At 40.0% G+C, this 50,789-nt stretch overlaps 2 protein-coding genes across 7 annotated transcripts; both read right to left on the bottom strand.

Moving 5' to 3' along the window:
* Window positions 1-995: 995 nt before the first annotated feature.
* On the bottom strand, window positions 996-14,305 carry RNF138 (ring finger protein 138). Of its 4 annotated transcripts, XM_088131044.1 has the most exons (9): window positions 13,891-14,305; window positions 13,302-13,528; window positions 12,352-12,478; window positions 11,114-11,279; window positions 10,482-10,597; window positions 8,524-8,595; window positions 7,767-7,872; window positions 5,137-5,244; window positions 996-1,846 (listed from the first exon to the last, which is right to left on the bottom strand). In XM_088131044.1, exons 3-9 carry the CDS (start codon window positions 12,456-12,458, stop codon window positions 1,778-1,780), a joined length of 744 nt encoding a protein of 247 aa, XP_087987170.1. In that variant the 5' UTR covers window positions 12,459-12,478; window positions 13,302-13,528; window positions 13,891-14,305; the 3' UTR covers window positions 996-1,777. The 4 variants fall into 4 exon arrangements, with proteins under 4 accessions (XP_087987170.1, XP_087987171.1, XP_087987169.1 ...); XM_088131045.1 differs by lacking the exon at window positions 13,302-13,528; XM_088131043.1 differs by having other exon boundaries at window positions 12,352-13,528; window positions 13,891-14,303.
* A 7,616-nt stretch (window positions 14,306-21,921) lies between these two features.
* Window positions 21,922-34,482, bottom strand: RNF125 (ring finger protein 125). 3 transcript variants are annotated; one of them, XM_025176603.2, is made up of 5 exons: window positions 34,082-34,471; window positions 27,050-27,203; window positions 26,705-26,799; window positions 26,370-26,460; window positions 21,922-22,014 (listed from the first exon to the last, which is right to left on the bottom strand). In XM_025176603.2, the coding sequence occupies exons 1-5, from the start codon at window positions 34,273-34,275 to the stop codon at window positions 21,922-21,924; spliced, it is 627 nt and encodes a 208-aa protein (XP_025032371.2). In that variant the 5' UTR covers window positions 34,276-34,471. The 3 variants fall into 3 exon arrangements, with proteins under 3 accessions (XP_025032371.2, XP_087987172.1, XP_025032370.2); XM_088131046.1 differs by having other exon boundaries at window positions 21,933-23,905; window positions 34,082-34,482; XM_025176602.2 differs by lacking the exon at window positions 21,922-22,014 and adding an exon at window positions 23,765-26,237 and having other exon boundaries at window positions 34,082-34,475.
* Between the last annotated feature and the right edge of the window lie 16,307 nt (window positions 34,483-50,789).

The raw sequence follows: 50,789 nt of genomic DNA, 5'->3' as shown, positions 1-50,789 counted from the left end.
ACAGAATCATTAGTCATACTGACTGAATGTTATGACAAGAAATGAGAAATAGAAATGAATTATTGCTGGGGGGGGGTACAGAAGGAAATCACAGTACTTCGTATTCTGCACTGCTCTGATCATTTAATAAAAGGCTTATTGTCTGATTACTTCTTTTTGTAGTTTACTACTGGTGCCTTCCCTTTTTTCTCTACATGTGCTAATTAACTTAGGTTTATCTAGCCTAAACCCAATCCAGAAATGTGTTTAAAATAGTTACTAATTTCTGTTGTTATTTCTGTGGAAGAAATAAAATATCTATTCCATGGAAATACAGAACAAAAAAAATTATGTTGTTAACTGTGCAATTAAACGTTATTGCTCTTCCCAAAACAGAACTGGGGGGTGGGGGTAGGGGGAAAAAGCAAATCCATAAATCTGGGTCAGTCTGTAAAATTTTTCAATCAAGGAGTGATGCGCTTGAGAGAAAAGCCAAATTCAAATAATACTACTTAATAATAAAGCAAAAATCCATAAATCTGGGTCAGTCTGTAAAAATTTTCAATGAAAGAGTGATGCGTTTGAGAGAAAAACCAAATTCAAATAATACTGCTTAATAATAAAGCAAAAAGAGAACATGTGCAATAATCAAATCGTGAGCATGCATGCAGAGATTCCATTATCTGCATTCTAAAATTCTCTTTATTCCCTGAATATAAATAGAGCAAAACCTAAGGCTTAATGGAAACCAAGAATAACAATGCAGTGATACAAGATGAATCTGCTTATCCATAATCATAATGCTACAATGAAGATAGTTTTCAGACTAGTTTTGAAAGCAAGACATTTACTTGGTTTCAGGATATGTTCAATTAGTGGAAATTTCTAGTTAATTTAAACACTAGAATCAGATCAATTTAATATTGGCCTAAGACAGTACTACATTTTTTTTAAAATGAAACCCTCCTTCTTTCTTATTACAATAGCAGCCTTAGTAAGATAACATTTTCAAAGTATTAGAAGCTTACTATTTGACATTTCTGTTCTGTTTTATTAATAAAGCAAGAGGAAAAACTTTAATAAACGTCTCAGGTGAATTATGCTGCCATCCTAAAGTCATATACAGGTCTTAAGATTGTGTATTAATCACATCAGTGTAATGCTTAGGGGGGGAAACAGTTTTAGAAAAGCACAGTGATAGAGGCTATGAAATGAATCTAATTTTTCTAGACCAACACATCATAGCTTGCAAGCCTCTGAATTCTGGCATTCTATCTATTAGGCTCAGTAAATGCTTTTTGTACTCAGAGACTTTTGAAAACAATTAAGAAAATCCCTGCATGTAATAGTCAATGTTAAGTTACAGGTCACAATAAAAACATTTAGCTTTTAACATATACTTCAAAATACAAAGTATGCAAGAAAAAATGAAACTTTCAAACAAGGATAATTATCCTCCTTATCTGCATTCTAATATATTACAATTTATTCCACTGCAACTAAAAAAAAGTTCTGTAAAATCAAAGAATTTAAATAAAAAACAAAAGAAGCAAAACGCTTCTTTCAAAGGCAGTGATATTTTCTCCAGATATTTGAAATATTTCTACTACTAGCTGGAGAAGAGATATTTCATACTACAATGTAGTAATACATGTTTTTACAGTATTTTAAAATGAAGTTTGCCTAGGGGAAAATAAATGCTACTGAATTGGATACAGAGTTCCTTTTTATTAACATCAGACCAGACTTGACTCCCACCCCCCTTGTAGATAGTAGTGATGTAAGCAAATTAGAGGCTTCAAAGGTTCACTTGACAAGATTCCTCAACAGCATTTTGAAACAGAGTTTCCTCATCCAGTTGAAGATTCTAAATAACAAACAAAGTAGCAGTGAATTAGGAACAAAACCTTCAAAATCAAGCAATTTTTCTCTAATATTCTGCATTATTACCCAGAAAATTGTAAACATACCATTTCTTATATGATTGATCTTTATTTAGATTTATCTTCATATTAAGAGCAGCAGAGAGGCCTATTGTTAAATTCGTTTACTCTGTTTATGTTTCAAGAATGATTTTGAAAATAAACTAAATGAATTTATGTCCAGGTTCCAAAAGCATGAAGGAAACTTCCTTTGATTTTGGTGTACCCTCCCATTACTCAAAGAATTCAAGATACTTCCTAGTCCAAAGGTCTTTTGCAAATCTCTCTGTTCTTCTCTAAAAGGGGAGAGAAGAAATCTTAAGACATAAGGTTTGACTTCCTGTATGTGGACAGCTTTTGTAATTGTGGAATTGTGTGCTTTTTCAGATGGAGAGATCATTTCTATCCTATCATTTCACAAGTTTACTGGTGTTTCTGTCTCCTGCATCACAGTTGTTTTGAACTTGTTCCTTTTACACTACAATTTTTGTTTTGCCCCTTAGTACTTACATGTGGACTTTCTCTTCTTCCTTATCATTGTTCCAGGATAGACTACAGTATTTCTCCATTTTACCAAGCATACTATACCAACAGCTTTAACTGGAGATGTCTAGTATTAAACCCCGAACGTTTTGCATGAAAGAACACTTTCCATTCCCAGATAAAAGGCAGGGAGGAGACAGTTACAGTGTGGCTATTTAATGAGCAAAGGTACGTTAAGTCTTTTGTTTCACCAATATGCTACAGCATCATATATGGTAAAAAGGCATATCAGCATGGATTTAAAAAGTGTGTACCTCATACAAAATATTAAAAGTAGTTATGTTAAAAGTATTTATGTTAATTTTAGTGTCTATAAGCCTTATAGGCATTATAAGTGACAGAAGAATAAAAGTGCGGAAAGTTTAACAACTATATAGACCATCTGTAATTTTAATAAGAGTTAAACACTGTACAGCTGCACATACTTCTCCTATTCAATATTAAGTACTTTTGATTGCAGAAGACACTATTCCCCCTCAAAGTATAAGTAATTTTTTTACAATAATTTTTATTATAGTTTACAGATATAAATATAAAAAGCTAATACAAACTAAGGAAATATAAAATAAAAAAATAAAAAGTGTGGAGAAAAATGCAAAAAGAAAAGAAAAATAAAGAAATAGTAAACAGTAAAAAAAAGGGGGGGGAAGAAAAAAGATGTATAAAGAAATGACTTCCCCCTTCATCAGGACAAGTACAAACAATTTCTGAACTTATCACCTTCTCAAATATTATAACAAAAGATCTCTTCTTCCCATATCTCATCTCTTATCTATAAACAAATTTTAAAGCCTCACATTCAGTCCTAATCAGCAAAAGTCCACTAAGAGTTACCAGAAATAACAACATATATATTTTAACCTTAATCAAATAAGCCAACTTGGTATTCCTTTACTTTACTTTTAACACCATAACTTAACACTTTCTCTGAAAATACAACAAAAAATCTCTTCTTCCCATATCTTATGTCTTATCTATAAACAAATCTTTAAAGCCTCATCATTCAGTCCTAGACAAGAAAAATCCATTAAGAGCTAGTAGAAACAACATATATATTTTAACCTTGATCAAATAAGCCAACTTTATTTATATTCCTTCCTTTTGCTTTTAAAAATCTTGAGCCTTCATCCCTTTAAATAGTGTCCCAAAAGTTTATTTATTTTAATTTTCTCTTTGTCTTTTCTCAGAAATTCCTTCATAAGCTTAACATGTCTCTTTTGTAAGTCCAAGATAAGAAAGTTGTCCAAGTCACTCTTCTGGTTTATTACTTGTATGTCCCTTTTAATTATTAAGACATCAGCCGGATTCATTTGTAAATCCAGTGTAACATCTTTTTCCATATCATTCTTGTAACTTGTCATTTTTAAATCCACATTCAACATAGCCTCAGTCTTAGTCTTATCCTCTTGTATCTCTCCTTTTAACCCATTTTTACGGTAGCAAACAATCTTAAGAGAAATTTCTGAGTGCATTGTTCCCAAATATCCTTGAATTCATTCAAAGTTAAAATATTTTTCTCCATTCTGTATTAATAGTTCACTTCTCCTTTACAGGTAGTCCTCGACTTATGACAATTGGGACAGGAATTTCTGTCCCTAAGTGATGTGGTTGTAAAGCACGACTGCATCACTTAGCAATGACAATCCATAGAAGCCTGTACTCCAAAGACAATGGAAAAGTGATGGATCCAGTAACAATGGAGTTAGATATAATTTCTCTACTTTCAGTGCAGTAACCCTACCCAAACAGAATACCAAATTCAGAGGGGGCCCTACTGAGACAAAACACTAATTAGGAAAGGTACATTGTTGCCATGGCAATCATGAAATCATGAGCCACTATCAATATACCAATATCAATATATAGCTAGTCTCAAGATCAAACTAGTTAGTTCAAGAAAGGAAACTGTTAGCAGTATGGTAGATAAACTACAAAAAATCATGCATTCAAAGTTAATCAACAGTTGGATGTAGAATCTGATTAATAAAATATAACTCCTATAAATTGCTACCACTCAGGCTTTTAAACTCTCAACTGCTGCATACAGATTGGCAAAACTAGATGAGATAAATACTCTGACTTCTCTCACTCAAGATTTGGTGACACATGCTAGTTCAACAATTTAATCCAGAATGAAGTCCAGCATCTTCTCAGCATTTGAACTGTCATCACAAAAATAATAGAATAGAACATTTAATCTGAAACTTCTACCTTCACTGTAACTAGGGATGGACTGAAATTTGAAAGAAGGGAAGAAAAGCCTAGTCTTTCCCTCAAACACCAGGCTGGAATCTTACAATATCATTCCCTCTGCTAAATATTTGAATAGTTGCTCCCATCCTATTCCCCAGACTCTAAGAGTTGTAGGCATTCCAAAGCATTCCAGGTTAAGAATGCCTGGTTTCCTGATGACTCATAATTAAGGACGGAGCCTATTGTAGCAAAATTTGATTAAATACACAATGGTTCGTTAATTACACAATACTACTTATACAGTATTATACAATAATACTGTTCTGGCTTACATACAAATTTGACTTAAGGAGAGACCTTGAGAACGAGACTTCCTAAACTGGAGACTACTGGTATAGGCAACTACAACTACTGAACTTCTTCAAAAAAGTTAATCAAAGATCATGGAGATCTAATACAGTCTTCAAGAGCAGAAAAAAATATCATACAAATTTCTTACCATAAAATTTCCATAGTCAAGTTGATGCCTTTGATTTAAGTGGCCAACTAAATCTCTAGTAACCTGGTTAGGATCTCCCCATGGAAGAGTGACACAAACAGGACAGACCTAAAAAATGAGAAAGAGTCAGAAGCACCTTATACATAAAATCCTGATTTTCTCTTTATTTGCCATTAAAAATTAAATAGTTTTTCAAAGAATAACAAACAGTAGATTGATACTACTTTATATGATCTCAGGCTGTATAGAAACTAGCTGCAGGGCGGGAGAGAACTCTCCCTAGGTGCCTCCTGTGTGGGGTGCCACAGCGTCACAGTATTCTACTCTCTCTCCCCACTCTTTTCAACATTTACATGAAACCACTGGGTGAGGTCATCTGCTGGTTTGGGGTTCAGTATTATCAGTATGCTAATGATGCCCAATTATTTCTTTCTACCTTGGGCCAGCCAAGTGGGGCTGTCAAGGTTCTGTCCCAGTGCCTGGAGGCTGTGCAGGTTTGGATGGGGAGGAACTGCCTCTGACTGAATTCTACTAAGACTGAATGGCTGTGGGTGTTTGGGCCACCCAGATCTGGAGATATTCCATCTCTGACCTTGGATGGGGTAGCTCTTCCCCCTTCAAGGTTGGTATGCAATCTGGGGGTCTTCCTGGACTTGCAGCTCCTGCTTCAAGAGCAGATGTCAGCTGTAGCCAGGAAGGCCTTTGCACAATTCCATCTGCTGCGCCGGTTGCACCCTTTCCTTGATCGGGGGGCCCTTCAGACAGTCATTCATGCCCTAGTCACCTTGCAGTTTGCCCACTAAAATTTGCTGTACATGGAGCTGCCCTTGAAGACCACCTGGAAGTTTCAAATAGCCCAGAATGCGGCGGTGCGAGCAGCGATGGGCATGCCTGAGTATGCCCATGTAACACCTCTGCTTCACGAGCTGCACTGGTGGCCCCTTTGCTTCCAGGTATGATTTAAGGTGCTGGTTGTTACCTATAAAGTCCTACATAGCATAGGGCCTAGTTACTTGAGGGTCCGCCTGTCTCCCATAGCATCTGCCTGGCCAATTTGATTCTACAGGGTTGGCATGCTCTGGGTTCCTTCAATTAAACAATGTTGCTGATAGTTGGGCAGCATAGAAATTTAATAAATTATTGTTGGTCGCACAGTCAGCTAGATGTTTAGACTGTATTTGGCATTTTTATCCACTTATCAAGTCCTTCCCAAGGACTTGGGATAGGCAGATGTTGTTTGATGGTGTTAAAGATATTGTTGCAGGACGTAAAGCTGTTCCAAGTAAAGCTCTCTTTTGCAATTGACTGATGGTGATTTTGTCAATGCCAACGGTTGTTGTTGTTGTTATTATAATATTTGGTATTTGATTCTAACAAATAGACAGTAACAGAAGGAATATGAACAGAAGACACATCTCTGTATTTTAAAAGTACATCTAGTATTTCCATTTTTAAAAGAGAAAATACTAGTCATGCTCTACCCATAAGGTTAAGGAGCCTTTTAGAATGTGGGTAAAGGTGATTTTTTTCTTTAAAAAAGCAACTAATCTCCACCAGTACCAGTACCAAGCCATCTTTGGTTGAGCTTGAAAAAGCTAAGCAGAATCTGACCCAGTTAGCAATTGGATGAAAAAGCACCAGGAAATCCCAGGGATATAGGCCTGGGAAGAAGGTAACACCAAACTACTGAATTTCTGAACTGTTGCCAGGAAAATAACACAAATGTGTCCATGTAGTCAGCTTGGGTAAGCTTGAGTAGACATTTTTTAAAAACCTAATCACTCCCACCCAGTTCTGCAATGTCAATATAAAGCTTGGTATAATCTTGCCAAATCTATATATTTTAGGTGCTCAGGTATGTCCACTGAATTAAATGCAACTTCTGTGTGCTTTTCAAGGAATGAACTGTTCCAAATTTGAGAAAAAATAAAGTGAAAATACTATTATTATTGAAAATGGAAAAGTTCTGTCAAAGTAAAAAGAGGTAAAAAGTTCTAAAATTACAGTTTAAATATTTGAAAAAAAAGTGGCAAAGAAGAAAGAATGATCTATAGTCTACAGGGGGAAGGGGATATTTAACTGGGTCAGAATGAATCTCGAGGAGAAATAGGGCACTTCATTCTCTCTTATTTAACATGTCTTGGAATTTACATAATTTCAGAAAGGAACTTACTATTGTATGTATTCTTCGGAGGGTAAAGTTTTTTTTTTAAATTTTTACACCACACATACTTAAACTTTGGAATTCACTACCATGATATGTAGTGCTATCTACCAGCTTAGTTGGCTTCAAAAAAGGGTTGCACCAATACATGGAAGTCTTGGGATCAATGGCTAATAACCTTGATGGCAGTGTGACTGCCTCTGAAGGCCATTAGCTGGGAAACTAGTGCAATTCTTTGTGCAGTTAGTTGGCCACTGTGAGAACAGATGACTGGACTTCATGGGCCAGTGATATGATCCAGCAGTGCACTGCTTACGTACTTATGGCACTTTATTAGTAATAACAAAAATAACATAAGTAATTAAAACTTGTATCCTTAAATATTAACTCTTTGTTATACCATTTGAGTTAATGTGCCACAAGACTTTTTATTATTTTACATACAAGTTTTTACACATGTACTCACTACTGGATCTACTTGATAAAGATGCCTGTCATTACAATGATCCAATAGAGTCTGCCTTGTGAAGTTACTTTCTTGACACAGAGGGCATTTGAATGTAGGCTGCTCACTGAAATACAAACAACAACAGAGTCACAAAAATAAAAAATAGAGAAGCAGCATGCAATATGTATAAGGAATTCAATGGATGAAAAACAAATTCACAGGAGCATCTGCTGTTTGCAACAAGGGACCAATTAGGTGTACTTTTGCAATACTGACAACAGTCAGCTGTAGTGATTGACAGAGACAGCACCTCTGACTGGTAGCAGAGATTAGAGTATCCCTCTCTTGCTTCTTGTAGTTACAGGAAATTGATAGAGGGCTGTTGTTTTTTTTCAGGGTGGGGTGCACAAAGGCTTGCTGGCAATTTATTCTTCTACCAATGACTAGGGCCACTGCTGTTTCCCTTACCATGGAGTACTTCCAGGGAGGAAGAATGTGCTCTTCCTAGGGGAAGGAAGGTGCAACTTTCCCATTATCCTGGCTCCCATGATCAGTGATCTAGAATAATTGTATTATTACCAAAAATAGCTTTTAATTTGGCACCTATTGCAATAACTATTTGTTTACTAGTTCATACAGTACTTTAAAAATTAGCTCTTCACAAAAATGTGTTCTGAATTTCATATCATTTTGGTATATATTTCTGTTGAGTAACTGTCCACCCTCTTTCTAGTCATAGAACCCAATAGTTATTAATATCCAGGGTTATTTCTACCTTGCAGGTTCTTCAGGAACATGTAGATTAGAATTTTCTCCCACTTCCGAAGTAGAAGAATCACTCCTAAAACTGAGTGAGAATTTATTTTAAAGAAAATTTAAAATTCTGAACATTATGATTAATAGATAAATCCCTGTAACTCTGGTTGATAAGTGGTGTCTCTAAATTTGATAAACAAAATTCATTTGAATAAAGTATGTGGACAATATTACTTCTATCAGGGTTACCTGGAGGATAGTCTAATCTATATAATTTCTTTGACTGTACTCATAGACACACACACACACACACACACACACACACACACACAAGCTTACAATTGGAGGAAACAGAAACAGGAACCAAGGAGGTAGCATTTTTTTTCTAATAGTTGTTAAAATATACTAGTGAAAATGCTCTCAAGTCAAGTTAAACTGCAGGTGACTAGATGGACATGCATTTCAACTTCCCAGTATAGCCTACAGACCTTGGGTTTCATGTGGTTCTCCAAATACTAACCAGATCTGTCCTTGCTTCCCTGTTTACAACTTCAGACAAAACGTCCAGGTGTTGCCACTTGCTGTCACTTTTATCATGGCTGTATAATTACAACATTTCCTCTAACATATTTAATATTAATGATAATATTTATGTATATGATTGAACCTTGAAGTAGTTATGCAAAGCAGCCAATAAGAATATATAAAAATGAATGAAATAATAGTACATTCAGTGAGTTTTATCAGTAAAATTAGTGACATATTCAAAATAAGGAATAGTTGCTTTATCTCTTAAATTTCTCCTGAGGATTAGTTCAGAAATAAAGACATTTTTAAACTTAGAGGAAAAGGCTAAGGAACTGCAGGTTGCGCAAAAGACAGCAACACATGCATTCCCATGAATCAACTAGAGTGACTTTCTATGTTATGCAAACATGCTCTGTGCCTAGTCAGTACACCAAGATAACAAACCAGGCGTCAGGTTTTAATTTCTAAATAACAAAATTTAATTGTAATAAAGAAGACCACCTTGACATAACTTTAAATTTACAAGTGGAAACTTGACACCTACAAATAACTATAACAGGTTGAAATGAACTGCTTGTTCAGATATTAGTCCAACTCTCTGATCGTGTCAAGTAAAAAGAATAAAAAATATGTCTGCATTCCAGTGAAAAATTAAGTAATAAATGTCATAAAACTCAACAGCTGCAGAGGAGAATGGAGATAACCTTGATGAAGAATGCAAGAATTACTACAAGAATTACTACAAGGAAGTAAATAACAAAGGAGAAGGCATGAGAAAGAAACTCAAAACAATCCGAACTTGATTCTGTTTGGTATAAGAGGGGGCAGAGGAATATTCTGGCAGGCTTTCAGGATTCTATTATTATACCCTACAACAGTAAAGTGGCATTTCTGAAACTCTTGCTGTTTGTTTCCTGACCTCGCTGACCTCAGACAGCTGACAGTAGCTCTTATCTCCATTCAAACATTTAAGAAATCTGAAGAAATGCATTTAAAAAGGCAAATGCTGATGCAGTTATACTCAGATCTTGAACAATACATTGACATAGTGCTTTTTCTCTACTTTAGCTCAAATATTTTTTAAAAAGTCGTCTTACGTAAGAATAGTAATCTTATCAACCATACACATAGCAGAATCTTAAATGTTCTAAAACAGATCACAATTACAGTAGAACAAATGCTTACACTCTGAATTACATGATAAGGAAATTTTTCAAAATTTTATTTCATAGTTGAACCAGAGTTCCAAAGTTCAAAGATAAAGATTTATTTTAGCCCTGTCCTAAAAAGATTTGGAAACACCATTATAGAGTGTATCAACTCTGTTTTTCAGCCATCATCATGAAGAAAATTCTATGCTATAAACATTCCCCATGCCAAATCTAAAGCAGGCGTTAACATTTGATTTGGATATTCTTTGAAAAAATTATAAAACTAACTACATGTTACCTGTTTCCTGTTGAATCCTGAGATATGTCTAAGTTTGGAATTACAGAAGAAACACCATATTCATCTTGATACTTCTTACATGATTTATAATGCTGTCTCATACGAGAGAATCTAATCTGCAAATGAAGATATATTTCATTTAGATTTTAGAATACTGATATGAAAAAAAAAATTCAGAAAGCTAGTTTAGTGTTGTGGTTAAGAGGTTGGGAGAGACTAGCAACTGGGAAACCATGAGTTCTATTCTCCCTTAGGCATGAAAGATGGCTGGGAGATTTTGGGTCAGTCTCTTTCAGCACAACTCACCTAACAGGGTTATTGTTGTGAGAAAAACAGAAGTCAGGAGTATTAGATATGTATGCTATCTTGAGCTGACCAAAAACAGGTAGGATAATAAATAAAAAATAATAATCTCAAAGAGTAGATAAGAGTATATCAAATCGTTTATGCAATTTTGGGGTGCATCCAAGTGCGTCTATTTGCTTTTGAACCGCTGATAGACTGGATTTGCTTTCTTCCCAATAATCCCAAACTTGCTCTACAAGTTTGGGAGATCCTCTGGATTAAATAAGTATGCATATATTTGCAACAATTATCCACTTTTAAAAGTAACTATTTTGCATCTACTATACCTGTTTTTCACAGCATCTACAACTCCCCACCAACTTCTTCATGTTGTTTTCAACATCTAAGGCCCTGTTGGGACGGGCCTTTTCTTTTCTGGTTACAATGCCTCGACATAATGGACAGTGTGTTCCACCTTCTTTCATAGCCATTAAGAAACATTTCCTACAAAATCTTAACCAAATATAAAGTGGCAGTGAATGATAGGAAAGAAAATGGCAAATCAGAGTCAAAGAAATGACATTCTCTAAGACAAATCATCACCATCTTAATTTCATATATATATTGTGATGGGACCTACGCTAATGGAGGCTAATCAGGAAAGATGTGATAATAATCATCAATTTAAATGTGTAAAAAAGAATTAGATTCTAGGAGAACATCAATGGCTATTAATCATTATTAGAAGCAGAAAATATGTCAGCCCCACTAGGTAGACCAGACCAGAAAATCAATTCCACAGCAAGGCTAAAGCTACTTTTATTGAGATTAGCTATAACAGAAACCTGCAAGTCTGACTGTGCTGTATCTGCTCCTCCTTCTTATATTTCAGTGAATTAGGGGGGTGTCTGCCCGAGCTGCTTCCAAATATTATCTTGTAGTTTTGGACTTAAAAAATGTTTCAGCCCCTTTTGCCTAGGTAACAGTTCCTGCATATTTCTGTTAAGGTCATCTTCTTTATTCTCTACAATACCTCTAAACTTGCAAGGAAACAACAGAAAAAGAGTTCCTTGTGTCCTGGTTGGCCACTGTTAGAAATTGTTCCATACCAGCATATAAGAATGCTCACATGATATGCTAAAGCAATTTTACACTAACCATAGAAAAAATACTAATTCATAGGTCCCATGGCAGTTACAGTTTGCTGAATGCTTCTTTTTGGATGGTATCTCAGTTATGTTTGTGGTGACTGAGCAGCTCACATTTCCTGGTTTTGTTTTTCAGACATAGTAATAACACCAGTTTTAAGCCCTGAGTTGGTTCTATCAAGATTGGATCCACTAGCATGATGCCCTTATTTCATGAACCTTGCCAAGGGGATATATAAAAAAATGTAGGAGCAGCAGAGAGGGTGCAGCTGAAGCAGTCCCATTTTTCAACCATTTTATGCCTCAATTCAGCACCTTGAAACTGGAATGAGTGGAAAAGGAGTAATATTACTACTGTAGACATATTCTATCAATAAAAAGGAAGAGTGGGAGGGAAAGAAGAAAAACACTGAAAAATGGGTTAGTCAGATACCTACACATGTTGACAAATGGAAATCCTGACAGGTGTTTTGAACACATCTTGGCAGACAGGACAGTAATAATCATCTTCATTGAAACAAATTGTGGCAGGTTCCTCATTCATGACAGCAAACTCTGGTATTTCTGAAAGAATAATAATAATAATGCAACTATACCAGATACTTAACACACACACACGCTATAGCATCTTGGATAGATAGAAACAGGCAGTGTATAAAACTACAATTAATTGATCATGAGTAATGACTTGGGGGACACACAAGATTTCTCAGGTTGGTTCTGCAATGTGAGAAATTATAGCTCTTCTAAGATTTGGCTATTTCAAAACGCAGTGTGGTGATTTGAGAATTGAAAATGAAGACTGAAATAATATATGATTGTAGCATGGGTAGTTTGGTACAGCTTATCCACCATCACACTGGACTTTTTCACCTCTGCTCTGGAATCTGGGGAAAAAATAGACAGCTTCAACAGCCTGAATCATCATCTCTTTCAAATTTCTCTTTTGAGCTTCCACTTCCCTTGAAATCTATTTTCTTACAGAACCCTTGGCACACATTTCAGTCATCCTTGTTGGAGCCTTGCATTCTGTCAACCACAGGGCTTTTTTAAGGCTAGCTCCATAACATTTGCCTTTTTCTATTCTCTCTTGCCCTTTAATAGTTTGCCTGGACTTTGGGAGACCAAAAATCTAGGCTGTAACTCACATTGGTTTGGCCCTAAACCCACAGAATATAGAGTGAAGCTTTTTCTTTCTATTTTACTAAAAGTAAACAGGACTCGACTTGGCCTTGTGCTGCTTTCCGTTTCTGGACGTTGTTCTCTCTTTATGGCGGCTTGTGTGTGTTGCTAAATTTTAATGGAATGTTGACATTCCTTCTCGTTTTGGAATTTGACTAGGAAACTTCTAAGTTGGAACAGAGGGTTGAAAAATTAAAAAACAAACGGAAGCTCCTGTCACGCCATCAAGGGGGTAAGAGGCGCGCGAGCGTGCAGAGGAATCGCCTGTGCGCCGCGCGGAAGCCCCAGGAGCGGGATCCCGAGCCACGCGCCCGAAGCCTCAGCCTCTCTTCGGCTCCGTCTCTCGCGCTTCTCAGGTCTCGGTCGGGCGAATCCTCCCTGAAGGGTGCCCGCCCTGAACCTCCAGGTGCCGCCAAGAGCTACCGCCACTACCTGTCGAGAGAACGGGAGGGTCGATCGCAGGCCTCGGGACTGGGCCGGGATCTTCAGGGCTCCCGGCGGCCAAACCGGTCAAACTACCACCGCTCTCCATAGCTGTTAGGCCGCCGCCGTGGCGGCCTAGTCCCAAGAGGCGGGCCCAGGTTGCCATGGCAATAACTCCCCCCTCCCGTCCGGCGGGAATTGTTATTGAACAAGAGTAGCTGCCGCTGCCTCCCTCGGCCCCACGAGGGGCGGCGGGAAAGCCGCGTTTCGCTGCTCGGCCTTGTCGCGCCCGAGCTAGCTGGCCCAGAGCTCAGTTGTAGCCCTGTGTGTCTAGCAGCAAAGCCGAATGGCTTCGTGATCCGCTTCCTCACCACGGAGATGCAAGAACCAAGCTCAGAACACCGTCAGACAAGAAGCGCCCTTCGAACGTTGGTGGGAAATGGGAGCTCTTTTCCCGCCCTCGTTTCTGCAACGATTCTGCTGGGCCACAGCCTGTGCCTCTTTATGTGCGAGGAAGCCCTAGTGAAGATAGTGAGACTTGCGGGTAGATAAAAGTACACCGGATGGCATAATAAGCCCTGCCCAAGCTATGGTTCCTGAGCGTTCGGTGAATAAGGTTAATCATTACATCAAAACTCTCCTGAGTTGGGAAACTTTTCTTCATATTGGGTTTTAGTTTCTTGGAAGAGGCCTTGGAGCAAATGACTGTATTTCTTATCTGGGCCCCGAAGATAAGCTGGAAGTATAGCCGCTGTTCATACTTAATTCAATCTCTGTTTAACTGCTTTACCCATTAATGGTAGAAATAATTAAGATGCTAAATTACGCTGCTTTTATGCCGGGTTATCGACCTCTTTCCTCCCCTCTGCCTCTTGTAAGTTCAATAGATGACATTGTTTTACCTGCTGGAACTTTATTACGTGGTTGTTAAGAGAAAGATCCTACGGGTTGGTAGACTTGGGAAGTCTAAACCACCCAGGTCTATCCTTTCTGTTTCTTTTTCTGGGCCAACCCCAACTGATTAAGCGAGCACGAGATTTTCTCCTATTGTTACATTGGCGATTTGTACTTTGGCAGTGAGGCTCTGGATAAATGTCAAAAGCGAACTCCGGTTTATCATAGGTTAGACCAATGTTTTTGAAAAGCCGCGCACAGCTTTTGGGGAGAAAGCATCCTCTGTCATCCCTCGCCTGCCATAATACGGCTTGGAGCATTGCAACTGCCTCCTCTAACTGCGGCTTGCACGGTAAAATGGCTTAGCATTAGGACTTGACCTCTGGGCCAAAACGCAGCAGTCTGCAGCCTAGAAAGCCACCAACTGACCATCCCGAGCTATGGCAGGTGAGGGATAGCTACAAGCAAGTCTAATATTAAATGTTAATGTAATAAGGATACATTGGAGCTGTTTTTTTGCTTGCATCTTTTTTTGAAGAGCGCTTCATAGTCAGAAGGCAGCTGACTGGACAGTTACAGATGCTTACTGTGCCGTTAAATCCAAGTAAGTAAATTAGTTAACTGCACCAGTGTATGCCAGGAAACATGGTTTTGCAGAAGAAAAGACCGCTGAAGGAGGTAGGAAGGATAGTTATCAAAACATGAGTTGAAAAGGTGGTTGCCTTTAATATACAGGTAAGATGCACCCAAGCGTTAGGTAAAAGGTAATTGACGAAACTGCAGATTTTGGGTTCAATTGTACATCTTATAAATTGTTTATAATTCAGAAAATGGACAGTGCTTATACAGTAATCGTAGACCTTTTACTCCAAGATTTACTTCCCTTTAACTGAAATGTGTATGTAAATGTATCTTTGGAATTTGTACTGAAATTTGTGATGTGAATGATGGAGGCCTGTGTATATGTACTTATGACTGACTCTCTGGTTTTTAAGGGGGAATAAGATCTATTTATCTTATTCCCTCTTAAAAACCAGAGTAGTTCTGAACTGAATGCCTGCCTTACAGCTTGACTAGGTTCATATAATAGATTAATCCGAAACCAAACCACATTAGGGGTTACTGAGATGTGTGAATACTGTCGCTAAGTTGTGTTAGAAAGGCCTTTGCTTGGTCAAGGTTTTTCTCATTCATAGAATCTTAATGGGTGATTATGTGCCATCAAGTTGCTTTTGAGTGACCACATAGATTTTCCCCATATTTTATCCAGGTGGTTTTCTAGGTAAAAATACAGGAGTGGTTTACCATTGCCTTATCATTTTATGGGGTAGAAAATGATAATACCTTCCTGTTTTCCAATTGTTAGTTTTTTTCCTCAACAAAAAGAGAGGGAAGAAATGAAAGTAAGTTAGAATAACTGAAAAATATTCAGTTGATAGCAGTAAGAGATACTTCTGGAAACAGCTTCTCAGTTTAATGGAATTTACTTTTTTGACAGTTTGTATGGTATTCATACAAATTATACTGAATAACCATGCAGTTCTATGCACATTTACAAATAAATTGAAAATATGACTCAATCCTCTCAAAAACCTTGCTGTACTTTATTTCTTATTTTTGCGTATTTAACTAAAAAGATATGCCAGATGTTCAAGCTTGCTTTAGAAAAGACGAGGGAACACAAGATATTGCTGATGCATACTGGGTAATTGAGAAAGCTAAATATCAAAAAGAAGTCAGTACAATATATGCTTCATTGTTTATAGATTGCCGTTTGATTATGTTGATCATGTCAAACTCTGGAATGTGCTTAGAAAAATAGGAATCCCAGAACATCTCATTGTCCTTATGAGAAACTTATATACAGGTCAGGAAGCCACAGTATAGACAGAACATAGTAAAACAAATGGCTCCAGACTGGCAAAGGATGAGACAAGGCTGTATGTTCTCCCCTTATTTATTCAACTGATATGCTGAACATACATTAAGGGAAGCTGGCCTGGAAGAAGATGAGCATAGTTTTAAAACTGGGGGAAGAAACACCAATAACCCATGCTATGCTGATGACCCTACCCTGATAGCTAAAAAGGCAAAGGATCTGCAAGCTCTAGTAGTAAAAGTCAAGAGGCAGAGTGAAAAACTGGGACTAAAATTAAATCTAAAGAAAACCAACGAATGACAACAGGTAGAACAAGCAGCCTTACAACTGACAATGAAGATAGTGAAGTGGTGGATAGTTTCTGCCTTGATCAACCATCAACAGTAAAGGAACAAGCAGTCAAGTAATACGCTACAGACTAGCACTTGGTAGAGCAGCCATGAAGGACTTGGAAAAGATATTCAAATGCTGTGATAGATCTATGCCTACAAAGTTCAGAATAGTGCAGTAACGGTATTCCCTGTGACAAAATATGAAAGTGAAAGTTGGACTTTAAAGAAACAAGATAGGAAGAGTATTGATGCTTCTGAACTTTAGGTGTTGGAGAAGACTCCTGAGAATACTGTGGACAGCTAAGAAAACAAGCAAATGGATCATCAAATCACCCGAGTTCCCACTCAAGGCAGAATAATAAGGCTCAAATTATTCTACTTTGTACACATTATGCAAAGACCTAGCTGTCTGGATAAGGCTGTAATGCTGGGCAAGGTGGAAGGAAAGAGAAGAGTATGACTAGTAAAGTGGATGGACTCAGTTACACTGGCTATGATTGCACTGTTGGAAGATCTGAAAAACCAGGTTAGGGATAGATTATCATGGAGAAAATCTATCTGGTTGCTAAGACCCAACAACAGGCACATGATCAAATGTTGCATTTTTCTCAGTTGCCTTTGTTTTTCAGTCTAAATTTTACTTGCTTTTGAATGTATCCTTTTAATTATCTTGGAATTTACAAGATAACTTTGAAGCTCTTTCTCTCTATTGCAGAGGAAAGACTTATTGTCATAATCAACAATAAAGCAGTTTCTTTCCCCAAAAGACTTGTCATCTGTTCTCTCTGTACTGAAAAATCAATGGTTTTAGTGTCAACCAAATGAAGATACATGGATGTTTCTTTTCAGCCATCAACAATCTGGAAAGAACAACAAAGGGCTGTTACTACTTAGTTCCACAAACAGTAAATACTATCCTATGATATGCCAATTGCAATGGCAAATAATTATGTCCCAGCTGCAACAAAATATTTAGCAGTTAGGTCATTGGCCATATGGTACATGATGCACAAATTTGCTATTATTGTGATTTTAGTTTCCTTTAAACAATCCAAGCTAAATATACAATTTCATGCTCGTACTCACATTTTCCTTAATTTTGTTATTTTGATCAAAATCAAATTATTTTGGTCTTTGACCAGACTAGAGTAACATAGCAGAATAAGATCAGTAACATTTATGAGTGCCTATGGACATTCCCCAATTACTTTTATAAGATTATACGCCCCACATAGGTCTTCTCCCTAGCCCAGATACATGCTGTCCCTACTAGGATGACAGCTAGTCGATATGCCAACCTTCCATATGAAAATAGATTTATATTTGCTCGAACATAGAGATTGAGTCTTTCACATATTCTTTTAAAGTGCCTACTGTACTTGTACTGGTGATTGGAGCTAATACATCAGCTCTGGAGTCTGATAAACTCCACTCATGATGAGGAGATTGAAGTGTTCTTGCTAAATGATCAATATCCAGGTGTTTCAAAGGCAGCACAGGTAATCCTTATTTAGCAACCACAATTGGGACTGGCAAGTGAAGCAATCACTAAGTGAAACTGACTATGATCTTACTTCAGCTTTCCTTTGCTTTACAGACTGAAGGTTGTAAATGTGATTGGTTGCAGAGTTTTCATCACCATTGTAACTGCAAATGGCCGCTGTACAAGGCAGTCACTAAATGAGGACTACCTGTAGCAAAAATTTTAATCATAGCCTTAGCTTATAGAAAATGTTAGGTGCCTTCAATGAATTGTTAACTTTATAGGGTTTCTTCCTTTTATATGTGTATGTACTGTTACTTCTATATGTATTAATGGTATGCTGTACTTTTAAATTCTGTGACTTGGTCCTGGACTGAAAATAAATAAATTTATGGATAAAATAGTGTTAAAAGTACAGTAAGGCAAATAAAGGTAATGAAAAAATATAATCAAATTGAATTATTCCTGACAAGATCTTGCCAGCTATTAAACAGAACTTGGTGACATTACAAGAGAGTATATCATTCTGATGAGTTAGGAGGTAACTAAGGTAAAAAGAGTCAGTGCAAGCTAAAACCTGACGTGATAAAGGTGTAGTAAGTTCATATCACAGTTCATGGTAACATTGACAATAAAGTACATGACTTGTTTCAATAGCTCCTGATTTGCAGTGACAAAGGCATTGATTGTATGGGATTTTCTGGAATCTATCTTCCAAAATCACAGTTTATAAAGCATTGCAGTGTGCAAGTGTGAGAACTCTTTAAAATGTTAGTATAGCAACTTGATTGAGGTGTCTGACAGGCTTATGTCTGGTGACATCAATGGGGATTAGGCTTTTCTCAGTTGTTCAGTATCTGTTGTCTGATATTTTTCTGGTAGAGTCATACTCCATTGTGATCAAAGCTGAGGGGAGAAGCCATAATAATGCAGCTTCTCCTCCTGCCCCCTTTTCCATTTTGTAATGAAGAGGTCATCTAACACCCGTGGAGCTAAGTTACAGGAAAAGTTACAAGTTTTAGTCAGAATTCAAAGATACTAATCCATACACTGGCTTCAACTTTAAGGAGTCCTGCTTCTGTATGAACAGCAGCATTGGACGTGCACAGAGGCACTTGAAGGAATTTTCCTAGGAACACGGGCTTGGACAGACTCAATCTTCAAGAAGTTTATATGCCAAGTTGTGCCCCATAAAGCAACTACACTTAAGCCTTTGCTGAGAGTTTTATTGTAGCAGGTACAAACTGGGCAACTCGAGAGAAGTAAAAAAAATTTAGATGGCCAATACTTATTTCAATACATTTTGTATCATGTAGTCTCTACGAGCACATCTTCTCCCTGATGCCTAGAATATTATTCCAAGGGATTTGTAATTTGTTCCGAGCTGTGCCCATTTAACATCCAATTTTGCATCTTTGTTCTTTTTACAAATACCATGATCTTAGTTTTATCATAGCTGATTTCTAAGAGCTGTTTGTCACAATAGGAAACAAGAGTGCACAATGCTGTTCTCAGACCTACTGAAGTTTAAAAGAGAATTACTTATCAGCCTATAGGAGTGTTCCAAGATTTGCAATTTTTGGTGGATGGTAGCCTAGATCAGTGTTTCTCAACCTCCAAGAAGGAGGTTGAGAAACACTTCACAAACTTCACAACCTTCCCCAATGCTGACTGGGGAATTCTGGAGTTAAAGTCCACACATCTTGAAGTCGCTGAGATTGAGAAACACTGGTCTAGATCATCTTCGTGAGCAATCAGTGGGTTAATGCAGAAGTTAAACAGCAGCCCAACACCTTTAAAAGTGGGAATTTCTTTAGTAAAGTACCCTTGGGTACTGCATCAGATCCGTAAGTAGGCATTTTCATATAGTCTTGACATCAGGAGAAATAGACATTGATCAATTGTCAATGACAACAATTTGTGCCAAAGTTTCTCCCTCAAAATCAGGTCAAATGCAGATCTTAAATCAGTTTAGAAGTTATTTACTGGGACAGTGTAAAGATTGGGTGTAGAACAGAATGGCTTGGGTGAAAGCTAAATACTGCTCTACTAAGATATTTTCAAAGTCCATCCAATCCACTAGTTAACCATACAGATGTCTGTCATACAGCTTGCTAACTATATTCAGCAGGTTAATAAGTCTATAGTTTTGAGGTAACTTTCTCTCACCCTTCTTAAATATAAGGATTATTATTGCTACTCCCCAATCTTTGGGAACACATGCAGTATGGTCAATAAGAGAAGCTAGAATCGGGGCCCACCATTTCACATTGTTCTTGATTAGTAAATACGTCACTCATTCAGTCTTGAATGTTTTATATACAGATAATTTAAGAATAACTTCTAGAAACTTTCATCAGTGCATATATTTGTGCATGAATGTACAGTTTTTACAAAACATTTACAGTCAATGGCATTATTGGAAATGCTTTTTAAAATTATATAAATTTAATTTGTTTTACAGAGTTCTGCAAAACATTCTGAATATGTTATACAGCATAGAGTAAGATGGAAAGACACACTCTCCTGCTAATCCTAGTTTTGAGTACTGTTTAACTGATTGAGTTATGGTTTTCCCTTATGGAAATATGCTGTACCCAACTGTCCAACTGCTGTCAATATAAGATATAGCATTAATATATCCAATTAAGTCACCAGGACTATGTAATGATGTACTCTTGTTTGCCAAATTATAGTTTTCTCTCTGAGAAATGATGCAATGTTTTAAAAAGTAAATAGTTGCTCATTGGCATTGCAACATTTTCATGATCATAAATACTCTGTCCTTCTCTTAGAAATGCAGTCACAAGATGATCTGAGCTTTGGTCACTTTTTTTCAAAACTAGGTGAAAGCCTGATAGTATCTTTTGCTTTAGGAAAAATGGGCAGTAACAATCCATATTCTGAAGAATTACTTCCCACTGAAAGAACCTAGCACCTGGCATAAATGAATAATTAGACAAACTTAAAACTGGATTTTGATTCTGAAAGTTGTTTCTTGATTTTTCATGTGTAAATTGAAAAACAAGCCTTTCCCTAATGTTGAAATTTAAGGATGAGAATGAATTAGAATTATAAAGAGTTTTGTAGCCTACTAAAAACACTCTCACATGCCAACTTGTTTAAAGCAAATGCTAAATTTGCTGCACCAACAAAACTGTAAATAAATGTTTTGCTTTCATAAGTTCCTTTGACTATTTTTATACTGTGGTGGTATAAAAATCTGGATATTAATTGATCCTCATTAAGGTCTTGTGTACTGACTGGCCTGTGTAATACCATATAGAAAGATTGATCAGAGGCAAACAAAGATTTCTTGAAAGTGTTTGAACAGGTTTTTCCACATCTGAAAAGTGTTTGAACAGATTCTCCACATCTGAAATTAATGAATGGTGGCAGAACTCAGAAGCATACTGAGAAGGGTCCTGATATGCATTCAGTCTCAGTAATTCACAACCAATTAAGATTATCTTGATGCTAACGTCTATATGCTGTTTAAGGAAAATAATGGATTTTTGAAACCTAAATGTAATTAGCGATTATAGAAATGAATTATAGACTTAAGGAAATTGACAGTAAATGATACACAAAAGGTTTCATTCTTGAAACATCTCATTTTGAATCTGAAATTTAAATAGCTTTGTTTTAAATGGAATGGTCAGAACAGTTGTTTCATACTTGAAATGGAATGTTTCACACATGAAATATTTAAAATTCAAAATTTGTATGTTACTAGTTAATAACAGTACAAACAAACAACATTTTAATTCATAATGTAATCCATTTGACTAATCTTCAAATTCATTTGTGATGATCATGCAGTACCTGGATTATTCACATGTACATACTCTAAAATTGATCGGTCTAGGACTCTTTCAATGAGAACTTCTTCTACAATATTTATGTCCTGAAATAAGAAGGAAAGGAAGTCAGACATTCAAGTAAAATACTGCAACAAGCAAAATCTTGCTTAGTAGGGAAAGAAAACAAATTTTTAGGCATCAATAATAACTTTATTTGCAATAATTAGATCACACCAAGCTTAGATATTTTAGGATGATATGCCCTTGGTTCTTCATCCACACATATAATCGGACAACCTGTAAACTGCATTTCCAAGCAAAAGAAACTTATAGTTGGATGTATTTCCCAATGAGTTCACAAACACAAAAAAGCAGAATTTTACAATTTTACAATGAATTCCTAGTATGCTTCTTAGAAATATTAAGAATCGTGAATAAAAGATTCAGGGAGCAACCAGATTTCTACCCTCCCTCTGAGCACTTTGCATAACCAGAACAAATTTTCTTAACATAACAGCAAGACATTTAGAGTTATGCCAGCACTGCTTCTCTACTGAGATTGTACGGTCAAGTGATTAGATTTTATGCCATCTTAAATATTTCAGTATACTGAATAACAAGAAATCAGTTGATGAGCTGAATTTGATTTAATGAAATTAATCGATGAGCTGAACTGATAAATCAGTGGCTTATGCTGACGTAATGAGCACCAAGCATTTACAGTAAGCCGATAGTTGGAAAGGGGAAAAATAAAAATACAGGGTAGGCTTTGCAGAATAGCTGAAAATGTGAATAAAGTACTCCACACTTGTTACTGGGATTAATTTATGTTACTTGTTCCTTTTTTGCCTCCAAAAAGTTTTTGCCCGCTAGTGCATTTCGCACACTAATCAATTATGTGGCAGGAAACAAGTGAACAAGATTTAATTTAATTTAATTTAATTTAACTTAAAGCAGTGAAGGGCGATTGAAAGATTAACAAAACATAGGAACATTTTCATCTATGGCCTTTGTTACTCTACATATATTTTTATTTTTGGTTTGTCTTACAATGGCCATACAGGGTGGGAATTTTGGCAGTTGAAGACACATATAGAGGGAACCCAAATTGGAGAAAGCTAACTTATATGTATATATTGTTACAATGCCTAATATGTGAAAACTTTGTAATTTTTATTTAATATACAGGTAGTCCTCAACTTATGACCATTTGTTTAGCGACCATTCAAAGTTACGATGGTGCTGAAAAAAGTGATTTATGACCAGTCCTCACATTTACAACCATTGCAACATCCCCACGGTCACGTGATCAAAATTCGGGCGCTTAGCAACTAGCACGTACTATATTTACGATAGTTGCAGCATCCTGGAGTGATGTGATAGCTATTTGTGACCTTCTCAGCTGGCTTCTGACAAGCAAAATCAATGGGGAATAGTATGATTCACTTAACCATGTGATTTGCTTAATGACCGCCACAAAAAATGTAAAATCTGGTGTTATGTGACGCCTCACTTAATGACTGCACCGCTTAATGACAAATGTTCTGGTCCCTCTTGTGGTCATAAGTAGAGGACTACCCGTATATGCTTTCTTTCACTCTACCTTTGATCCCTAATTTCCTTTAATTTCAAAAACAAACACATATAGAGAGCCTGTTCAGTAAATTCTGGATTGCTTTTAAACATTTGAACTCACTGCTCTGGCATAGCACTTTGGAAGTACATTAGATTATTTCTCCACTGAACTCTAGTCTTTGTAACCTTTCTAATCTCCCTGATACAGTGTTCTTGAAATCTACAAATGTCCTTGTATGGGAGATACAGAGAGACATTAAGATAAAGAAAGGTTAGCAGGGACTTAGGAAAAAAATGATGTAATTTACTCACTATATAATCTTCATAATAGAATGTATGTCTGAGCTGAAGATGCCTTATAAAATTCCTGCTGTAATAACTCGGACTACTACCAGGTAGTAAACGACAGATTGGACAGTACTATAGATAGTTCAAGGGGAAAAAAAGTAAATAACTAATTTGTCATTAATAATGTACAAAATGAATTATTACTAAAAAATGGTGAATTATATCTAAATGGTGATAGTTGAATAACCCAGTATATAAGCTTTCAGACACAATGCCCTTTCTGCCAGCATTAAATTCAGTTTATTCTTTGCACAGCATATAGCATATATTAAAAATGCAATACAAGAATGTAAATATCCAGTCTGTAAATCAATTAGTCCTGTTATCTATCTAGGTCATGGGGAAAATACAAAAATAGTTCATGTTCCAAGAATGCTTTCAGTTTTATGCATCTGTAAACTTGTACCCTCTATTCACATAGACCTCAGTGGGGCATCAGAGATTACCAAATTCAGAGGTTAGACAGATCAATTATTTTATAAAGATCAAAATTATCTGGGTTCACACAAAGTAAGCCATAAACCATGGTTTATAAACTACAATGGCTGGATTAATGCAAAATGCACCCATCCCACCTGATCATACAGAGAGGGCATGCTTCGGACCCCCTCAGTAAAAGAACTCCGATTAGCAGAGTCCAGAAGGCGGGCCTTCTCTGTGGTAGCCCCCACTCTTTGGAACGTTCTGCCCCTGGAGGTGCAACTGGCCCCCTCACTCCTAGCCTTTCCGAAGGCTTTGAAGACTTGGCTCTGTCACTTGGCCTGGGGTAGGGAGGGAATACTTCAAGCATGGGGATGGCTAGCCCCAGAGAGGCCTGCTGTCTCAGCCCCAGATTCTTCATATTCTTGGACTCTTTTCCTTTTTTAGTAATGTTTTTTAACTTTTGATGTTTTATGTATTTATATATATTTATGGTTTTAATGTTTTGTGTGAGTCGCCCAGAGTCCCCCATTGGGGAGAGATGGGCGGGGGAGTGAGTGAATGAATGAATGCACAACAGAGGGCTAGGCAACATTAAACCCATGGACAGAACAGACTCCCTCTTCAACTCTGGGTTTTTACTTTAAAAAAATAAATGGGAATATGGCATGCCACAAAATAAAGCATTAGTCTGTAGCATCATTTTTATTTCCAAGAATGCTTCTGGATCCTATATAATTGGGGGGGAGCATCCTCACCAGTTTATAGTGTTTTGTGAATGTCTATACCCACCATATATTGAGAGAGCCTGTTTGGTGTAGTTGAGGCATCAGGCTAGAAACCGGGAGACTGTGAGTTCTGGTCCTGCCTTAGGCATGAAGCCATCCGGGTGACCTTGAACCAGTCATTCTCTCAGTCCTAATGAGGAGGCAATGGCAAACCACTTCCAAAAAACCCTGCCAAGAAAACTGCAGGGACATGTCCAGGCAGTCACCCAGAGTCAAAAAGCTGACTCAAAGGCACCAAAACCCCCCAAAACAAAAAAACCACAAGAGCACTTTTGTGAATATGTAAGTCTCCTGCCATTTCAGAAAAGCACATATGACATAGTCTCTAAATTCCAAATGTTCCACAGAATTAAAAGAGCTTTCTCCTATAGTAAGCAAAACAACAACAATCCACAATTATGGTTTAACGTAATGTGTGAACTCAGCCAAGAGTTTGTTTTTATAGTAAGTTTACAGTAAGTCTATCTGTAGTAAGTATAAGAGGGACACTCCACACACACACCCATCTATCCAATTCACTGTAACAGTTACACCCAATGTAATAATTCATGGACGGATATAACATGTAGAAATGCAGCAGAATAGCTTGCTGTTACAGGTTATACTGGAATGATGGAATAATATTCCCAGCACTGGATTATTGGAAGACAAGACAGACTAAGCCTTTATCCATATACAGACATAACCGGGAACCTCTTCCATGGATGAATACTTTTGTAGCCATGGGTGGTTTTAATTACCAAACTAATTTTTTTCCTGACATATGGTGGCAATTCTCTCAAGTGAGTTTAAGTCCTCAAAGAAGCTTTAAATATATTTTAATCTAAGAAAATAACTTATTATTTTAAATTGAGAATTACCATTTTTACACTTACATTAATCACAGTAGATGATCACTTAAGGGTTGTTTGATTACTGAAAATACCTTCCTCTTTCTAAATCTATGTTTACTGCAATTTCTCTGAGCAAACAAGCACACTGGATTTCATACATGCAAGATTGCCCAGATGAAACACAAGAAAGGTGGTTTATGCAAATGAGAAAGTTAAAAGACACACACAAAAAATGGTTTAACATTTCCAGAGTACTCCCACTATGGCCAAATAGAGTGAGATGTTTTGGTTCTGGAGCCTTTGAAATCCACATTTCACAAAATTTTCCTTAGGCAGCAAGTTGCAGAGATAAAAACAATACATCTGATGAAAAATTAAGAAATATCAGTTATTAATATGCCATGACATACATCTTTTAATTTATCTAACTTTATCTAATATATCAAACGAGAGATTATAAGGATATAGACATAAGCCCAAGCATAAGAAAGTTACCACTGGTCTTCTTTCAGTTCTGTGAAAAGTGAGAAAATGGTCCAAGAGATCGTTTTCATCCAATTCATACTGACAGAAAGGACAAGGATATCTGAAAACAACAGACAGACATTATAGAAACCCATTACATTTTCAATGTTAGCTACTAAATACATTCTCCAGTTGATAGCTATTTTGGACAGTGAACCAATCTGCTCCTGAGAAATAAGATTATACATTTGTCTCTCTAAAGCAAATTTTGGTATACATGCCCAAGCCACTGGGATATGAAAAGCTAATATAGCTGATGAATCTATAGGTTTCTCTATCCTTAATTTCACTAAGATGTACCTTACCTTTTTTCAGGATATGCAACTTCTTGTAGAGGCCCATATTTTTCTATGTATTGGTCACAAGTCCTCAAATGAGCTCTCATTTCACTAAGGCATACCTGGATCATGCAAAAAATATATATATATATACATTATTAGTTAAAATTCTACACTTACGGGTTAACATTTAAAAAATAAGAATTTTCATAAAGGTGAGGATATAAAGCAAGGTAGGCTCAAATTTCTTTAAGTTGGGTATAACACATTACTTAGCATTCAATACAAATTATGTTGAAGTGTGTATAGGATTACTGTTTAGAAAGCTGTTAATAGGAGATAGTAAATTATGTAGTATCAATAGTTATTTACCTGTGTTTTACATTCTGTACAGTTTTGGTGTGTATTTTTCATCATTTTGATAATATCAGTTGCTGGAATCCCTTCAGAAGGAAGATATGCTCGGCAATATGGGCACGTCCATGTATTATTTCTTAAACATGTTGCAATACAAGACTGACAAAATCTGACAGAGATAAAAATAAAATCATGTTTCTCCACAAAACCCTATTTTAAGGAAAGGAATCTAAAATGTGGACACGACCTAAGAAGACTGATTCCTGTCTGTTAATAATTTTATTTGAGCATCCCAACTACTGATAAAGAGTAGTTACAGACGATAGTATGTTCTGTTATGAAGCTATCTCTGCATTATCTAAAGTTACTCATTAGCATCAAAGTACCTGCCTACAAGTGACTGAAAATAACTGAAGTAGTAGTAACACTTTATAGGACAAGTCAGTGCTACAAAAAGAACGTAAGGCAAGATTTAGCTAAAAATTAACCACATGTGGAGAGCCAGTTTGGTCTAGTGGTTAAGACACCAGCAGGAGACTGTGAGTTCTAGTCCCACCTTAAACATGAAAACTGGCTGGGTGACCTTGGGCCAGTCACTTGCTCTCAGCCCAACTCACCTCACAGGGTGGTGGTTGTGGGGAAAATAGGAGGAGGAAGGAGTATTAGGTATGTTCACTGCCTTGAGTTATTTATAAAAAAAAATAATAAAGGTGGGATAAAAAAAAAGTACTACATCTATACCCACTGAAAAAGTCATTTTTCCTTTTGCTGAAATGAAACTTAGAAGGGCTTCAGTTTTAATTTAGCTTCCATTTATAAACATAATTTGCAATAATAAATGGCATGTAATCCTTCACTATGTACTATTACATGTAATCCTTCACACTATTCTGAATGAAAATGTAATATATTTATACTTTCTTCACAATACACTTCCTCTGAGTTTTCTCAAATTGAATCAGACAACAGAGTACTGTATATGTAAATGAAATCCTGGAGCACACAGTGGGGAAGGAAGACCATTGTATTTCTGAAATGATTATCTGTGGCAGAATGAAATCAACTTGCATTGTGATGAATTGTGGAGCTGATATGCTATATATGTATATGGAATTCCTGCCAAATGGCTCTGTAGATAATGCTGAGGGAATGATGAAATATTTCACTGATGTGTCTAAGCTTACTGTAACAAAAGCTAAAGTAGCACATCTTTTCAATCCTCCAATCTTTTTCCAAGCTCTCTCAGCTTAAAATGCAGCAGAATTGCATCACTATTAATTATACAGTGTGTGTGGGAAGTCTGGTTCCTGAAATCTGGGAAGTATTATTAAAGGGAATCTTAGTAGTGTGGAACCTAGACCTGGATTAATGTCCTGTATAGTAAACTGAATGCACATAATATTGATGTATAGGAATAGTGCATAAAAACTAGAAGGGAAAAATATACATTCTAAATGTAAATAAACATTTAGGTCATATTTTAAAGTTAATGGTTACCCCCCAAGCTGAGTACTCATACTTCTCTATGAATTTTAAATATATATATATGTAATAGAAGGGTCAGGTAAATCAAATCAAATCTTTATTACGGTCATAGGGAGGGTTGGGGTACAGTCAATTAAAAAGCATAGAAGATACGTCAGAGCCTAAAAAGTAATATGGAAAGCTAAAAGATATAAAATATATTAAAACAGAAAGTATATATAAAAACGAGAGTTTAAAAGGAAGGGTAGGAGCATTAGATGGGCGTAGGGGAGCATAAAGGTTATTATGTGGAAGACTGTATCTATCAAATTACAGAACACTCTAGTATGATGAACTAGATGCTCATTAAGTCTAGCTCATGGCACAGGTCATCATCCGGTAAATTTTAAGTGCTGCTGCACAGAACCTGCAACATTGTGTGTTGTAGCAGGGTTGGAATCTGAAAGCAGGAGGGAGGTACAGAATTGTCCTGTGTACCCAGGGTATTTATGCAGTAATGGTCAGATGAGACTAGTACGAATGTCTCTGTAACACAAGCACTGGAGAAGCAAATGTTCTGTTGTTTCTGTGTGTCCAGAGTCACAGTGGCATTGTCTCTCTGGCCTTCAAGGAAAGCTGAGGGAAGGGCATGGCATCATGCCAGAGTAAAGGCCTTCTGATGTTTAGGTACTGAGTTTAGTGAAGTATGCCATAGGGGAGGCAGAGTACTTGATGGATTCACCGACAATAAAGGTTGGGGACCTGGCTAGATCCAATTTGCTGCTCTGTGTCTGCTACACACTGTTTAATGAGTGCTTTAGCCTGATCATATCCCATGCTGAGTAGAAGATCTGGAGACAAGCCCAAGGATGAGATTTAGCTGCCACTGCCTGTTTCCATGTGGATTGAAAATCATCCCTCATAGTTAATGGGGCAAGGCCAAGGGTCAGATGAATCAGATTGAAATTGTATTTATCTACAGGAAACATATGCTATAGTTGTAGTTTAATTGTCTTCTTCCACAACAATAATTTTATTTTAAATATGATTTTTCAAAAAGAGAGTCTTCATTCAAATGTCATAAGGTAAAGCAAAAGATTGCTTCTTGCCTATAGAAATATCAACATGGAAAATGTATATGTACTGTAAAGGAGGAATTGATATAATCGGAAGCCATATCTTATAAATAAATCTAGAGAAATTTAAGCATACATAACTCAAAAGAAATACCTTTAAATTTCTTTATGTATATAAACTCTAAGACCAGTTGTCTAAAGTTATCAAACATTGCATGTAAATATGTTGGTACCAAACAGTGACCTATTCAACTGATTTGGATGCATTTTAAAATGTGTAACTGAAGTTGGCTTAAATTTTAACACCTGCCTTTAAATAGATTTCTCCATGTTTAGTTAACAGACAAAAATTAACCAAATTAACCAGTGGTAAACAGATGTTATTTGATGTCAGCCCCACTAGGTAGACCAGACCAGGAAATTAACTCCACAGGAAGGCTAAAGCTACTTTTATTGAGATTGGCTACAGTAACAGAATCTTGCACCTCCTCCTCTTCCATATTAGGGAGGTGTTTGCCTCAGTTGCTTCCAAATGTTATCTTGTAGTTCTGGACTTAAAAAATACTTTAACTTCCTTTGCTTAGCTAACAGTTCCTACATATTTCCATCAAGGTAATTTCCCTTACTCTCTACATTTGGGGTGTTCAGAATATAAATTAAGTTGGCAATGACTTTGGTTATGGAAAGTTATCCTGTACTGCTGAAAATGACAAAATGTCAAAGCTGACAATTGTCAGGCCTGGGTTGACGCATCACAATAAACAATCAACCATGGTTCACCCACCACTATTTTCACATTTTTGCACTATTTTCCATTTCATGCTAAGCCATAGTGTTGATTATCTGGCTCAATTTAGTGTTGTGTGTGCCCAGATGCTAGTTTGTAAACCATAATTTATGACTCTGCAAGTATATATTATTCAACAACCTATGGGAAAGCAAATACTGGTATGGCATGATTTGTGAATCAATGATGCACTAAGCATTACTGTCTGGGTTTGTTTACTATGTCATCTGGACCTGAAAACCAGCTTAGTTTTTGATTAGATGAGATGCTATCAGCCACAATTATTAACTATAGTTCTTTATTGGCAGCAAAGCCAGCTTTAATTTAATGTGATGCCTGAACGTGGTCTTCAGGAAAACAGTGCAGGATCTTTTACAAAATAGAGTTGCCCTAATTTCTGCTTCTCCATTTTCTTTTTCTCTACCAGGGAACATGTGAAATCTCTTTCTTGAAAACAAAGTGGCTGGGAGGAGGGGAAAAAACTAACGCCAGCTGGCTAACCAATGCAAGTGTTGTTGGAATATTAACCAAACAAGAAATGGACTGGTAAAACAGCTGACTACAGTTTGCAGTGTTCTTGGGTCATATTCATTAGGTGAGTGCCTTAACTGTTGCTAACACAAAGCATGGTAAATCTGTCATGCAAGTATGTAGGCCAAATTCAGCTACACTAATCACATAATTCCTAAGTGTATCAGTCTACAATAAAATCCTTTTTGCAGAAATAATATGGATTTAAAATCTAATATGTCTCCTAAATATTAGAAATGTATTTATATATGCATCCCAATAATGTGTTGTTTGTATTTATTTATTAAATTTGTATGTCACCCATCTCCCGCAATGGGTGACTCTTTTTGCTCTTGCCTGGTTATTTTTTCCTGTATTTGTTTCTTATGCTGTTTCCTTTTTAATTTCCAATATATAGAATGAGAAAAGACCAAAAAAAAAATTAGTTAGGAGGATGCATGACTATAACTAGTAACTCTGGGGCTATACTCAGGTTGGAATAGGACAAAGGTGTTAGTATGTTCATTCAAGCCTCACTGCCACATCCTGCTTGCTCTGGCACAAAGACACCCCACCCACCATGAATGCAGAACATTATCCTCAAGCAGCTTCCAGACTATTGAGAGAGCAGCCTCTGCTCTTTATGGCTCCTTTGGTGCCAGTCCTCTGATTCTACAGTGATTGCTCCATGGGATCGACAACTGAGGGTTTTGGCTGCCTGATATTGGCACCAAAGGTGTTCTCCCCACCTATCTCCCCCTTTCCCCCAGGAGGGAGTGCCTGGACAGAAGCACTTTAAGGAGCTTTCAAAGGAATGAAAAGAAACCTCAAGAAAGCTTTTTGGCCCCTGATTGGATTAAATTAGTCTGATCAAATTTACCCTAGAAAGCCTCAGAAATTAGATACTGATATATAAAACAAAAGGTACCATCAGGATGACCTCTAAGTAGCTGTCTGTCTTGGAGATGACACCAAGTTGAGGAAATGTGATTTACATTACAGTACTGTAACGATGTTAAGAAATATTGTCACCTTTCTTTGGATAGGTTTTTGACTGAGACCTGACCCCTATCAGCTCTCTTCTTAAAAATAAGTTTTGAAAATTAGCACCCCCCCCCCACAAAAAAGAACTTGTCTGAAAGACTTGTATTAAAGGATCCTAGTGTGATAGTTAGAGCAGAAGAAAATGTCAAATCCCTAATAAAGTTAGTTTATAAGGACAGTTTTACAGATCCTTATATTCATTCAATTTATATCTTGTCTTTTTTCCAGAAGCAAAAGACGGTTTACATTTTAGCATTATAGCAACTAAGATATAGGCTAGGCTGAGTGTGTGTGGCTGGCCCAAAATTATTCAGTAAGTTTCCATGGCTAAGGGTAGTCCCTGTAGTTTTCTTGGCAAGGTTTTTTGGAAGTGGTTTGCCATTGCTCCTTCTAGGGCTGAGGCAGAGTCACTGGCCCAAGGCATCCAGCTGGCTTCAGGCCTAAGGCAAGACTAGAACTCATAGTCGTCCTGTTTCTAGCCTGATGCCTTAACTACTACATCAAACTGGCTCTCACTAAGGGTAGACCTGAACCTATATTTGAACCTAGACATAAATCTCTTTGTCTATTACCTGAACATAAAACTTAACATAGACAAAATTATATTGTGCATTTCAGAACCGTTCTATCCATTCTATCTCACTTTCTACCCCATTTTAACACTGTTAACTTCCAGACTGAAATGCACCATATGCGATGTGTGTATGATTTGGACTGTGTATGGAAAAAAACTCTGACCCCTTTTAGAAGTCACACTGAGCTCCATGGATCCAACTCTTTAACTACCAGTCATAATACTGGACCTCAGTATTCTTTCAATCACTTTTAACTAATAGAAATGTCTTCCATTTCTACTAAAACTAGGCTTCCACTACTTACATCCAGTTTTAAATTGATTGGCCAAATAACGTTTTGACTGCCATGCCCCTTTCAGCCTGGATATGTTTTCTCTGCCACAGCTTTCTATCAGTGCACACCATAATTTATTATGACATCTTAATAAGGTAACCCATGAAATCCATTCGACTGAGTCAGAACGTCAGACAAAATTGGGGGCTTGTCATCATGAAATCCATTCAGGTCAGTCAACCCGCAGATTCACTCTTCTGTCTAAATGAGGCTGCTGGGGGTAATGCAAATTTCACACTAGTCAATGTTATGTTTTGTCCACAATGTGAATCACCTGGATTTCACCTGAAAAGAGGCAACAGTTGTTATAATATGAGGAATGATTCCACAGATTTTTATTCACAGATATTTAAAGGTCTGACTCTTGCTCCAAGTATCTTGGAGAGAAAGCGGTAGAGTTAAGTTGAAAGCAATGTATATGAGATTGGTAATCATTCAACATTTAATTACTTTATTTATCTGAAAGGAAAATGAGACTGTTCATCAAGAAATTAATTTGTAAAACGGGGAGGGATCATTATAGATTTGCTGAGACTAAGCAATAGAGACAGATAAGGTTTTTTGTCTAACTCTCCTTTGGGAAGGCATCTGAAATTCAGGACTGTCTTCTTATAATACAGTATTATTATTTATTTTATATTATTTGTATACTGCCTGGGTCAGGTGACTGAAACGTCAAAATTATTTCCTTTTCAAAATATAAGCACTTTTTTTTAATCAAGATTGCTACTATACAAAATATATTACTTCTCTGTCAGAACATTTTGTTTAGCTTGTTACCAAAATATTAAAAAAGAATCAAAGAAATGAATCAACCTGCTACAGAAACATTCGGTTGTACGATTCAAATTTAATAAGTTCCTTCTTTCTTTTTCGACATAACTTTTTTGTTTTCGAATACCATCCTCGACATAAATTATCTTCCTTAAAAACCAACACCACAGACGGAGCTTATCTGGACCAAAACTGGGGCTAAATGCAGCCCCACCGCATATAAGAAACGGATGAACATTTTTTCGTCTTCTGGTTTTATGAAAAATCTTTATATATTCATACTGAATTTAGCTGCACAGTAACACGTGAGACTTACTTCCAATAAGTTTGCATTGCAGAGCACCGCAGACGTAAATAGAAACAAACATTTAAATGTGAACGGGAGAGGAGGACAATCTGTACTTCCTCCAACTCAAAGCAGGACCAACGTACAATTCAGCTCCCACCTCCCAACCTGACCTAACTTGGAGAAGTTGCACTTACATGTGGCCACATCTGGTCCTCACGGGCTGGTCGAGCACCTCCAAGCAGATAGCGCAGTCAAAAGAAGGAAGTTGCTGCTCTTCCACGTCTCCTGCTCGATCTGACGGTTGTGGGAACTGGATACTGCCTTGGAGGCCGCCAGCACCCGGCGTACTCGCCGTCTCCCGTCCGTCGCCGCTTAACACCGATCCCATCGCCTAAACGAGCTCACGCTTTGGGGCTGGTGTTTGCAGCGGGCGCGCTGCTCAAATGCTTTACAGCCAGAATTGTGGCAGTTTTGCAGGAATTCGCCTTGAAGCAAAACAAAAGCGGCTGCTCGCCCACTTGGACCTCCTCCTTGTTTTGGGACGAAATCCCGGAGACGTTCTGCCGCGGCTGCAGAGTCGAAAGCCTGCGGAAGCTTTATTGGCGGTGGCAGGGCCAGTCGAAGTCAGTGCGGTGAAACCTGACACCTTCGGCTCTACAAATTAGGGATCGGAGGAAGTCCTGGCTTCGTTTATTGGCTGGCGCAATATTTTGTGTTTTTTTCCCTTAGAGCCTGATGATCTGCGAATGGCCTTTGCATGGCTGGCCAGACATGATTCCCACTGGGTCGAAGGGAATTTGTTACCCGGAGCGTTTAGGATTGAATTATAAAATACTCTTTGCTACATGCACGTGTCACCCATCATTGTGGTAAGGAAACAAGCCAGCTATTTCATGGCCGAGCTCAATTTTCGTGTTTTTGTTAAACGCTTTCTCCTAGCTGAATGTAAGAAAAAGACTAAAGCTAGAAAAGGATGAAATCTACAAGGGAAAACACTAAGCAACTGTCCCCTGCTAAAACTAAACGCTTCTATGTTCACATGTTGCCTTAAGACAATGGTTTTAGCTAGCATAATCTGTAAATCTTGGATTCACTCACCATACTAACCCAAATATTTGCTTATTCATGGTTTACTGGATAAAAATAAATTTGCAAAAATATCAAAGAATCAGGGATTATAAGCAATGACTGGGTCCCCAGAACACAGCAAACCACAATGTTTTAGCTTAACACTGTGTGAACTGAAATCATAGTTTGGTTTAGTGCTTTGTGTCTTAAAAATAGTTTAAAAACTGACTTAGGCCACATGCAAATGAGACCATTATTATATTGGATGCTTCTCTTTAGAAATTAGATCTAATCATTGTGATTTAGGTGCTAGTCTACAAATGAAGTTAAAATGTTGCAGTGCTCCCATTCAGAATCCAAAGGACAACTATCTATATCAGTGATGACAAACCAGTGTGAAAAAAATTCGGAAAATGCCTAACTTGACTCTGCTGGTGTGTCACCCCCTCCCCCCCCAGTCCGATCATGTGTGATGCTTGGTATTATATAAAGAACCAAATAATTACAAAAACGAAATACAAGTGAAACAAACTCAGTTTCTTTGGTAACTCAAACAGGGAGAATAGTTGTCAGGTGTTGGTGAACACTGGTGTGTCACCAAAATGTGGTGTGTCACCTATGACACGCATGTCATAGGTTCACCATCACTGATCTATATACTACTAAAACTCTCATGTCTGTAACCTTCAACTGGGTGAAATGGTGCATCATAGGGCAAGAATTTTTGAACAATGTTGACGGGTGAGCCCCCTTCCTCGAGGGAGCAGGGCCCTTGGGGACACACCAGAATGGGGAGTGGGGGTGCAGTTTTCCTCATGGTCTATGGCTCCCCTTGTTTCACCTCTCCCCAGCAAAGTGGCAGGCAGTTCTGTGGATCAGCCGAGGAGGAGGAAGCTTCACTGGGGCTCTCTTGAGGGTCAGGAGGGGAGGGCAAACAGTGCACGCCTATATTATATGTGGAAATGGAAGGAGGGAAGGAAGGAAGGAAGATTTCTGAAGCTCCCTGCCAGCTTCCCACAAGCAAAGTCAATGGGGAAGCCAGCAGCAAGTCGTAAGTCGCTCACACGATATAAATCCAATAAATACATAAATACATTTTGAACTGTAGGAACATGTTTGAAAAACAGTGTTTTATATGCATTTGTATCCCAATTTTAAATAATGTAATAACCATGATGGAAAGTAAGTTACAATTGCATTTCTGTCTTTTTGTATTTTCATGTCTCCATAAACTGATGAATTATATTCAAAGTGCACACTCTCATATCATCTTTTATTTTTTTCCTCTTTGGACAGGACACAATTTGATCCCCCCTCCATTTTCTTCACCTCTTTTCCATGCCTGTTGTTCATTGTTCATTTTGCCCAAGATGAGAGACTGGAATAGCTGGCCTTTCAGATTCCTGAATTATGGGAATCAGCCATTGTTTCTGTGAGAAGGCAGGGAGAAGTGAGGGCCTCAAATGAACCATGTTTGCTAGGGGAGAGCGCTGTGCACCATGGGGCAGCCTTGGGGGGGACGGCAGGAGGGAGGAAATACTGTAGGCAGGAGGCACGTTCGCACCAGAGTGAAGAGAAACGGCAGGGGACGGCTGTTGGGTCAAGTGGGTATTGCAATGTGTATTGCGCTGATTGGATTAGGAAAGTGGAATGTCTGCGGTTTTGCGGTTAATTAGCGGTGCTCCGGGGCGGTAAAAAAAGGTGAGATTGTGAGCCAAGCCCTCGTAGGAGGGGGAGGACAGATAGGGGGTATAAAAACCTGTCAGACCTTGTTTTGGGGTTCCTCCATTGCTGCGGGAGGGACCCACCTTTGCAAACGTGCCCAATAAAAAAACTTCTGTCTACTGGACAACCGAACCCGTGTCTGTCATTTTCTGACAAAATTGGCGAGCCAGCCAGGAGTCCTCGACGTGGACCGGACTGTGGGGAACCAGTGAGTGATCGGCCATGACACCCCGTTGAGGTGTCTCTCGTTTTCCCCGGAGTCGGGTCCGGGACGGGACTCCAATCGCCAGTCAGACAGAAGTAAAGAGGAAGTCGGCTGACGAGGGGACCTCCGGGAGGTCTGGTGAGTACAGCCTACCCATAATCTCGGGGAGATTAGCGTGGTTACGAGGCGCTGGATGCCGCAAGGGGACAGAAGAGTCCGGGACCTTCTGTAAGGTGGGAAACGTAGTCAGGAAGTATGGGTAAGGCGCAGAGTAAGAGTGTAAGGCCAGGGGCCAGTGGGAAAAACGCAGTAGGGGGAATCCCCACGGATTCTCCATTAGGACAATTGTTGCAACAATGGGAGACACCCTGGTTGTGTCCATTCACCAGGGGTCTGGAAAAACCAACCATGATAACTTTGTGCACTAAAGAATGCCCAAAATATCCACTAGTGGACCCCGAATTCCCCTACCATTGGGGAATCTTGGAATCCCCAGTAATTACTGGGTGACCCAACTAAAAAACTACATTGTGGAGCATAAATTGTTAACACAGGAACCCTATGTGGAAGTCTGGTTCCATGTTCATTGGGAGGGGCCTCGACCCAAGTTAGCCAAAATTTTTGTCCAAAAAGAACAGGAGGATGAGGAGGACCTCTGGCTGACTGGACCCCAATGAGGGCCGCCACCTCCTCCTCCTCCTCCTCCTCTTCCTACCGCTCCCCCTCCAGCACCCCCACCCTATCCCGGGCTGCGGGAAGAGCTGACCAGCTGAACCAAGACATTCAGAACTTGCCCTTTATTCTAAGGTCGGCCAGTGCCTTCCCCGTCCGGGAGGTCCCGAACGCACAGGGGGTGGCTGTCACCAGTTACGTAACGGTTCCCATCAAACCCAGTGAGTTGAGGGAATTAAAAAAGACCCTCCCTTGTATGCAAGAGAACGCCCATACCGCCACCGAACAATTGGAACTTTTTCTCGGCCTGGTGGAATACTCCTGGGGGGAACTGAATTACATTTTAGCCCACCTCTATATGCCAGAAGAGAGGGGCCAGATTCGGCGAGCCGCGCTCGGGGCTTGGGAGCGAAGGAATGCAAACGTCCCGAATGCCCCGGCCGCGGATATCAAATTCCCTCTGGCAGACCCAAATTGGGATCCCAATAATGCCGCACATCGGCAAAACATGAGAGACATGAAAGAGATGATTTTGGAGGGCATCCAAACAGCAGTGCCCCAAGGGAAGAATTTGACCAAGGCTTTTGAGGTAACCCAGGGGAAGGATGAATCGCCCGGAGATTTTTGTGAGAGGATCTGGGTTGGCCTGACCAAATTCTTGGGCGTGACTCCAGACACCCCAGCCTTTGAGACCTTGTTAAAAATGCAGTTTGTCATCAAAGCGTGGCCAGACATTCAGAAGAAGATACAAAAACAGGAGGGTTGGACCGAACAGGGGATAGGGGAACTCCTAAGGATTGCTCAATAGACCTATGTGGGGAGGGAGGAGGCAAAGACCAGGCAGAAAACTCAAATGATGATGGCAGCCGTTCAGGCGGCGGCCAAGAATGAGACGAAGGGGGAGGGATTGAGGGAGGCACGACCTTCTCCCCATCTGGTCCGGGGACCTTGGCCCCGGAGAGGTGGCGTTGACCCCAGAAGGGAGAGGTGGACTGGGGATAGGCAAGGTTGTTTCCGCTGCGGGCAGGTAGGACACTTTGCTCGGGACTGTCAGGTGGATCGCCCCACGGGTGAGAGGAGTTTCCCTCTGTACGACTAGGGGGGGTCATGATTCCCCAACCGGGACCCACGGGGAACCCTTGGTAAACATCACGGTGGGTCCCACCGGCGAGGAACGGCAGTTCCTCGTGGACACCGGAGCCTCTCGAACATCGCTGTGCCAACCGATCCCAGGGATTGCGAAATCCCGGGGCGCGTCAGTATCGGTGATGGGGGTGAGAGGCTCTCCGGTCAAGGCAGACGTACTGGAGGGAGTAAGATTGGAGTGGAATGGGAAGGAGGTAACTGCAGATGTGTTACTGATTCCACATGCGGGAGTGAACCTGCTGGGAAGGGATCTAATGGGTAGTCTAGGAGTGGAGTTGTGGAATGTGGAACAGGCAGAAAGGATGTGTTTGTTGCGGGAGGCGGACGTGGAGGTTGTGAACCCTGAGGTATGGGCAGGGGAGGGGGGGCGGGTCGGTTTCGCATCGCCCCAATTAGCATCCCCTTGAAACCGGGGGTGACGGGTTTGCGGCAAGCCCAATACCCGCTGTCCCGGGATGGGAGGCGTGGGCTGAAGCCCATCATAGATGGGCTGAGGCGGCAAGGGCTATTGGAACCGGCTATGTCCCCCTTCAACTCCCCTATCTTAGCTGTGAAGAAGAATGACAATAGTTACAGGCTGGTGCAGGATCTGAGGAGGGTCAACGATTTGGTCTTGGCCCGGACCCCGGTAGTGCCTGACCCCTACACTTTGATGGGGAAGATCCCTCCCGGGGATCGGTGGTTCACGGTGATAGACTTGAAGGATGCTTTTTGGTCATGCCCTCTGGCAGAGGAAAGTAGGGATCTGTTCGCCTTTGAGTGGGAAGATCCGGAGACTGGGAGGAAGCAACAACTGAGATGGACGGTGCTGCCCCAGGGGTACACCGAGAGCCCCCTCTTGTTTGGACAGGCATTGGAAGAGAAACTCCAGGGGTTCCAGGCCCCCGGGGGTTCTCGGGTGCTGCAGTATGTGGATGATTTGTTGGTGTCTGGAGAGAAGGAGGTAAAGGTGAGAGAAGACTCAGTGGCTTTATTGAACTGGTTGGCTGAGGAAGGATTGAAGGTGTCAAAAGGGAAGGTCCAATTTGTGGAAAGGGAGGTCAAGTATTTAGGACATGTACTCCGGAAGGGCAAGAAGTTGATTGATCCTTCTCGGATACAGGGGATAATGCAGTTGAAGCCCCCTCATACTAAAACGGAGGTGTGGCGGTTTCCGGGTCTAGTAGGATATTGCCGGCTATGGATAGATGAGTACATGAGCAAGGCTCAGTTTCTGTATGAGAAGTTGAAAGGATCATCTGACAGGGTAGAATGGACAGACGGGGACACAGAGAAGTAGGGAGAATTACGAAGGAGCCTGGTGACGGCCCCGGCTCTGGCTCTACCGAACCTGGCCCTCCCCTTTTACCTGTACGTTACAGCCCATGGGGGAACCGCCATTGGAGTGCTGACTCAGAGACGGGCTGGGAAATATCAACCAGTGGCCTTCCTGAGCAAAGCCCTAGAACCGGTGGTGAGGGGATGGCCGACTTGTGTGCAGGCAGTGGCTGCCAGTGCTGTGCTAGTGACAGAAGGGAAAAAACTCACTTTTGGGAGCCCCGTGATTGTCCATTCGCCCCATCAGATCTTAAGTGTGCTTAGTCAGCAGGCGGCTGCTTGGATGACAGAAGGAAGGATGTTGAAATATGAGACAGTTCTCCGGATAAGTCCTGATGTGGTAGGAACAGACAGGAATTTGAACCCAGCGGAGTTTCTTGCGGGGGAGCGGAAAGAATGGGAGCCGGCGGAGCACGAGTGCTCCACCCTGTTGCAGCTGCAAACAAAGACCCGGGAGGACCTGCAGGAGGTCCCGCTGGAGGAGGGTGAGGTCTGGTTTGTGGATGGGTCTAGCCGAGTAGAGCAGGGACAAAGGAAGTCAGGATATGCGATAGTGACAGCGGAGGGAGAGACAGTAGAGAAGGGGGCACTACCAGCGGACTGGTCGGCCCAGCTGTGTGAAGTGCACGCTTTGAAACGGGCACTAGAGTTGGGAAAGGGAGTGTCCCTCACCGTTTACACAGACTCGCGATACGCCTGGGGAGTAGTGCACACTTTCGGGAAAATTTGGCTGGAACGGGGTTTACTCACAACTGCTGGGAAGGAGGTGAAAGCTCGGCAACTGATAGAGGGGATGATGGAAGCTCTTCAAGAACCTGACAGGATTGCAGTGGTGCATGTAATGGGACATCAGAAGGGGGACTCGATGGAGGCAAGAGGGAACCGACTTGCTGATCGAGTAGCAAAGGAGGCAGCGGAGGGTGTCCCCATTGCCATCATGATTGCAATCCCCCAAATAGAAGAACCTCTGGCTTGGGCGCCGGGGAAGTTGGACGAGGTGCTGCTGGAAAGGGAAGGTTGCAGGGAGGAAGCAGGTCGTTGGGTTACAATTGAGGGGACCCCAGTAGTGAGCCGTGCTGACATGAGGGGGATGTTGGAGAAACTGCACGAAGGGTCTCACTGGGGGGTGCAGGCTTTGGTAGACACTGTAAAGCCGTGGTACTGGAGCCTGGGGATGTGGACAGAGGCGCAGGCTGTGTGCTGGAAATGCCTGATTTGTCAGAAAACCAATCGCAAAGCCATGAGAAGGGAGAGGGGAGGAAGGCCCTTGGCAGTGTGGCCCTTTCAGCGAGTCCAGGTGGACTTTACGGAACTCCCTCCTGTGGCTAGGTTGAAGTACCTGTTGGTACTCAAAGATCACCTCACTGGCTGGGTGGAAGCGGTGCCCAGCCGGAGGGCAACTGCACAGGTAGTAGCAAAAGTTCTCCTGGAACAGATCATCCCCCGGTATGAGATAGTAGAGAGTCTGGATTCCGACAGGGGGACCCACTTCACCCACAAGGTGCTGCAGGAGGTCATGCAAAGCCTGGGGGTTTGATGGGAACTCCACACCCCTTGGCATCCTGAATCCAGTGGGAAAGTGGAAAGGGCTAACGGGGTATTGAAGCAACATCTCACCAAACTGGGATTGGAAACAGGGCTACCTTGGACAAAGACACTTCCGGTTGCCCTGCTTCAAATGTGGACAGCCCCTCGCAAGGATGTGGGGGTCTCCCCATTCGAGCTGATGATGGGAAGACCTTTCCTGGCTCCAATGGGAGAGCCTATCCCCGAGCTAAAGGATGCCTTCCTAAGAAAGTATCTCTTGGTACTGTCACAATCTCTCTTGTCTTTAAGAAAACAGGGATTCCTCGCTCAACGGCCCCCCTTGCTGGAAGACCAACACCCCCACAAGCCAGGGGATTGGGTCCTGATAAAGACGTGGAAGGATGAGAAGCTGAAACCATCTTGGGAGGGACCATACCAAGTTCTCCTGACAACTGAATCAGCGGTTCGGACCCGACAGGGGGGTTGGACCCACTACCATCGGGTTAAGCGAGTTCCCGACCCCCGACCGTGGACTGCCCAACCGGGAGACGGACTCAAAGTAAAACTTAAAAGGAACTGAACTAAGGCAGGGGAGGAGATGACCAACATAAAGGCTTGCATCCAGGTTATTCTGTTATGTCACTGCTTAGATGCTCTACAGCACAGCTCTAACAACAATTTTTTTGTAGAATTGGCACAGACAGCTTTGAACAGCACAACTTTTTGCGTGGGGCAACTCTTGACTGTGAATGGTGTCACTTCCACCTGTTTCTTTGGAATGCCCATCAGCTTGGAAGCATTGAAGAATGTTACTCAGATAGCGAATATTGATATCACTGGGGATGATCCCCCGTGGGGGGGGATATTCTATCATTTTGGGTCTTCTCCCACACCAAGACCCTGGACTAATCAAAGGCAAATGGCTCTAAATCTCTTGGGGATAACCAATGCAACTCAATGTGTATATTTCAACAATACCCAGAACCGTACCCACCCATTGCCCTCAAAAGGTCCTGCTTTCACTTGTGGAGGGGTCTATAATATCCCTTACGCTTCAACCCCTCTATACCTACCTAAAGGTTTCTTTTTGTTATGTGGACATGAAGCTTATACCTATGTTCCAGCCTATAGTTCAGGGGGCCCTTGTGCTGTAGGGCGCCTGACCTCTCTATATGCCCTGCCTCCAATGCAAGCGCACCCATCAAAAGAAAAAAGAAAAAGGGAGCTGCCATCTGCTTGTGAGAGTGATGTGACACTCTTGTCCGAAATAGAAGCCATGGCTCTGGCCCTCTCCTTAGTAGGGGTTCCTGCACTAAGTGGAAGAGCTTATCTGGACCTAAGGAAGGTGGCCTGCCTCCTGGCTAAAAGTGTCAACCTTACATCCTCTCTCATTGCAGCTCTCACTGAAGAAGTCACTGAGATCAGGAGGGCAGTCATTCAAAATCGGATAGCTATAGACTATCTCCTATTAAGGGCAGGACAAGGCTGTGAATCTTTTCAAGGTCTTTGTTGCTTTCACCTAACCAACAAAGAGAATTATATTGAAGCAAAAACTAGCCAAGTTGAAGACCTTAGTCTCTCGCATATCCGAGGATCCAGAGGGATGGAATTGGTCGTGGCTCACTAGTTGGTTACCTAACTTTGCTTGGTTAAAACAACTTTCTGTGCTAGCTATTGGCTTCATTGCCTTACTGGTCCTAGTATGTTGCTTAATGCAATGCTTCCCCGCTTGTGGGAATTACCTGTCCCAGTGTGTGAAGCCCCGGGTCCGGGACGAGGGAGCAATCCTGTTAGCCAGGTTTGAGGCCCAACAGAGGCGTGAAAAGAAAAAGGGATTGTGAGAAGGCAGGGAGAAGTGAGGGCCTCAAACGAACCATGTTTGCTAGGGGAGAGCGCTGTGCACCATGGGGCAGCTTTGGGGGGGACGGCAGGAGGGAGGAAATACTGTAGGCAGGAGGCACGTTCGCACCAGAGTGAAGAGAAATGGCAGGGGGCGGCTGTCGGGTCAAGTGGGGATTGGAATGTGTATTGCGCTGATTGGATTCGGAAAGTGGAATGTCTGCGGTTTTGCGGTTAATTAGCGGCGCTCTGGGGCGGTAAAAAAAGGTGAGATTGTGAGCCAAGCCCTCGTAGGAGGGGGAGGACAGATAGGGGGTATAAAAACCTGTCAGACCTTGTTTTGGGGTTCCTCCATTGCTGCGGGAGGGACCCACCTTTGCAAACGTGCCCAATAAAAAAACTTCTGTCTACTGGACAACCGAACCCATGTCTGTCATTTTCTGACATTTCTTTGTTCATTAATACTTGATGTACTTTGAAAGCTTTAACACCTAACATATGACTAATTCAATCTGCAGTTTTTATCTTTACACTGAATCTAAACTGCAGGCTTCATGATCCCAAGGCTTAACTTTTTATTTTCTTCTATTTTTTATGCTGAGGAACTCAAACTTATGTATGTAATTTTTGCTTTTTCTAAAAAATGTATTGTCTAATTCTGCATTTGGGGGTTTCCTTTCCTCATGGACTGCAGCAAGTTTATTTTGGAATATGTTCCTACTATCTCCAAATCAATTTCAAAAGAAAGTGTTGTCTGGGTAGACTTTTCCCTATAGTGGGAAATTGAGGAGGCATTTTCTTCAACTTGTTTTTACCCTAAAGCAGAGTAAGACTTCTTCTTATCCCCTTACTTTCAATTACTTACTCCTTTTGTTTCATTGAAAGAGTTTACATATTGCAGTAAGCATCATGTGCTGTGTTTTTTTTGGCATTGGCTTTGCATGCTGTATATGTATTCAGACACTGTGCATTGTATACAACAGTCCACAGGGTAGTGAAAGGATCAAAAACTAAATTGGCAATAGTTTTAGAGTATGTGCAGAGTCCTCTATAGCCAAGCTTCAATACTAACAGCGCTTAGCAAAATTGCAAGAGGAAGCAACTAACCACAGATGAGCTAGCTCAGATAATAGGGAAAACTCCTCCTGAAGAGACTAAGTCTGAGGCCTGATAAGGAGGGAGGACACAGAACAAGGGTCTGCAGGGACTGACAAGGTATAAGAGTTAGGGGGAACTCCTTTAAATTAATGTAAGCAAACAAGGGCGGGGAATAATGTATTCTGCTAAAGTTTCTTTGGCTGTAAAACTCATCTTCATTATAATGGTAATAAGTTCTGCCTTTTTAAAAATACTATAAAAGGCTGTGGTTTTGTCTCCAAGGGTGTGCCACCCTGCTCTCTCTTGGTGCATGGTGTGGGCACCCAGACTTTTGCTTGGCCAAATAAAACGCTGCTTAGAGAAGTCCCTGCTTGAAGTCTTTTATTTTGAGCTGCTGATTGATTTCAAGTTTTCTGGGTAGCCATGAACCTTACAGTAGTAACCTCTGTCTTGCATGATTCCTCCCCTCCCTTTTTCGGGGGGGGGGTAGTTTCCTTTCCAGACACGCTGCAGATCTGGCTATGCGATTTTGGATATTTTACAAACAGAAATATCCAAGCGAATTGGTGTATTAAGCTTCTACAGTACTAGGCTTAGCAACTTTTTACTTAACCTCTCCCTCCCCCCTCCTTGAAATCTCTAGGCCAAAATCACCCTTCCTATATCAGTGACACTGCTTCAGAGCTGAGAGGCTGATTACTTGTTTTTCAAACAAGGCAGGGAAAGCATAACTTCTAGATTTCTTTTCAACTCTGTAAATGCCAAATGAGGTGCCTGCATTTTCTGTGAAATGCAGTTGTTGTTCAGTCGTTAAGTCGTGTCCGAAATGCAGTAATGTGTTGCAATTGTGTTTTGCCTCTTGTGCTGCATCCCTATGTGTTGAATGCATGCATACTGGAAAGCATGGGGCAGGCTGTATACCCTCCACGGTAGGTCATGTGACTAGGAGTGATGGGGGGGTGGCAGTTAGCAGGGAAGTAAAACAGCCAGCAACTTTCCAAGCTGCTGCCCAATAGTCTCTCCCATAGGGATGCACGAAGGAATTCTTCCTGGAATGTTTTCTCCACAACACCCAGCCTGATCTGGCCATTTTCAGACTTGATCTTCCTTTTGACAGCTTCTTCCCACCACTTATTCTAAATAACCATAGGCATTCTTTTCTATTTCTCTAGTCATTTTTCTATACAGTATTAGGACTCAGAACTCTTTAGTTAAATTATTTTTGGGACTGACACTGTAATTTGTGTATCTCAGGGAACATATTGCCAATCAAACTGAGACAAGACAATCTGAGTTGCCTCTTTATCTAATTCCCAGCTATCAAAAATATAGAAGGTTAATAAAGCACCAGGGGATTTCCTCAGACGTTTTCTTGCTCTTACAAAAGAACAATACTAATTCCAATTCCAGTTCCCTATCCCTCACCCAAAAGCATGGTTTGCTTTTGATTCTAATTCAAAATGATTTTTGTAAGTTTCTTACCCAGTTCTTTAAGAACAACGTTCTGTTCAACGTAGTAAAGTATACAAAAGATGTTCCAGCAATTCAGTTCTCTAAATCTTTTGAACCTGAAGTCAGCATACAGGTGAAACTTGAAAAATTAGAATATCGTGCAAATGTTCATTTATGTCAGTAAGGCAACTCAAAAGGTGAAACCAATATATGAGATAGATGCATTACATGCAAAGCGAGATATGTCAAGCCTTACTTTGGTATAATTGTGATGATTATGGCGTACAGCTTATGAAAACCCCAAATTCACAATCTCAGAAAATTAGAATAGTGTGAAAAGGTTCAATATTCTAGGCTCAAAGTGTCCCACTCTAATCAGCTAATGAATCCATAACACCTGCAAAGGGTTCCTGAGCCTTTAAATGGTCTCTCAGGCTGGTTCAGTAGGAATCACAAGCATGGGAAAGACTGCTGACCTGACAGTTGTGCAGAAAACCATCACTGACACTCTCCATAAGGAGGGAAAGCCCCAAAAGGTAATTGCAAAAGAAGTTGGATGTTCCCAAAGTGCTGTATCAAAGCACATCAATAGAAGGTTATATGGAAGGGAAAAGTGCGGGAGAAAAAGGTGCACAAGCAGCAGGGATGACTGCAGCCTGGAGAGGATTGTCAGGAAAAGGCCATTCAAAAGTGTTGGGAACTTTCACAAGGAGTGGACTGAGACTGGAGTTAGTGCATCAAGAGCCACCACACACAGACGGATCCTGGACATGGGCTTCAAATGTCGTATTCCTCTTGTCAAGCCGCTCCAGAACAACAAACAACGTCAGAAGCGTCTTACCTGGGCTACAGAAAAAAAGAACTGGTCTGTTGCCCAGTGGTCCAAAGTCCTCTTTTCTGATGAGAGCAACTTTTGCATCTCATTTGGGAACCAAGGACCCAGAGTCTGGAGGAAGAATGGAGAGGCACACAATACACGATGCTTGAAGTCCAGTGTGAAGTTTCCACAGTCTGTGTTGATTTGGGGAGCCATGTCATCTGCTGGTGTTGGTCCACTGTGCTTCATTAAGTCCAGGGTCAACGCAGCCATCTACCAGGAGATTTTGGAGCACTTCATGCTTCCTTCCGCAGACGAGCTTTATGGGGATGCTGACTTCATTTTCCAACAGGACTTGGCACCTGCCCACACTGCCAAAAGTACCAAAACCTGGTTCAATGACCATGGGATTACTGTGCTTGATTGGCCAGCAAACTCGCCTGACCTGAACCCCATAGAGAATCTATGGGGCATTGCTAAGAGAAAGATGAGGGACATGAGACCGAACAATGCCGCGGAGCTGAAGGCCCCTACTGAAGCATCCTGGTCTTCCATAACACCTCAGCAGTGCCACAGGCTGATAGCATCCATGCCACGCCGCATTGTGGCAGTCATTGCTGCAAAAGGGGCCCAAACCAAGTACTGAGTACATACACATGCTTATACTTTGCAGAGATCCGATATTGCTCTATTTCCAATCCTTGTGTTATTGATGTCATGTAATATTCTAATTTCTGAGATTGTGAATTTGGGGTTTTCATAAGCTGTACGTCATAATCATCACAATTATACCAAAGTAAGGCTTGACATATCTCGCTTTGCATGTAATGCGTCTATCTCATATATTGGTTTCACCTTTTGAGTTGCCTTACTGACATAAATGAACATTTGCACGATATTCTAATTTTTTGAGTTTCACCTGTACTTATTAGATTGTCCTACAATATTGCAAGGCTTTTTGGCTTCATTATTGTCAATTTTTTTCCTTATTTTCTAATAGAATTGCTTTAGCTGCCCTCTTGTGGTTAATTGTGTAATTTCTCTATGTGTTGCAGAGATTGGGCACATGTAGCCCAATTTATTTCTTTTCTGATTTTAACAACAGCAGAATTCTGAAATTGCTATGATTGCTTGTCAAGATGTTTATAATAATTGTTTATCAAACCCTGGATCCTATCAACATACCCAAGGACAAATGAATGTAAAAAAGCATTACATAAGAAAGTTGTTAGCATTTAAAATCAGGAGAAGTCTGGTAGTACGTTTTCCCATTAACAAATTGTATTAAAAGTGAACAGCTGCAGCTTTTGTGAACTGCAGCTCACTTCAGCAGATGAAAGCTTATGCCTTTTAATAAAATTTGTTAGTCAGATAATGTGCCACCAGACTCCTGATTTTTTGCCACCGTAGACTAACATGGCTCTTGCCCTAATATGTCAGTGGTGTTTATTACGACTAGCAGCAACATTGAAGATCTTTCTCAGCTGTCTTAGAAAGATCCTTAAGTGGCTGAATGCAAATCTTATGCTTTAACACTTGATGCATAGGCCTGCTGAACGACATTTTGAAGGCTTTGTAAATCTAGTGTCAAGTAAATAACATTATAGAGTCCCTGCACCAAGGATCTTAATGTCTTCATTTTGACAGAAGGGAAGATAACAAACAGAAGGAGCAAGAGTAATAAATAGTAGAAAGGAATACAGACAACAGGTAATAAGTATGATAACAATGAATCTAGTCTAATAATGTCTCTACCACACTGAATCTCCCTTCTAGATGAGCTGAGTTGTAAACCTGCAAATTCAACTTTTCACATGGGTAAGAGCTCTCAAACCCTCCTCTCCCTTCTAGCAATCATTAATCCATATTTTAAAATTAAATTATCCAACTATTGACTCATCAAATTGTCTCTGTGAAGATAAAAGCAATTCTTATAACTGAAATTGATATTAAGATGTTATGCCTTGATGTTTCCTTCTCTAAGACAGATACATATTATTTATTACTGTTTCCTACATGTCTTGTTTTAGTATGTTGTACGTCATCTGAAGTCACTTGGATGATTAAGATGGTTTATTAAATATTGTGTTGAAGATAATGAAGTGCAGGGATGCTATATTAACTATCAGGTTTGTGTGAACTCCTGAAAACTGAGACTCTATCAAGGCATGATAACTGAATTGATACAGCTTTGAGAAATAAGAAAATTTTCAGTGCAAATGACAGTAGTTTAAAACACAATGTTTCCTTTCCCCAATTTATTTATTTTAATATTGTGCTCTCAGGTTTTGTGCAAAAGGAGAAATACCTTTTTCCACAGATATTAATATTTATATCCAACATTCAGTATTTTTCACATTGTTCAAGTACTGTATATAGGTTAGATATGCAAAAATAAACATGCCATGTACATTTAATACAACCCATAAAGCAAACAGCTTTGAATGGCTGCTACTACTTGCTGCATACATGATTAAAAATGTGTGTGTACATATGTAAAACAAAATGATCTTCCTTGTTTTAAGTTGGCTTGGCAGTGACTGATGAGAAGTTTTTGACACGTAATCAAAAAAAAAAAAAAAGAATGCAAGATACCAAAACATTATTCACAGACTGGCATTCTGTCTGGATCTGGGCCATGATTCAACTGTAGTTCAGTACAACTACAATCAAGATTAGTCATACATTTAACTCTCCATAACTCAGGCTCCCCAAGTTATCTGGACCTAGACAGCATCGTACCTACCTGGTCAACTGTCCCTCTGGCCTCTGAACATAGAGTGAGGAAGCTAAAGCAGCCCAAGCTGGAGTTGTTCTCATGCCAGTCTCTTCATCTTCCAGGGGGACAAAATAGAGTCACAAAGGCAGGAGAGGCAAAACCTTCTCTATGTCATCTGTGGTAGTTATAATCCTAATCTGGTCACTTGACAGTTTTATTTTATTTTTAAATAACACTGTAAAAAGTAAAAGCCAAAAAATGTCAGCTGTTAGCTGACAAACTAGGAGCTGTCTATGTCACTTGGCATCAGGCCAGTGAGTAAATACCATTTTATTTATTTTCATAAACCAGGAGTATAATTTATGAAAAGAGTATAAATATTGTCACACATGAAGTGTGATTTTTGTATCCAAATAGTAAAGCTATTTTATAAACAGTTTTCCAGATGACTGCTTTCAGGCCAGATTATAAGATTTTATTGATTGATTGATTGATTGATTGAAGTTCTCCCCCGCCAATCTCCCCCCAATGGAAAACTCTGGGCGACTCACACAAAACATTAAAAACATAAATATATATAAATACATAAAACATCAAAATTTAAAAACATTACTAAAAAAGAGGAAAAGGAGGGTCCAAGAAGATGAAGAATCTGGGGCTGAAGACAGCAGGCTTCTATGGGGCTAGCCATCCCCACGCTTGAAGTATTCCCTCCCCACCCCAGGCCAAGTGACAGAACCAGGTCTTCAAAGCCCTCCGGAAGGCCAGGAGTGAGGAGGCCAATCGCACCTCCGGGGGGCAGAATGTTCCAAAGAGCGGGGGCTACTGCAGAGAAGGCTCGCCTTCTGGACCCCGCTAATCAGAGTTCTTTTACTGAGGGGATCTGAAGCATGCCCCCTCTGTGTGATCGGGTGGGATGGGTTGAAGTCATGTGGGAGAGGCAGTCTCTTAGGTAACCTGGTCCCATGCCATGTAGGGCTTTAAAGGTGATAACCAGCACCTTGAATTGGACTGGGAAGCAAACTGGTACCCAGTGCAGCTCACGGAGCAACGGCGTTACATGGGGCTTTATTGGGGCTCCAAAATAGCCCGCGCAGCTGCATTCTGGACCAGCTGTAGCTTCTGGATACTCTTCAAGGGTAGCCCCATGTAGAGCGCATTGCAGTAGTCTATCTGGGAGATACAGGGCATGAGTGACTGTTTGAAGGGCATCCCAATCCAGGAAAGGGCGTAACTGATGCACAACCCAAAGTTGTGCAAAGACCCTCCTTGTCATGACTGCCACCTGCTCTTGAAGCAGGAGCCGTGAGTCTACGA

This window comes from Python bivittatus, unplaced genomic scaffold (genome assembly GCF_059951505.1).
Source record: "Python bivittatus isolate LINGU-HERP-01145 unplaced genomic scaffold, Pbiv_v1 ctg000840_np1212, whole genome shotgun sequence".
Taxonomy (NCBI): domain Eukaryota; kingdom Metazoa; phylum Chordata; class Lepidosauria; order Squamata; family Pythonidae; genus Python; species Python bivittatus.
The sequence above is the reverse complement of the archived record's forward strand: the minus strand, read 5'-3'. Positions and strand labels throughout refer to the sequence as shown.

Excerpts from the sequence above, each read along its gene's own strand:
- RNF125 (XM_088131046.1), bottom strand. The coding sequence starts at position 34,275 with ATGGGATCGGTGTTAAGCGGCGACGGACGGGAGACGGCGAGTACGCCG. Across the intron at positions 26,800-27,049 it reads GTACAGAATGTAAAACACAG|GTATGCCTTAGTGAAATGAG; the intron begins GTAAATAACTAT and ends TGCATGATCCAG. Across the intron at positions 23,906-26,369 it reads GAACTGAAAGAAGACCAGTG|TACTGTCCAATCTGTCGTTT; the intron begins GTAACTTTCTTA and ends AACTATCTATAG.
- RNF138 (XM_088131042.1), bottom strand. The coding sequence starts at position 13,685 with ATGGCAACCTGGGCCCGCCTCTTGGGACTAGGCCGCCACGGCGGCGGC. Across the intron at positions 12,479-13,528 it reads CCCTCCCGTTCTCTCGACAG|AAATACCAGAGTTTGCTGTC; the intron begins GTAGTGGCGGTA and ends TTATTCTTTCAG. Across the intron at positions 1,847-5,136 it reads TTGACTATGGAAATTTTATG|AATCTTCAACTGGATGAGGA; the intron begins GTAAGAAATTTG and ends TTTGTTATTTAG.